This window comes from Alosa pseudoharengus, unplaced genomic scaffold, assembly GCF_046254945.1.
Source record: "Alosa pseudoharengus isolate Yale_2024_CS ecotype anadromous, Long Island Sound unplaced genomic scaffold, YU_APseudo_1.1 YU_APseudo_1.1_scf_4, whole genome shotgun sequence".
NCBI lineage: Eukaryota > Metazoa > Chordata > Actinopteri > Clupeiformes > Clupeidae > Alosa > Alosa pseudoharengus.
The window spans coordinates 23,075,132-23,146,583 of NW_027468774.1; the positions used below are offsets into that span (position 1 = coordinate 23,075,132).

General features: G+C 41.9%; 4 protein-coding genes and 1 long non-coding RNA gene across 12 annotated transcripts; 3 read left to right on the top strand and 2 right to left on the bottom strand.

Moving 5' to 3' along the window:
- Positions 1-16,028: 16,028 nt before the first annotated feature.
- elac2 (elaC ribonuclease Z 2) lies at positions 16,029-26,999 on the bottom strand. The gene is made up of 24 exons (XM_076265345.1): positions 26,532-26,999; positions 26,293-26,343; positions 26,085-26,155; positions 25,882-25,946; positions 25,696-25,753; positions 25,473-25,541; positions 25,199-25,348; positions 24,578-24,642; positions 24,428-24,486; positions 24,227-24,299; positions 23,452-23,564; positions 22,777-22,875; positions 22,476-22,614; positions 22,008-22,093; positions 21,558-21,679; positions 21,129-21,225; positions 20,119-20,257; positions 19,994-20,032; positions 19,755-19,864; positions 19,453-19,552; positions 19,070-19,190; positions 17,960-18,038; positions 17,112-17,256; positions 16,029-16,580 (listed from the first exon to the last, which is right to left on the bottom strand). The coding sequence occupies exons 1-24, from the start codon at positions 26,876-26,878 to the stop codon at positions 16,323-16,325; spliced, it is 2,655 nt and encodes an 884-aa protein (XP_076121460.1). The 5' UTR covers positions 26,879-26,999; the 3' UTR covers positions 16,029-16,322.
- A 1,343-nt stretch (positions 27,000-28,342) lies between these two features.
- Positions 28,343-44,211, bottom strand: map2k4a (mitogen-activated protein kinase kinase 4a). Of its 8 annotated transcripts, none has more exons than XM_076265346.1 (13): positions 43,815-44,210; positions 42,562-42,597; positions 39,316-39,348; positions 36,796-36,898; positions 36,312-36,480; positions 36,059-36,178; positions 34,739-34,858; positions 34,568-34,619; positions 34,127-34,254; positions 30,129-30,206; positions 29,794-29,942; positions 29,293-29,347; positions 28,343-29,177 (listed from the first exon to the last, which is right to left on the bottom strand). In XM_076265346.1, the coding sequence occupies exons 1-13, from the start codon at positions 43,942-43,944 to the stop codon at positions 29,064-29,066; spliced, it is 1,287 nt and encodes a 428-aa protein (XP_076121461.1). In that variant the 5' UTR covers positions 43,945-44,210; the 3' UTR covers positions 28,343-29,063. The 8 variants fall into 8 exon arrangements, with proteins under 8 accessions (XP_076121461.1, XP_076121462.1, XP_076121464.1 ...); XM_076265347.1 differs by having other exon boundaries at positions 29,302-29,347; positions 43,815-44,208; XM_076265349.1 differs by lacking the exon at positions 42,562-42,597 and having other exon boundaries at positions 43,815-44,211.
- Positions 44,212-44,355: 144 nt separating this feature from the next.
- Positions 44,356-51,129, top strand: tmem220 (transmembrane protein 220). The gene is made up of 6 exons (XM_076265355.1): positions 44,356-44,746; positions 44,944-44,973; positions 45,082-45,142; positions 47,968-48,091; positions 48,201-48,260; positions 48,488-51,129. The coding sequence occupies exons 1-6, from the start codon at positions 44,657-44,659 to the stop codon at positions 48,618-48,620; spliced, it is 498 nt and encodes a 165-aa protein (XP_076121470.1). The 5' UTR covers positions 44,356-44,656; the 3' UTR covers positions 48,621-51,129.
- A 107-nt stretch (positions 51,130-51,236) lies between these two features.
- On the top strand, positions 51,237-58,334 carry LOC143103062 (cytoglobin-1-like). Its single transcript, XM_076266849.1, has 3 exons — positions 51,237-51,747; positions 56,362-56,593; positions 56,727-58,334. Exons 1-3 carry the CDS (start codon positions 51,602-51,604, stop codon positions 56,871-56,873), a joined length of 525 nt encoding a protein of 174 aa, XP_076122964.1. The 5' UTR covers positions 51,237-51,601; the 3' UTR covers positions 56,874-58,334.
- A 4,546-nt stretch (positions 58,335-62,880) lies between these two features.
- On the top strand, positions 62,881-63,446 carry LOC143101807 (uncharacterized). The gene is made up of 2 exons (XR_012982525.1): positions 62,881-62,969; positions 63,061-63,446. It is a non-coding gene; the product is annotated as an uncharacterized LOC143101807 (long non-coding RNA).
- Positions 63,447-71,452: the final 8,006 nt, after the last annotated feature.

Sequence of the window (71,452 nt, forward strand, 5' to 3'; positions counted from 1 at the left end):
AGCTGAAAGCTCTCGCCAAGGCTGAGAAGAAGGCCAGGAAGGCAGAGAGGCGCAGTGGGAAGAACAAAGCTAAGAAAACCCAGAAGGATGATGACCAAGTGGAGGCCATCAAGCCCAAGCGATGCTGGCATCGCTGCATTTTAACCCTGGGTTGTGCCACTTCACCTGTTGAAGACTGATCAAGCCTCTGCATTTTAACCCTGGGTTGTGCCACTTCACCTGTTGAGAACTGACCAAGCCTCTGACCGGACCGTGAAGGAGGCTCACATTAGAATTCTTATTTATATTCTAAAAATACTCTTCACAGACTATTAATCATTGACTATTAATTATTAATATTTTTAGTTAAAATAAATACTCATTTATATATTAATCACATGATTGTATTTCTATTATTCTATTACGTATATGTATATTATGTATATGTCTGCCTAAGTTTATGGATGTCTATGATCACCACAAGAGCCATACATGTAAACAATGAAGTGCCTTCAAAAGGCTGTCTTACCATATATATAAAATTAATGATGAATAAGTAAACTTTTACACAGTTCACTTCCAGTTGAGGCACTTGCTTCAGGGCCTGAGGTGCTTTCATGGATCCTGTTGACTCTTGCAAAATCCCTGCGAGGCATTTCAGCACCCTGGCCAGAGACCTTGCCAGACATGCTCTATCTACTTTACGCCATCAAAAAATGACAGTGTGAAAGGTGAAATGCATCAAGAGGAAAAGAAAACAAACTCCCATGCACACTCATTTATATATTTTTAATTCAGTATGTCTCGTGTTTGTAATATGACTTTATGGATACTGAGTGTGTTCCCAAACAAGTCTAACATTGACTTCCAACCTCTGTCTAGACAGAACAGATAGTAATTCCAATGGGTGTACCATTACAAATCGCATAGGGTTTTTTAAGAAATACGGCACTGGCAGGTTTCTCCAGCCAATTAGCTTGCTGAACCACTCACAGGCAATTACAATAATTACCTCAAGTCTGCCACGCCGGGTCAAAGTCACAAAGGATATTTTTCATTTGACGCCCAGCTTCTCAAAGCTCAAAGACAATTAGTTTGACCAACCCGGTAGCTGACTACCAAACACTCCGCCCTTCACTGGATTGAAGAACACAGAAAATCAAAGTTAATCAGTAAGAACATAATCTTTTTAATGCATTGACTTTAAGGGATAAAGGGCGAAAAAAAGAAAGAAAGGAAGAAAGAGAAAAAAAGAAAGAAAAAGAAATTTCCTTGTAAATAAAAATCTTTCTAATAGTCCTAACACAGAAATCCTGTGTGCCCTCGGGAGACCCTTTTGAGCATAATCCACTTCCACGTTGTGAAGAAGCCATGAAGGATAAGTAGAGATAAGATGTGTGCCTGCCCCAAGGTCATGTGTAATACATAATTATGGGAAACTTAGGAGGCCTGGTCCTGTCAATTTATCAAACACTGCTAAATCATCTGGGGAACCAGCGCTGGCATAACTCTAGTGTTTGCTGCTGAGCTTGTCATTCCATGATAGGTTTTGCAAATAATGCCGCTCCATTGTGTTCTAGGAATTACATAACCGTAATCTACTGCTGTGACACAAAATGTAATAGAGATTATGTGTGGTGCCATTCACAAACCTTGCAAAGTCACGGAGGAATTGTAAGCCGTGTTGCAGTGTGCAGGGAAATTAATGGACTTGAATAAGCTTCGGTCCCAGAAGAGTTCCTAGAGATGTGTAGAGACCCGCGGTGGACACAAATCAACACTAGGCCTCCAGGAATTTCACCAGTGTTTTCTAGTTGAATGGCTGAAGAATAAGTAAATGGAAGGATTTCAGCTTAATAAGATCACGATCCCAAAGCCTTTGCTCTCAATAAGAGAGACAATGAGCAATCAGTGGCCATCAAGGAAAAAACTGTGTCCCCACCAGCCAGACATGGTGGCAGAGGGAATGGACTGTAAAGCTGATGATGCACAAGGCACCTTTTTGAGCAATGTTGCAGGGCAAGTATTGTGTTTTTTTCTAAAAACCCTTTCATGATCATCCAATCAGAACACATGGAACTCAATACAATGTCTCGATACATGATGTGATTATGGCTATAATATGACTTATATTCATATATATATATATATATACCGTATATATATTATAACATGAAGAAAATAAGAGATCAGTCAAGAGAGCACTAACAAATATTTTTGATGGGTAGCAAAAACAACAATTAGTACAATGTACACACTGTACATCTTAAAGTACTACTAAAGTCTACTACTAGTCTTACTAAAATATTTATCTGGCGACAGAACTACAAAAAGAGCACAGTTAACAGAATTTACAGCATTAACAACAAACTGTTTTTATATCAGTGAAACACATTTTTGTTAATTCCTGCTTATTAACAATTATTCAGAAGCATGTATCAGGAAAACATTTCTTTAGCATATGTTCTTGTTCTTACAAGTGTAAAAGCAACAGCTGGTCAGAAATTTTGAAACAATGAATTCAGCTCTGCTTTGAGTTACATAACTGACAATGTAGCAGAATGTTCCAGCACATTCCAAACATTGCACTCACAGTAGGATTTAGAACAGGTATTTAAAAAGATAAACAGTTTTTTCCCCTTCCGAGCGTTTCCTCACATCTTCAGAAACGAATAACCACTCCTAATTAGAGGAGTATGGTGGGCCTATTGTTCCAGACGTCAGTCATTAAGGTAAGGATTAAGGTTTTCCCTCATTGTGGATATTTAATGGCTTTCTGCCGGCAATGGTGTGATTCATATGCCACTGTCGCTCCTCTTTCACTGTTAGCCCACCACTGAAGCTATAAATCATGTCTGCTTTGCCCTGTCTGAGATTCATCACCCCGGGGGATTAAGTGGTACTTTTCCATCAAAAAACTTGCAGAAGCCAAAAAACTGTGTGTGTCCACACAAATAGTAATTATTGCTCAATTAGGCTATGTGATGTGTTTTGGGTTGGGTTCATACTCTTAATGCAAACTGGCTTGTCTGAAAGACACCATGTCATACATTGGATATTATTGTTTTTGCTGCAAATTAGTGAAATATAAAGAAATTGCAAACAACTCTGATCATTTTTTTATGACTTCTGCAGAGCTAGCGCAGCGTTGTCATATAGGTTTGGTCAACATTTTTTTCGGGGGGTTTTCCACAGTAATTTTTGGCCAATGATTCCGGTAACACCAGAACACAGGGGCACATACGTTTTGGTGGGCATGTAGTCCCACTAGGCTGTTAAAGAATAGAAGCTTTTGGCCCCCAGGGGCCACACAGATGCACACACACACACATACACACACACACACACACACACACACACACACACCGAAGAAAACACTCACATACAAGGAGCTGCAGGAGTGGAGTATGGAGTAGGGTATGAAGAGAAATTGAGAAGTGTGTTTAATCTTCTGAAGAGAGAACATGAAGGAATATGCAGTGGTCATATTATGTACCACTATGTGGTACATCTACAGTAGTTTCAAAATAAGGTATGAGTATGCCAAGCTTCTAGGCATCTTCAAGGCTTCTAAATTATTAACAGTGTGTGGGTATTTGTTGTGAGCCAACAATCAGAGTTACATTACAATTTAAGCATTATCATCAGAAACTCTTCTTCTTCACAATGAGCACATGAAAGACCTGAGGAAAGAGGAGAAATGTGCTTCAGCTCTTTAAGTGTGAACACTATTGTGTGTGATCTATCTGTATCTAAGGTAATGATCAGAAAACTCATATCATTTCAGTAATTCAGTTAACATGACTGCCTGACACCAGGCAGTCCATGACAGAGAGACATCTAGTTATGCAACAGCCGTCCCCATTAAAGCCAGTTTATAAAAACTGTCACAGGAAAGTGTGTTAAATCGACAGTCTGAGGACTGACGCTTCCCCATGTCACAGATGATATTGGCCCACAGTTTGAGTACAATGAGCCTCGGTCCATTTCATCTGGCCTCACCAAAAGTCCTTACGGCAGCAGAGGGTCGCCATTCATTCCTATTGAATAGCGGCAGTGTGACTCCCAGTCATTCATATTAGCTCTGATTCCCACTGCGATAAATGTATCCGCTCCCATTCTTCAGCTGGGCTGGCCGGCCCTGCTGAGTGGATTTCTCTCTTCTAATGAGCACGCACTTCAATCTGTGAGTCGACAAAAACTTTCGACCTCCTTAACTGACAGCTACATTGTTTAAATTTCCGATTTCATTATGGCATACATTGTTATCAGAAATCACCATTGACCGCCACTCTAATTCAAGCCTTTGTTTGCATAGCACTGAGTATTCAGGGGGACCAAATTAATTTCAGATTGAGCTGAGTAAGGGTATTTATCAGAATGACAGTACAAGTGTGAGATGCTGAAAGAATGACTTATGCAAAGATGTCAATCTACATCCCAATGAGGAAGGAAGGCAAATACAAATAACAAAGCCAAATATGCAAAGTCATTCTTCCACAAGTGCCTGCTGTAGTGTCTTATTGGCCACACCATAATGTCCAGGTTATATCCTGTAAATATGTAGCACATTTTTTACTTGTTATCTCAATAGTGCTCTTGTTCGGGTTTCTTCATCATACATACAGTCTTGAAGAAGAAGTACCTTATCAAAGAAGATCCCAATCTCTACAAAAACACACAGTGCAGTTACATGTGCAAAACTATTTGATTGAAGAACCAATCTGATTATTATCAGAATAGAGAATATTCCAGTTTAGGCCTACATACTAAGTGAACTGGTAAAAATGACATATCTACATTCAGGAATCATAATGAACTTCAACTAAAATGAGTATTTGTTACATGATTGAATACTCCAGGTTGAACTGCTATCTAATTGTCTATTTGCATGTAGCTGCACTGATTTATGATGCTAACCAATGATCACATTCGTGCAGAGTCTACCTGGACATAAAAAAAAACAGAACAAATGGAAACCATCAGATGTTTTTGTCTTCTTTCCACAATGGTCTGAGTCATTTGTGCTAAGAGGTGATGACATATTCAAAGACATGGGGGAAAATTGTAAAACCAGTTACAAGTATGCCAGGGTGGGAGGGTGGGAGGGTGAGTGGGTGCACGGGAATAGAGGAAGAGAGGGAGTCTGTACTCCATTGCAGTAATTGGACTCCCTCCGAGAGGAAAGGAGAGAGATGGAGAAGGCGGAGGTGCTCGACTGATCAGAGGGAGAACTCAGTGTGTCCATCCGGTGATGAGTTCAGACCCTCTCTATACGGGGTACATTTTATATTAAATGAACTGTCAGGAATTCTGGGTGACGCTACTTCGGCTGGTTGATATTTGAACCAAACACCAACAAAAGACCAGAGAGTGAACTCACCAATCCCCTCCCCAAACTCCCCTTGTATTTCCATTGTGTACGAATACCAGGTTTTTACTTTAACAGTGTACTCACGAAACGGTGAGCGAGCGAACCATGACGAGATGTTCGCTGAATGTGACAAAAAGTGTTACGGATTAGAAATTGCTGAGAATCACGATACCTTTCATGTACTATTTTTTGCTCATTATGTACAAAACACAATATAAATAGCAACAAAAGCTTTTTTAACATTGACTGAAGACTGAAAAGAAACCTACAGACCAATGTAATCAGTAGTAGCTGAACTACTATAAATAAATAAAAAAAAGAGTCGATTTCTCTTCTCTGGTGTCCCTTTGCTACCTGCAACTGTAGTCTGTATTTAACTGATGGAAGGCCTCAGCCTAAGATGATTTGTTGTGAGTTTGGCAGAGGACACTGGGTGCTGAATGCTGACTCCCAAACTTAGCTGTAACAAATAACCTGACAGGCCAAGGAAATACCCCAAAATATCAGATATAAACCAGATGAATGGTCAAATAAAGTACTTAATCATGACAAAGCTGTTATCAGTCCATATGATCAAGTCCAAGCACCAGCAGGATGACAGAAATGTAAATTAGACTATAGGGAAAAGCCAATGTCAGCAGAACAACTAGCTTACGGATAAAACCCAAAAATCAAGATAAGACTCAGGTAAGATCATACTTAATGTTGCCATGTGGGGTTTTTCTTAGTATAAAACATCCAAATATGACCTAAAAAATAGCAACAAAATGTGAAGAAACGTCCAACACGCACTAGGCCGGCGCTCCTGTAATACCAAGTTGTACCCCATGTGGCCGCTATATTAACTACAATGTTTCAGTGCAAGAGTGCTGTGTGGCTGCGTTCATGACAACTCATAACATGAAGCCCACAGAATTCCACAATTAGAGATAGTAAATTATAATATAAGCACTTACTTACACTTACTTTCTAACGAGTGCCTTATCATAGCATAGCATTTGTATAATCTAACTGTAGCCAAGCCACTGTAGCCAATGCATAAAATATGACAACAAGCCTACTGTGTATCACAACAGTAATAAACTGTGATGCCAAAGGACTTTATCCCCCTGTGTGATAGTCTTGCTAGCTTTGCTGTCTTGCCATTTCCATTTAGACACTGAATCCATCTGACCATACAGGAGCGCCTTAGCCTGTGATCTCCGGTGTGTACAGGAGAGCTCTGTGTTTAATACATGTTGCCTTCATGGGCTGACCATGTGCTCCCTCAAATCTGCCGTGTGAATTATCTCTTCACCTCTCCTGCTCCACTGCTCATCGTCTCACACTGATAATTACCTCAGCAGGTCGCTGCTCAGTGGAAGTGTCGGTCTCAGCCAAGCAGCTCAAGAAAGATGGAGAGAGAAAGGAGGAGAGAACGTAGGAGAGGGAGAAAGTAGCACACTGTTCCAGCGACTGCACAGCAAGCCAAACTATTTAAGATAAAAGTTTAAAAACGTCTGACCATTGCACCATTCTTTTTTTTTCGTGTCCATGTAGAAGATAATGAGACTGTGGCAAAACATGAAGTTTGACAAGCGGAAAAGTACCCAAGGGGATGGCCTTTAAGAGAGGCTTAAATAGAAAACTGAAAGGATGGCCCTCAACTGTAGTAGGAGAAGGGAGTTGCTTCAGTAGATCACAATTAGTGGGTGATTCTTTTTCATTTGTAAATTGTGTTCTTATGTGAGTGTAGTGGGTGGTGAATTGATCTAGCAGCCTACAGTGGTATCTATTTATTTATTCTGCTTGATCTCCCCATAATCTGGCCAGGGAACCATGTAGAGAGCTGGGAAAACAATGGAGCCAAAACCATTCATTCATTAGCATAGACACCTCAATCACATGTTGTCCATACCTATTGCATGTGGTTCATAATAATTACCTTACTTACATGCTGGTACAAAAACATGTCTGGGCACTTTAAGCCAGGCCTAGGCCTGCTCCATGTAAACATCAAAATGACAACACCTTTCCAGAAAGGCTGCCTTGCCTAAACTACACATACCCATTTGATTATTCCCCAAAGTCTAACAAAACCCTACTAATCCTCCACACTGTGGCTCACAGTACAATGAATGCTCAGCAAGTTGCTAACTACAGACAGTTTGACTGAAGTGGTCATTAGCATTTTAAGCTTGGGCAGCGAGGAACTGCTGTGGCCTGTAGCAATGTCATTAGGAACATAGCGAAACGGCACCCTGGGATCGTTCGGCTGCTGAGGAGGCAAAGCCAGGGAGGGGTTTGGGGGGGGGGCATTACAAGCTTTTCCACCCCGTGCACAGCTCTTTAACAAGCAAAGGATTTACTAAAGGCTTGGGCCGCCTGCCAAATCATTTAAAGCTGCCATCCTTTGGAATTTGCTTAACAATCTGGGAGACGTTGTGAACATGGCTGATGTGTGTTGTTCACGGTGCTGGCTGACTGTCTGTGCCTGGATTCAACAGGATACGACCCCTTTTTGAGGATGAAATCTGTCATTCTTTATCTATCCATGGAGCCACCGTGCTAAGTGCTATGAAAGAGAGTCTGTTGTGCCAGTATGCATCTCAGAACATCAGGGGGGAAAATCGAATTGAAACAAATACAGCCACTTCAGTGAAGAAGCTGTCACAATTTTTGACTTGTATTTGCAGGCAAGACACAGCTCAGCCTCACCAAACAGCCTGAGCAGAGACCTGCGAGATGGTTTCACTGTGAAATCTGCCCAAATGATTCCACACCACCGAGGAGCAGTTCATCCAATAATGCATTTTTACTGCGACACTCCATCCCAGGCCCCGCTCACTCGCTCGGCCCGGGCAGTACACCCCCCCCCACACACACACACACACACACACACACACACAAACACACACACACACTCCCCCTCCCTCTGTCTGCACCATGTCTCTATGCAGTCCTCGGTTTAAATAAGAAATCAATGCTGCGCTGCACCCCCCAGAGCTCCGGTGGATGGCACTTCATGCAAATGCGTTCGCTAAAAAAAGTGAAGCCCTTGTTAAGCGCCTGCCAATCCCTAGGCCGCCGGCTCACGTCGCAGATCTCTTGTGGGTTCTTCAGTGGCGTCTAGCACAGGAACATGGCGGCTTTATTTTATTTGGGAGACTGTGAATTGGGAGCCTGTTTGTGAATTGCAGTTGTGTTTTTATTTTCTGTGCTGGTTGGTTTTAGCATGCAAAAGCATGGGAATAGAGGAAGAGAGGAAGTCTGTACTCCATTGCAGTAATTGGACTCCCTCCGAGAGGAAAGGAGAGAGATGGACTCTCGCATGATGGGCTACTATTATGCCATGTTCAGCCCTCTAGGCTTTCAGTTCTCCGACTGTGTCTGTTGATACAAATGTATCGTATCAGAAGAAGGGGGGGGGGCAGTCCTGGACTGGCCTTGTGGAATACAAATGCCCCCTGTTATGCACACAGAGCCTTTAAATAAGGTTGGCTCACCTCTCACGCATGCACACAAACACACACATACACACACACACACACACACACACACACACACACACACAAAATCACTTCTTCCCTTTGCCTGGTCTTTCCAAGGCTGAAAAGCTATTTTCACAGAGGTGCAAATTTATCAAAGATCTAACTTGGAACTTTGATCTCAATTTCACAGTCCTTTCTCTCTTGCTCCTGCTTTATTTCCGAAGGGGTGGCTTTGGGGCTAGATCTGGGGAAACTCATCCAAACTCTCCTTGCTGCTTTCTGGCCACCAGGCATAGGAAGGGGGTGACGAAAGAGATGAGAGGAGATGACACATGGCTTTGATGAGGCCGGACAGGTGAGTGACAGGAGACTGGCAGGTGAGGCGAGGGGGGCAGGTTTGCGCTGGTCAGGGCGAGGGAGGGAGGGAGGTTTTTTGGGAGGTGTGTGTGTGTGTGTGGGGGGGGGGGGTGCATTAGCCCAGAGATTTCATCCTGCCAACAATTACCGCTGCTGTCCAGACGAGCTGCCACGCCACTTTCGTTGCGGCCAGGCGCCAAGCGTAGCCGGTAGCCAGCCTCTTTCACAGCAGTCCCCTTGAATTAGCGCCCACTTTGATACCTGCAGAGGTGGAGAAGACCACCACCACCACTCCCCCTGCCCAAATCCACCCTCACACTCACCCCTTTACATCAGCAGCTAGGCAGAAAACACGGGAGGAAGGGAGGGGAGAGAAACGCATCATTAGCATTCTGGGGCTCCGATATGCGACTGACCATGGAAATGGCCTCTATTGGCATCAAGGGGGACCCGTAAAAGCTCACCGCTCTCCTGTTTACTGCCTCCCATCACCTCATAAGCATAAACATTATCGCAGAAAAAGTGCTCAAAAAAAGGAGCATGGACACACCATGGGACGAAGCTTCTTACAGTAGATTTGATTACTCTGCGCTTTAGTGCTTTGTCCTTTTATCTCGCAGTCTATTTTAAGGTGTGCAGGGCCTCCTTAGCCGTGGAGTGAAGACAGAGGAGAGGCTCCTCTCCATTAGACTGGATTTAGCTGTCGTCCCTTCAGGGCCTAACCCACATCCACAAATAACCGCCACAAAAGAGACGACGCAGGAACAACACACCTGCCAATGAAGGAAAACGAGACAAAAAAGACATAATGAATTAAACAAGAGCAAGATCTATTCCGATTAAACTAGACTAGGGAGGGTCATTGTGCAGGCTACACAATGGCAACTACTGGAAACTTCTAGAAGGATTCAGTGTGTACCAGCATCAGAAGGAAGATAGAAAAAAAGACAAAAAGCTGATGGAAATCCTACACTTTGTCAGAACTTGAGTGCCCTTTGTTTTGGCTTCAGCTGCTCACTACCAGACACACACATACAGACACATTCAGACACTTGCACATACACACACACACCACACATAAACACACCACCATCAACCATCCAAAGGCCAAACAGGGCCTCCGACTCCAAACCAATCCCTCATCCTTGGATCACCTGTCATTCAAACGTCCAAAGGCAGCCATCCACCAAGGCCGGTGACAAAGCCTAATGCTCCCTGGAGCCCACCAACTGAATCGAATCAGGGGCCTTCACACCCCAAAAAGAACACTAACTGCTTGCCACAGAGGGGTTAGGAGAGAGGCCAGGAGAGGACGCTTCTACCCAAGCAAACTTTTGCTCAATCTTCTCACAAGAGTTCAGGACAATCTATAAATGAGAAAGTACAGCCTTGACTCTGGGCATTCACTGTGGTCTAGCTTGTGAATTACCTACAGAGACATCTCACTTGAATGTGAATTGCTTCACCAGTTGGCTTACCCACAGTCCAAATGGACCAAATGTTCAAATTGTCTAGTTTTCACTGCAGTCTATTATAAATAGGGGCATACCAGTTTTAGTCACCCTGAGATAGTATGAACTTTTTGTGTAATGTTGGACCATTCATGTGGGCAATAGCATCATCTCTGTGTCTAAATGATGTTATTGAGGACATTAGATCTTTAGTCATAATTCATGGCCCAGAGTTGTTGCTTATGCTATTTGCTAATAGGAGGCTGGCAAGAGATATCGCCATGAATATGTATGAATTCCCAGAAACAGAGCTCCCTCAAGTGGTGCTTGGGTCAGAGTGGTGATTTAGAGGAATATGAGCATCTTCTGCATCAACTTAGTAAACTAGATGTACCGCATTGCGGTACAAAATATGACCGCCGCTCAGCATAAATCACACTAATCAATTTGTATCCATCTTCTACTCCATCCCACACTCTTGAAACTTTTGTGTATGCAAATAGCCTACTGGTGCTGCGAAAGTGAATAGATTTGTAGCACTAGCCAAAAAATGTGTAGCATTGTTATAAAACCTTAGCCTGGGAAAAACCCAAACGTACTTCCGGCAAATTCGAGATTCGACTGAGAAGGGTCTGGTTTTAACCGGGCTAATAAAACCTTTAAAATCTCTAAACAATCACAAGTAGGGCAGTTCATCACAGTTCATCCATTGCAACTGGACTGATTAAAGGTCATGCACACCTGTAGGCTACATTCTATTTGGGGAAAGCAGAAGGTATCAGTTTTACATTTATTATTTATTTATTTATTATTATTATTTATTTATTTATTAACAAACAAAACAATCCCTGTCATTTCCATGCAGTTTTCAACAGCTATCAAGAAGAGAGGTCATGCCATGGATTTTTGTGAATGTTTCTTCTTATATGCACGATTTTAGTCATCTTTAGTTCATATTCAACTTTATTGTCAATGCACAAATTAAATACCAATAGTTTAAAACGAAATGCAGTTTTACATCTAACCAGTGGTACAAATAACTGACATGTCCAAAAGGGCCTTCATGAAATGCGTCGCTCTACTGTTCACATTTTAACAGGCCAAGTTGAGAGCTGCGTCCGTTATTGTTCGTGGGAAAAATACTGATTTCCACATTGCAACTACTGAATCCATGGTCAGGGACCACCAGCAATGTCCTCACGGACCACAAGTGGGCCGCTGACCACTGGTTGAAAACACCTGGCTTACAGTATCAAGCAGACTTAAGCTGCCACCTCTTGGCGAAAAGTTGTAATACATTTCACCCATATGCGTGAATCACAAAGCGCGAATGAAGTGGCCACTTACGTTGTCTCAGCCCTAGTTACTTTACTTTGAGCCATGCTCTTCCTTAACGTTACTTGAAACACCTTTGAAAATATTGTTTGGGAATGAAAATTAGCTCAGATGCTTTTTGAGATTTTTTGTGGTCTTAATGCAACATTTTACAAAGCACTGACAGGGCCACCAAGGACTGTGAGCGAATCAACAGCAGAAAAACCTATTTAGCAAGCAGAAATGTCCCAGTTCTTTCAGGTAGGCCTATATTTTTCATTAGAAAACCATCACGTTAGCGAAATCGTTGTGGCTAACTCACTTAACTCCTGTAGGCTATTGTCAGAAAAGAAGATGACAGTCGAAAGATACAAAACAACGCTGATATCAATTTGCTTGGTAACCGCATTTATGGTTTTCTACAAATACACTGGTCAATAATCAAATTGGCCTCCATCACTCAACCAATGCTAACGGTAGGCCTAACATTATTTTACCTAGGTCGTAGGCTATTGATACAACTTACAGATTAACGTACCTACTACCTGCAGTTAAAACCAAGCATATTGGATAAACATTCTCAAATTTATTTCGGCTTCAAGAAGAAATGGGAATTACATGTCATGTAATCATCATACCCTTCTTAGACGTTATCTGCGGTAAACTAGAGTGCTGTCCTTGTAGGAAGCGTCTTTCCAACCTTCTCACTGTAACGATGCGCCATCTGGTGGACAAACGACTACGCCAATACTGGAAATGCAGCCAAATGATGATGATGAATATTTGGTTTTCCTTTAATCCTACTGAATTTGTAATTGGGTTTTTCCCACAATTGGGGCCTATTTCTGTTCACAGGGTGTAATTCTATTAAAAACACATTAAATCTAATAATGTTTAGCATCACTAATTAGTATAAAGAAAAACAAGCCTAGACTTTTTTAATGGTTGCTCCTACTCATGATTTAGACACACAATAAATTGTATTGGTGTTTTATGGTAAAATATCAGTGTTTTGGTGTTGTCCGCAACCAGAGTTTTCACATATTGTGCCATATCAACATTATTTATCAAAAAATCATTTTAAAAAGCATGCATATGAATTAAATGTTATCTGAACTAATGAACTGCATGAACACATTATGCATATATATGCATTTCCTGCTTTATTTTGCTTAATGTTTACCTGTCCCATGGTTTAGCCGTCATTACCAGCACACTCTACATAAAGGCACTTTGCTACTGTTTTTTCATCCAAAAAATATTTGGTAACCATGGTCACCTAATATCACAGTGGAATACATTGGTGCATATTGGTGCACATTCAAGCAGAAAAATTGATGCCTTGATGTCCAGAAACATAAGAAAATCTACTCTTTATCCCTCGTTTTGGGCATGTACACTTATTATGTGTCATTACCATACGCATTGTATTTCTGTATTTTTGAATATTCCTGAAATTTTAAAATGACTTTAATAGTTTAAATGATGTACATTACATGTAGAAAGCTAGCTACACTTGCATGGTGATCATTTTTGCTTCTCAGGGTAGTTTTTCGGTATAAATGTCATCACCAACACAGTCATTACCAGCACATTATAGCTTGAAATGTAGTGGTAATGACAACTGTGTTGGTGATGACATTTTTGCAGATACATTTAAAGTACTCTTTTTAAAAGAAATAAGTTTTTTTTTTTCACAAAGTTAGTTCAACTTGGGTTTCTAAAGTATAAACATTGAATTGCAATAGATGACGATCAGTGATTTGTCATCACCGCAACAAATGTCATTACTAGAACTGCAATGTTATCACCATCACCATGCATATTTTTGCCAATAGATTATGTATAAATGACAATACATTACAATAATTAGATATTTTTGACAATGTTAGACAGTCTAAATTGCCACTGGATGAAAACAGATATGATATATGGCATTTATTTCAAATAAATGAAATTCCAAGCCAGGGTCGAGTGAAAAAATAAAATAATAAGATACTTAAAGGACTATAATTCATGTTGTAAGTAAAATTCAACAATTCTAATAAGTTCAAGATAAAATAGACTTCATGTGAAACCATAATTGATCATTGATTGATCATTGATTGACCATTTCATCTTTAATCTCAAATGTACATATTAGATGATGTGATGGTAATGACATTTACCTGAAAAATGAAAAAAAAACAATCATAAGTTCCCTTATATTGTGGTCTCAACCAAGCTCACAAGGTTACTCCTATCAAAATGACTGATAACTTGATGCATACCAATTAGTAAAATTTTGAATTTTATTTTTCAAAATTTCAGTAACCCAAATAGGCCCGAAATCTGAGAAATGCCCAGTTCACTAGTTCACATTCCTGAATTTGCATAAAGACATAAAAACATAATACATAAAAGCATAACAGAAAAGCATGTTTGGCGAGGTCTCTGGCCATGGTCCTGAAGGGCTTCGCGGAATCGTGCCGGAGTCGACTGCGCAGGCAGGAGTCGGGCAGGATTCCGCCATACACCCCCTTATTCTTTAACTATGGAAGACGGGAGGCGTAAGGGGAGGTGGTGGGTTGCGAGCGGAGTAACACCGATGCTGCAACTTCGGCAGGTAGACTGCGAATAAATAACCTGACTGATTGAAGGAGGCGTGGCAAATTCCGTCACGCTCCTCCCGAACTTCCGTTTGTAAAACGCCATTTATGTATCGGCCGTTCTAATTGCCGATACCGAAAGTATGTGCGTGCCTGTGTGTGTGAGCGTGTGTATGTGTGCACCACCATCTATACAACTTCATTTTTTTTAGACCCCCCCCCCCCCCCCCCATGGATGAAATTCTACGAAACTTGGCATACTCCCAGAGAATGTCAGGTTAATCATACACATAAAATGTGGTGCAGTTCTGATCATCTTAACTGAAGAGACGGGCGATTAAAGCAGAATGATATTGCATTTTCATTTTTTACCGGGGGGGTGCAAATCACAAATGAGTGATTATGGGCTAGGTTGATGTGGGCCCTTGAGACCAACATACCATAAAAATGCCTTCATCCTCGGTGCCATGGTTCAGGTAGTTATTTAGGAAAAACTGAATTGATTTTTTGAGTTTCGGGGGGCCCAGTGCGGGGGGGGGGGGGGGGAGTGGACCCCGGAGACCAAACTAATTTTTTCCGTAAAAGTCTAGGGGGGCTACATACCAACTAAATTTCATGTGCCCCGGTGTTTCGGTGTCCCAGGCATCGTTGACCAAAAATTCAGGAAGTAGAAGAAAAAAACAGACATGCTGCTGTCCTTCATATCTTTATGAAGGACAGCATATAAGTAAGCATAACGTTAGTGTTACAGTCCGTCACCCCTTACAGCGAAAGACTGACTCCAACACAGTTCTCATCAGGTCATTAATATGATCAGTTCATCTAAGAAATGAATATGATGGATGACAGATTTGTTCCATCTTCAGTGTACAGAAGTGGCACACACACACACATGCACAAGCAGCAGAGACAATGGATTCAAGCCTGTTGACAGAGACCATGTTGTTTGGAATGTGTCAGACCCATCAGTCCACTGGTGGCCAATCCCCAGTGCAGCTCATGGCTACCCATGACTATCCAAACTTCCCACTGAAGCCTGTGATGAATATTAGATCAAAACGGCATTCTCATGCCGAGCAGGAAGCTGGCCCTGCACGCTGGGGTGTCTTGTCTGTATACAAAGATCAGACACACACACTCCCTCTCTCCCTCTTTCTCTTTTTCAATACATATCAATGTGTATCATTATCAGACAGATGGTAGAAACATTCGTTAATTTTTCATGTCTCACAGCTATGTCAATGTTTTTTTCCCCCATTCCCTCGCTCACATTTGATGACTTGCTGAATCAAAGCAAAAGGAACATTTCAATTGTTCCATCAGTTGTTGCAGTATGTGAGCTTACCCCCGGAGAGGAGTGACATTTTCATTAGAATCTTCAATTGCGACTTTCATTTAAATACCCGCCTCCCACTGCCTCCCACCCCCCCAGCTTCTGCTCACAGTTTGACCCATTGTACTTTACAGACAAAATAACCAAAGCCAGCACTGCATCTGGGATTCACCATTTTTGAATCTGGTCGTTTATTATTCCTGGAAATGGCAAATGATGATGTTCATTTCATGTTTGATATATACAAAATAAGGGCGTGAAGAAAAGAGAGCAAACAAATAAATTAGCTCCATCCACAGCAATGGATCCAAGTCTGAAAATTAATCCAGGTCTTAAATCCAACTGATAAAAGCTTTCATCTACATTCAAATAATAATACAAAAAATGATAATAACTGGCATGTCAGCACATGAAGTCTTACACACACCCACACGCACACACACAACCAGTTGAGCTTTAGAGGGCCTTCAGCCGTTTGCTGTTGGCCTCCCCCGTAGGCTCTTCCTCCTGCTCACGTTTGGCTCCTCGACCCGCAGCAGCGTCGCCCCCTGGAGGTGAGGAGGTTTCTTTGTCGCCGTTCGCCTCCTGAGCCAGACCCTTCACTCTCAGCTCTCTCCTCCCTCTCCTCTCCTCCATCTCCTCAATCTCCTCTGCAAAAAGTGCCTTGAGTGGGGGAATGAGACGGGGAAGGACTCGGAAGTCACCCACACGGATCTGGAGAGTGACAGGAGTGAGGAATGTGAACGCAGTTCAGTTGTGAATCTTGAGTGGGCCACCCGAGGCAAACAGAGCCAGCCTGCTGTGCACTCATGCAGTACAGGTGGGAACAGGTGGCTGAGACTAGTTTTTACTAACATTCAGCTCTTCCTGTATAACACCTGAACCCCCCCCCCCCCCCCCACAGGCCTTTCCATCAAGCTAGAAGTCAGTCATCAGAGACATGGTAAGACAGCTGAAACGTGTCTGAGTGCGCCATTCTTAATACAGTGAATTTGTGATAAGCCCACAACAGCATGGGTGATGACTACAAGGGGAATGTCTATTGGCAGGAAGTTGCATCAGAGAACTGAATAGAGAATACTATAGATGCGGGTGCGGGAGAGGTGTGGGTGATGGGAGTGAGGGGTTGTCTGATCTCAATGACCTCATACCCTCTGTAAAAAAAAGCTCCACGTTGTTCTTGTGTCAAGTTTCATATAATTTCTTATATGACCTTATTGCAAGTTCTCAGAAGTTTGTACTCACCTTCATATGGTCAAAGGCAATTCCCACCTTCTCGTTGAAGTCGGCACTGAAGAGGGGGATCTTGGCATACCTCTGGCTAAAGTGGTTCAGCATGATGAACTCGGCATTCATCTTCATGCCAATCCCAATCGCCTGCGAAGTCGTGCTGTGAATTTTATGGAGAAGCAGGAGTTAGCCACCTGACAGACAGAAGCCTGGCTCACAGCTTTCTAGACATTAATGTGCCATTTTCTTTCTCTCTACGAGAAAGTAGCACTTCAATCAATGTTTCATTCTTCCTTCTCATTCAGTTCTTCTGCTTGAAGGGGCTTTTGAGGGAAAGATGGAGAAACTTAACATTGAGAGCATCCCCTATTGTCTCTCTTCTACTGAGCCCCAGTCACAAATCAATGGCAATTTCTGAGGGGAATCCAGCGAGAGAAAATTGTCCTTCAAAGAGACTACATTTTTTTTTTTTTTAAAAAGGCTGTGATTGCGGAAAAACCCCAGCTCCTCAAACTAATTTACAATTTCTCCTGCTGCTTTCAGGTTGTGTTTTTTTGCCCCTTCCATTTTGAAATTGCCATCGGAGCAAAGTGAGGGTTAAGCAGATACCATGACTTACTTTAACCCTTAAATGGCAAGTTAAAGTTTTGGTAGAGTGGAGCATGCCTTGTATCATCAAATCTTCATTCATTTATTTATTTATTTTACTTCAGACAATCTATGCTAGTTGGTTGAAATATTGTGTGTAGAAAATAATGCTGCTCAAGGAGATATGAAATTCACAAGACGATTCATCTCTCTTTTTCTTGCACATCTCTCAGCTTGGTGAAGTAATATTATTGGCGTCTGCTCTGCATACTCACCTGTGTCGTTTCTCTACGGCCTCCTCCTCCATCCCATCTTCCAGCGTGGCCTCGTGGATGAGCAGCGTGGCGTTCGCCCCTGCCCACACAACAGAAACCAGGTCACAGCAACGCATCTCTACCGGAAAGCCAAGCCACTTACGGCCACTCACCACAGTCCCAGAGGAAATCAATCACCGATTCGGCCCAATCACTCAATCCGGTAAGCAGGGCGCATTTGTAATGGAGAGAGCTTGGAAGTGCAAGCACCCCTTCTCCCTCACAGGCTTTTAGAGAGCCCAAGCGCTGGACAGGCTCCAGGACTGTGTAGTGTGTGAGAGCTGGACAAAGGAGGGTGGAATCTACATCCTCCTCCACTCCAGCTCGTTTAGCCAGGCCTTGAGATTCGCCGCGAGTGCCGTGGGCGAACAGGCGGATCGATCGGCGGGGAGGAACACAAGAGCAGCGAGACAAATGAGCCTCTGCTGCCCGCTCCATCCCCACTGATCAATCATCATCTGCTTGACCAGCGCAGGGACTCCTCATCTACATCAGGTCATTTAACTTCTGCTCCTATAAGAGCCACTTACTCGGCTAACCGGGAATGGACACGACCTCTGTTGCCGTGAGTTGTCCCCAGACCTCGACCTCTAATGCTGGCATTTCAACTGCACGAAGACCTTAAAGTGTAATTTGCTCAATGATTGGCTACAGCTACACCTTTTTATAACACTCATCAAGGATGTCTCCTTCTCATGTGTTGAAGCATTGACAACAGCAGACTACTTAATCAATGCCGAGATCACTGGCAACACAGCACACTATTTAATCAATGCTGGGATCACTGGCAACAAGGCACACTATTTAATCCATGCTTGAGATCACTGACAACAACAACATATTGCTTAATCAATGCAAGGGATCAAAGAGATCAAACTGCAATAGAGTCTCCAAGACTATGGTCCCTTTGATACTATTTATCATGCCTCAATGGTCATGCGTCTTGTATCTTGGCATCAAAGGTAATCAATTTCCCATTCCATCACTGACGCAAAACCTTTAATAAAAGGTCTGTTTCCAGCATTAGACTGACACAGGCTGAACTTGGTGAACTGGTGGTCGGTCACTCACCCATGCGCGCCAGGGCATCACAGGGCATGGTGTCTCCAGAGAAGACCACCTGCCAGCCAGACTGGTGGGTAAGGCCACAGGCGAAGGCATTCTTGCAGTGGCGCACGACACAGGTCTGGAACTAAAAGCAGAGCAGGAATGGGGAGAGAGAGAGAGAGAGAGAGAGAGAGAGAGAGAGAGAGAGGCATTAGTGGAGGAGAAGGCCCATGAATTAATGAAAGATTGGAGGAGATGAGGCTGGCTCCCATTTTTTAAAACTTTAAAATCCAATTTCAAAAACAGGAAATGTGACCTAAAGCATGATCTGTCCAGAAAAGCAGCGAGATTAATGAAGTGTGTGTTTTCTGCTGTGGAAAAACCTGGTGGGCAGATTGTACACATACCCGTGTTAGATCGTTCTTCTTCAGCATAGCCTGGAGGAAGGACTTGGTTTTGTACTTTGGCATCTCTGCACCTTCACACAGGACCTTTGCTGGGATGATGCTAAAGAAAACAAAGCATATGTGCCAGAAAAACTGTAATTCCTGTGTGCATTTAAAGAGAAAGAGCAGGAATCATCTCCTTGTTGAACCCTTACAGTTTTAAAACGTTTAAGAAGAACCAAGCAAGTGCAAATTCAAAACATAAAAGACATTTCAACGTTGTCAGTTAGTTAAAAAATAGCTCCCAGTGAGCCTCCACTTACTTGATGTGACTGAGGATCTCCTGGCAGTGGTCATGGTACTGGTTAAGCCAAGTCATGATCTGGACTGGAGCCACCAAGTAAATAGGCATAAAGGATTTCCCTAGACTGTTCTGAAAAATTGAAATAGGCAAGTAATATAAATATGTTATAACAAGGAATCAATTATGTCCAGTATAAATTATGAATAGGTGTAATTCATTTACACAGAAAATTAGGCATCATCAAAGAAATACACATACCATTGCTCGTTCTCTTTGCAACAGCAAATTCAACAGTCCCTATTGGAGGAAAGACAGAAAAAATGTCATCTCCTATGTCTTCTTAATGTACTTCACATACGTAGTTCTAACTAAGGCACACTTACTGTGTGGTGGTCCGCATGCAGATGAGAGACGAATATGGTGGACAGCCTGGTGAGGACCTCATCCACACTGTCCCCATAGTGACGACACAACTGTCCAAACGTCCCCTCCCCGCAGTCCAGCAGCACTGACTGAGTGGAGCTGTAATATAGCGGCAGGTCAACCTCACAAAATTAACCTCATTTCAATCTGATATCCTCATCTGATCAGTTTAATTGATGCTAAATTTATATGTATTTACAAACTACAAGTAAAGTAAAGTAATTACAAGCCAAGTGACTTTGATCACAACTGAAATGCAAACCCAGTGAACGGGACAGTGTTAACAGTGAGAAAGGATATTGATATGGCAGAGAGCAACCATGGCAACAACCATGCCTACATCTACTCCTGATGAGTGTCTGCTATCTGGACCTTCCATCAACACAAAGAGGTCACAGTCAAGATTGCTCGTTGCTGGAATGATTTACCTAATGCTCTTTGTTCTGGGGATAGTTTTGGGATCTTCAAAAAGCATTCATAGAGTTATCTGTTCACCTTGTATCTGACTAATTACTTATCTGGTCGAGTCGTGATTTGTTAATGTTTATGGTTATTGTCTCTGTTCTGTTAATTTCTTTATTTAGTCTATTACTAATATTGGTTATATTTATTCATTTTTACTTAGGCTATATGACATGACTGGTCATTTTAATGTTAATGTCATGTTTATTGAAAGTATATTTTTTTGGCCTTTTATGCCTTTAATTTACAGGACAGTAGAGAATGACAGGAAGCGAGTGGGAGAGAGAGTCGGGGTGGGATCCGGAAAGGACCACGGGGCGGGAATCGAACCCGGGTCGCCGGCGTACGATGCAGGTGCCCCAGCCAGCCGCGCCACGGCCGGGGCCAATGTCATGTTTATTGATATCAAGTTGCTTTGGACAAAAGCGTCTGCTAAGAACCATAAACATAAACATCTACCATTTTATCTACTACTATTACATGATAAAACCAATACGCTGGAATGTACCTGACGTTGACCAGTGTTCCACTGACATTCCTGATCTTCATGGGAAGCGCTGATCCGGTTCCCAGAAACACCACTTCTGGATACTTGTCCACCTTCGCTGAAATCAAAATCATTACCCTCAGTACATAACCCTCTACACTGACATTGTCATAGGACAAACATCTGGCATAAGAACTTCAATTTGATTTAACACATAAGACACGGATAAAGGATACGGTGTCATTCAACATGTGCTGTCAAACATATTACAGCAAGATCCACACTGAAAGTAGTCAGTAGTAGTTACAGTATCAGTAAAGCAGGACTCCAGAGTCTACCACAATGAAATGAAACACAGAAGATAGGCCTGTGATATATGGTGGGTGAACCACTCGAGACCATGCTGCGGCTGAGAGACCGTGCTTAAGTCAGACTGAATGGGCAACTCACCCGACTGGACCTCCACATCAGCGTCCAGGAGCCGCTTGCATTGCTCCACTTCCTGCAGGAAGCCCGGCACCTCGCCCGCCTCCTTCACAAACTCCTCCCTATTGCACACCGGGATGGCATCCCTGCAATCCCACCACAGGTAAGGGGGGGGGAGAAAAGAAAACAAGCATGATGATGAATGGGAGGAGGAATAACCACTCGGCATGACTATGCCAGGGTTTAGCTACCAAGAAAAATGCCTTGTAGTGCCTTGCCACGAGCGTGTCTGTCTCTGCTACGGGTTCGATGTTCATCGGTTGGAAGAACAGGCATACAGGGGGTCAGACCGTGGGCAATCAAGCTCTGAGCTGTTTAGATTGCCACCCTTAGACGGGGCGCTCTCCCTGCCCTGGGTCAAACACTCGTTCGGCGCGGTAACTGAGTGAGGGCGAGAGGTGGGGGACGACAGACCTTTGCCACTCTTGTTTGGGTCGAAGCTGAAACTTCAGCAGGCACTCAGCTCTCACATTAGGGACGTGCAGGGCAGCCTGGGGCTCCTAGAGAGAGGAGAGAGAGGACATGGTTTCTTTTTCTTTTTTTCCAATGTGAGTAAAGTAAGCTAATCTAAACAGTAACGACAGGAATTAGCAAATTCAATGTCAAAAGAAAAACTCTGGCAATTCTTCACATAGATCTCGGTTTCTCAAAGTCACAGAATACTGACGGTATGAATAAAAATGAAAACAATCGGTGCTACCTAGCTCGAGCTGCTGCAGCCAACAACTAGAGGAGCCAGGCAGCTACAGTGCTACCCTCTGGGGGTTAGAGAAACAGAGATCTATGGGAAAAAATGGAGTTCTCCTTTAACACACCAGCATTATAGAGTAGACAATTGTATTTTACAGTTGTACTTGCATGGGTGTAGGTATTTTATTGCACCTTGGTTGTAAGGGGCTTCAGTTCCGGAAAGATCTCCGGGTGGATGAGGTTGAGTTGAGTCTGGATCTTGTGGCTCCTGACGTTGTGGGCCGTGCACGCCTGCTCATTCATAATCAGATGCTCCGTGCTGGATGGAAACCTGCAGACCGACAAACCCAATGAAACCAGCACAGAGAGAGAGAGAGCACAGGAGAGAGAGAGAGAGAGAGAGAGAGAGAGAGAGAGAGAGAGAGAGAGAGAGAGAGGTGCTTTCAGACTTGTAACTCAGACAGACAGCTGATGAAACTTTCCAAAGACATACCTCTCCATCCACTGCTTGTACTCGTCCGATTTCAGTACGGATTCTGGAGTCATGTGAACCACCAACAGTGCAGGATCCTCGGAGCCTCCGGTCTGATACCTGCAATAAATTAAATTAAACACACAATGAAATTTCAGCATTGAATTCCCATTATTATAGCTATACGGCAAGAACACTTTCTGCTATCTTCTAAGAGACTAAGTAGTTGGTGAGTTAACTGGCTGATTAATGGTTTGATATGTGTGTGGAAGAATCGCTTGAGAGGGAAATTAAAATGTCACTTTGGATTACCAATAGCAGGCACACACTCTGAGAATAAAGCTCTTGGGGAGGAACACAATTTAGCATTTTACATTTTATAGCACATACACATGGACACCCACACAATTAGTTTATCAATGTTCCAAACAGAGCCCTGGTGTCTCCTGGGGTGCTGACCGGGTTTGTTTAAAAAGGAGACACTGCCCCCTACAGGACTTTCACAGCTGGCATCCACATAAATCACTAATAATCCTTCCAGTAAGCACTTTGTCCACTCTCATTGTGTTCACCTGTTCACAGCTGCCACGTCCAAGGCATAGAGCAAAAGACTGATGGACACTGGCAGTAATGGATCACTCTGAGTGGGTTCATTGACATCATCAGTGGGTTCGGGTGTCTGAGAGATTGGCTCACCTTTGGAGCTGCTGGTCGCTGCAGAGGGGCTGGACAAACTCCTCTGAGGGGCAGTCCACCACTAGGAAGACTGGTCCAGGATCAGCGGGAGTACACACTTGCTCTGGGAGGATCTGGGTGGAGGGATGTAAAAGGGTAATGAAACCAAGTTATCCCCATTTAGGATTAGAGAGAGAATTGACTTTGCAGCAGGGTTTGCACAGTTTTTGATTTTAATTTCCTTTTCCAAAAAATTCAAGGACCCCAAACGGCATGTTTTGAGACATGGATCAAGGTAACTTTTTATCAACGTGAATATTGAACTTCATGATGATAAAATTGGCACTATTACTAAGGATCCCCATCAGCTGTTCAATAAAAGGACAGACCCCATTGTGACCACAACATTGGTGGTACAGTAGTTGGCTTTGCAGACTTCCAAGCAGACTGTGCGGGTCCCATTCTTGCCGGATTTTACGCAATTCGTGATGGTGAGCCTATGCTGACTAAGCCTTTTCAAGGAGCAGATAGGGCTGCTGGGCCACGCTTCACAAGGCCCAGTGGAGCAATAACAACTTGAGCTGTCCACGCCAATAAAAACTCAGTTGCCCCGTGTTGATTCAGCACTGCGCTAGGATTCACCACAGCAGGGAAGGCTGTCTTGTCTCTTTCAGTTACAACTTTGTCCAAGCACCTTACAAAGTTGTAAGTTCTCCCACATGCTTGCCATTTTTACAGGTACAGGTAAGTGTGTGCAGCAGAATTCATATGAGTGAATTATACATCATATTAGTACCTCTTTCCCTTCATAGGTCACAGTCTTTCCATCCTTCAAAGCAGCAATAATGGGGCCGATAGCAGCTGTACCCCTGTAACAATAATAATGGCAATGATGAAATGAAATACCATAACATATTCACGATAACTGTGATGGAAAGCAATATGGTGACACATATGTACGCAATCCTTTACAGATCATTCCGGTGTTGATACTTACACTGGTAAACCAAGTTCTTTAGCTTTTGGCACCAAAAAGTTTCCTTTTTTAGGATGTAGCTGTAAAGCGATATGAGACATAGTTGTAGATATTGACTCAAAACCAGCATGTTTGAGTAAACAGAGGGGAAAATAAGGATAGATTCTTTACCTTGCAGACAAAGGCTATAACCAAAGATGGGTCTCTAGTGGATTTCATTCTTCCATCTCTGTTATCTACGAGAAAAATAAACAATTTTAAATGATAATTAATGCATTGTCATTAGGGATCCATGATGATGGATGTTGATATTTTCAAAACGTATTGCCAATACTGATAATGCAGATCCCTTATTGTCGTCACTGACTAGACTAGAGCAAGGAGCAGCATGTAACAGGTTTGATTTAACAGTCATACTGCAATTACACATTGACAAATAAGCTAAATAAATTGATGCAGTTTTCTGTGTGAATGTCTGAGTTACACTGCATAGTATGAATACATGTATGTTCTTGTCAAATAGTTTTCAAACATTACGTGCATCCTTGTGTACAGAATGGTTTTATGTGGCCAGTGTAGCAACATTCCCCAATGAGCACAATAGCATCCAAAGTACTTCACAGCATATTTTTCAAAACCCTAAAAGCTACTGAGACCAAATTCACAGGAGTGTATATAACCACAGGGCTTTCCATAGCCAACTAATGTAATGTCTACACTCAGTGCGATCCTTACTGCCCACTATCTGTGACCAAACACTATCAGACGAAAGGGTTAGGTCCTCATCCTTACCTGGACTGCCCCTCCCTTCCCTGCTATCCTCTGAGGGCTCCTCTCCTTCCTGTGGTCTCCACAGCTCCCTCCTCTGTTTAGGAGGAGGACTGGCAGATGGACTTCTACGCCCTGGTGACGACCGACTTGGGCTCCCTTCCTTCACATCAGCTACAGTATAGAAAGTGGGTACAAAAGTAAGGCATTTGCTGTGTGCCATGACATGCAAAAAAGTATAAACTAATGCACGTATTCGTCACTTTATTTCCCAAGGGATGTGTAGGAGAGCACTCACCAAATATTGGGATTTGAGAGATTGTCATTGTGTCATCTGTATGCTGTGGAGCAGTGTAAGGCCGCACAGCTTTGTGCAAAAGATATAGGCAACACCATTACTGCTTGCAATATAACACATCACCAATTTAAAATATTGCGTTTAGTGACTATTCCACTATAGTTAAATATATGATATGACAAAAATATATGATTCAAACATAAAATAAAATATGATAACTCACATAGCTTAATTTCATCCAATGGTCCAGAAAATGACCTAATAGCATTGATGTACTTTTCCTGGGTTACAAAGAAACATTGTACTGAATACATGAACACACATGACTTGATAACACAATAATTATGGAGCAGAGTCAAACAAACGATAAACAAAAACTAACTAACTAATAAGGATTCAAGTCACTCACAAGCTGAGGTGGTCCACACAGAACGCATTCAGGCACACCTGTGTCTTTTAGTGTTAATATCATACCTACAGAGGAGAGAAATGCATTTTAGAATGTAGATGACTCCATGAGAACAGCCAATTTGTATGAAATTGGATATGTAAGATTATGTTACAGAAAATTGGACAGAGGAGTGTTTTGAGCATTAATGTGTGTGGTCATACCAGACAGGCCTCCAACATTTTTCCAGTTCATTCTGGTAATAAATATATTGTCCAACCGCGCAGCCTTGAGCCTGTCAAAACAATTAAATCTATTATTACTGATAACTTTAACAAAACCATTTTGGATGACAATGGAAATATGCAAACTTAGACAAGATATCACAACGTTTTGGTCTTTGAGTAATTGTCATTAGGTGCTTGTGCTTACTTGTGTTCCTGCATCAAGCGCTGTGTTCCCTCGCCACAGTTGAAGAGGTATCTGCAAAGAGATGAACAAATATGCAGCAACTTCCACAAGACAGAGAACAGGACAACAGCACAGTACAGTACAGTTTCGGCTCTAACCGCCTCTCCGAATATGTGTAAAGAACAGTGGTGTTGTCAGCAAAGCTCAGCTGAGCCATATAGCTACCATGACATCAATGTTAGCTGTGTAGAAACACTCACCTATTATACTCCGAAAACACATACAATGACGCATCGTTATCTCGGCTACCAGAACCAACAACTTGTACGTAAACTGTTGCGGGTCCAGGAATGTCTGTGCGTTTCCTATTTTCTTTTGATCTGAAATGTCTCAAAGTGTCTTTGGGCGGCTTCTGCTTTTGGCCCGGTTGTTTCTTACTGCCCGCCGAGTTCGAGGCCATTTTCCGATGAAAATACAAAACTCCTACATAGGACAGGGGTTCAGTAGCATTCACGTTACATGTGCCGAGCACAAGAGATCTACGAGCGAAATTATGGTATAAAAAACGCCAAGCAATCGATTTACAGCATGACGCCACTGTATTCATAATCTAGATTTGTTGTAGAACATTAGCGAACAAACTATCATTTTAATACAACTGTAAGCACAGCATCCTAGCTTTTGCTTATCCTCGCACATGACATTTGTAGGACTCTGAAGAGTTGACAGTAGTCACACACACACGTGATGTATTCATATTACCTTTCCGGCGCGTGTTATTGACGTCATCGCCCTTGCTCTAAGCCTTTCTTTTACTGTCTATGCTCTAAGCGCCCTTTTACCCATATACTGACAGTATATATCTATGGCTGGATGGGCAAGTTCATCATTCTTATGGTGCAAATGTAACCTTAATCAAATAACCATATTAAACCCACCTACTAAGGGTTATCACCATGGATCCCAATAAAAATGTCAAGTTTTTGCCTGAAATTGCACTGTGCCTATTTACAAGGGCATTCTTCCCACCTCTTTTGGGGCCTACCATCAAATGTTGGACCTCTAGAAAGCTGAGAACCTGTAGTTTTCGTAGGAAACAGTCAAAACAGTTACATAGTTTTTTCTTTCTGCCAGATTACAAGCATCTCTGAACTGACCACATTTCAGACCTCTAGGTCACTTGATATCACTTAGAAACACAGCTGAGCCCTAGCACCAGGTCTTGTGAAGCTGTGTGCAAAAGTAGATCAATATAGAATGAAAATATGAGTGCTTTAGTCCATTATTTGCCAAGGTATGCTCATGCATTTTGTAAAATGCCTATGGAAACTCCCCATAGGACTTTTTGTTATCCAAAATGCATACTGACAATCAAATGCTTACTGCACATGAACCCCTTTGTGTAGAAGCATAATCCTGGTCTCAAATGAAAGGTAACACTTTGAGGTTTCTTGTGGACTATTTAGATTGTATGTCAGGTGTTCTGATATAGACTGACTACACAAAATATGGAATAATTACAAAAAAGTCTCTATTTTTGCATTCACTTTGTTGGTTCAATGAGTGTCTGTAAGATAAGACTATACACCTGTACAAGTAATACTGGATAATACAACACAAAGATTCAATTTCTATGGAGTCTTGTGAATATTTCAGTAACCATCTATGTTGCATCTAATTATTGTGCTGCAGCTACACTACAGCCAAAAGTCAGGGTATCACCAAAAGCGGAGGAGGGGGAGGGGGGCATTTTGGATCAAATTTCAAAGCTTTGAAATGGTGTATAACATTACTATGCTACATAGCAATATGGTGCATACAATTGATTTAGAATGTTTGAGGTAGGCGGGGGAGGGGGGTAACCGTCCCGCCGGCGGGACACTGATCATTTTACAGTAAATTTCAAATTAATGTATCGCTTAATAAATAGCATATAATATTGTGTGTTACAACATTGTGTAAATTACTGATTAAACTGTGTTGCTGACAACACTGACTTTGCACTGAAAAACAAGCCACAAAAACACATGCCAACACAATTCAACATTGAGTAAACACACAAGCCTTCTTCTCGCTCTCTCTTTTTTATTTATATCAGTACATATTTAATTGTACAGTTGGGACACTTTTGGCTCCCCTTAAAGGAGCCTGGCACAACATTCCTCAAATGCACTTTCCATTATTTGACTTTGCTGTACACCCTAGGAAGCAAGGTTTCATTAAGATACAAAACACAATGCTTTAAATCACACATACATGGAAAGAAGTGGGACAATTCACAAAAGAGCATGATTCCAGTATGCATATTGAAATATTCTCCAAATCATATATTCCACAAGAAAATTGACATATAAATAAAATTCCAGATTTGTTTTTATTTTTCCTTTTAAAAAAAAATCACGATACTGCATCCACATATGAGATGAGGTCTCACATCGAGATGAGCCAAGACCATAATATATTCATTCAGTTACTATTTATACTTAAGTATATCTGTATCAGTGTCTGAGAGAAGAGAGCAGAAAAAGAGAGGGAGAGATAAATAGAGACAGAGAGGGGGAAAGAGACAGATGTCAACAGAGGTGTGAGTGTTGATATTATACAATAATGAACTGAAATGAACACCAATTGCATTGCACCAGGTGTTGTTGCTGCCGCACTGGATGTCTTGTTTAACACTGCAACTTGTGATCAAGCGTTCCTTACACGGTCGCTTCGGTGTCGTTTGTTGTTTTTGATCAGACTCTCCATGGGGCGGAGACTCCTCTGTGTCTACCCAACGTTTGGGAGAGTCAGTCCACATACATGGGGGAGCTTGGAGAGGTGGGCATCTGATCAAGGATCCGGCACACATAGCTGGCCACGTCCACCCGACGCTCTTCGTACATCAATATGAAAGGATGTTTCTACAACACGCCAAACACATAAATCTGAACAAAAGGCTAAGATCTGCAAAATGGATAGTCATTAATGAAAGATCAAAACAATAAACAGGCAACGACATGTAATTCCGGAACTTACAGAACTTACCAACAGCTCTCTGTACTTTGGCCTTTTTGACTCATCCTTTGTAAGGCTGCAAAAAAAAAAAAAAAATATATATATATATATATATATATATATATTTGTCTGGTATGAGGTTGCCTAGGCAAAAGTTGTGATATCAGAGAGGCTCATTTTCAAAATGGATATAAAGCACTACTACAAGCAATGGAAACTTTTTTTTTGGTAAGCATTATGGCGCAGAACGCATCATATGCAGAGTCAGTTCCCCTTTTTACCAGCAGGTGGCAAACAAACTCTGTACGATCAGGCAGGAAGTTGCAGTCACAAGCACACACAGCAGACAGCAACATCCTACAATCATTTCTCATTCAATTCCACAACATAGAACTTTTATGCTTCACAAAGCTACTCTCTGAGTCAGACAGGGGAAGTTGCTTTCTTGTTCTCGGGAAACAGAATGACCCATGACAACAACGCAACAAAATGTCTTTACAGTAAAGGGGTGTGTGCTTTTACCACAAGTTGACAAAGTTGATGAACTTGGGGGAGAACTGCCTCTCCTCGGAGTTGCTGAGATGCGGGGGGTCCCCCTTCACCACCTGTGTCAGCTGGTCAAACACACTGCTCCACTTTGGGTATGGGAACCGGCCTGTGGCCAGCTCGTACTGCTCACCGCAAACATAAACAGGAAACACACACGGCGAAAGAAAGACTGCTCTGTAAGTAGGCTACACACAGATCTTATCCCGCTATAACAACGCTCTCAGACTATAAGAAGAAATCAACGTGCTTGTCACACCGATATATTGTAAACACAGTCCCCTTTTGGTGATAACCAGAAAGGTGCTTACCAGCGTGATGCCCAGACTCCACACATCCGAGCGCACGTCGTAGCCTTGTCGGGAGGCGCTGGGGTCTATTCGCTCCGGCTGAAAAGGAAGCAAAGCAGAAGAACCTCAGAAATTAGCACCAACACAACATCAGCTAATAAAGACCGCCATGAGATATACTGAGCAGCCAGGGATTGGTTCTGGTATTAAAAATGTGTAACAGGCACCCATTGTGGCTGATGACATTGTGTTGAGAGTGGAATTGGTCACGTATTCTGAACTTTACTAGTCTGGGTGAACCCAACCGAACCTGTTAGCACATTTGAATTGGCTCCGTAGGTCCATCTGGCAATTCTCCCATTGAAGCTGACTTCCGAATCACCAAAAACCAAGGAACTAATCAAAGCCTTATTTGCTATGGGCCGGTAGAGGAGGATGGTTGTCACTACCAATGGCTGCTCTAAAGGCCTCAGTTTCAAACGATAGGAATATTCTCTGTGAAACAGACTAATCAACTTCATGTAAAACCTTTGTTTTCAAGAAAGACGTGTTTACTGTACTTAGGAAAGCATTTGGTAAGAATTTAGTATACCAACTTCACTTTAATTTCACTGCTGGTTACGCTTGGAAATTAGACGTGAACCAAGGATTTCCAGACCAATTCTCTTTTCAGAATCAGTCTGGTGTCAGTCAGGCTTGAACTTTACAATATCAACTCCAAACCTTCAAGCTCTTTTAAAGGGGAACTTGGCAACTATTTCAATGTAATAAACCCGTTTAGAAATCATTTGGATGGTTAAATGACCTGTTCCGGTGAAAATGGTGATTTTTCCCGCTGCCCCTAGCGTCCCCAGGCGGAAAACCAACCTTGCAACATTGAGACTACCGTCCCGGAAAGAGAAGTGAGAAACAAGAAACTCGTGTTTCTTACCTTGTAACATCCACATTGTCTGCCGAACTTATGCTAACCGTTTTGCTAGCTTGTAAACAAATTCATGTGCTTTATCTTTACCTTTTTCCACAGTTTGAAATAGCATAATGCACAATTTCTCCAGCAGAGGGGGAAATCCTGCCAAGTTTCCCTTTAAATCCCTGGGTCAGCATTACATCTGACCCTGAACAAGTTTTGACAGTCACTTTAGTCAGCATCAGTATAAGTATATATACTCTTTTGATCCTGTGAGGGAAATTTGGTCTCTGCATTTATCCCAATCCGTGAATTAGTGAAACAGACACAGCACACAGTGAACACACAGTGAGCTGCCTGCATCAACAGCGGCGCTCGGGGAGCAGTGAGGGGTTAGATGCCTTGCTCAAGGGCACTTCAGCCGTGCCTACTGGTCGGGGTTCGAACCGGCAACCCTTACAGGTCCGAAGTGCTAACCAGTAGGCCACGGCTGCCACATCATAATCCAGTTCAAATGTATAGCTTTTTTTGTCAAGTGATATCTTACAGTAACAATAAATGATCGGGAAGCCAATTCCAATAAAACGGAGGTGACCCTCCTCGCCTAAAATAAATTAGCCTCTTCAGACATCGGCCTGAGAGAGTGGATCCTGAGGCTTTATGTAAGTGGAAGCCCATCTGCGAATGCTTGTCTGTATGACCTCAGTGTCCAGCGAGTCGGCCAGTGCCGTGTGCTGGTTTAGCAAGGTGCCGATGATGTCAGTGGAGTACTCCAGCCACGCGCCGCATGACCACGCCTCCTGCTCTTCCCCCGGTGCCCCCACCTTCTCCACTCCATGAGCTCACCCAGACGCCTGCTTTAGAAGCTGATGTCACCCCGCAGCACTGGGGCAGACTGCGGGCCCTGGGAGTGTTTACGAGCTGACAGCTACCGCACGGCTGTCTCACCGCTCCATGCCAACACGGTCGTGATATAACCGGCCTGCGCTGACTCACACTCCAAAGGAGGAGGGGAGGGGAGGAGGAGAGGGGAGGAGGAGGAGGACGACGACATGGCCTCTGCATGTCTCAGACCCAGCACGTTTTTTTTCCATTACCTAACCGTAGGAAGTTTAGAAGCGAATCAGGGCTAGGGGCTGACGGAAGCAGACGGTCCCGCCACAAAAACACGGCGTCCTAAACGCGCTGGCACAGCGAGCAGTCTCTTTTGTAACGCTGGTGAGAATGCAGCACCAGGCGACTACAACCACCTACACCCACACCAACCTCATCCCTTGAGCTTGACATGGACCTAACACTTATGCTAGATGCACCGGGTGTCAAGTAAGTACAAGCAAATATAATTAAACATGTGAGCATTGTAAGATTACTCAACGAAATTCTGACTAAAAACCAGGCTACGAGGCTATGAGAAGCACTGTCCTAAAATGATTTGTAACCTTAAGCAACCCTTTGACTCACCACAATGAACAATGTCTCTATTTGTACGTGAGTGTGTGTGCCTTTTAAGTATATAAATGAGGTACTCGAGATAAATAAACCTATTCAATGACTCCGAAACCCAAAATAAGAATGAGGCCTTTGATGACAAGAACAACGAGGAAAAACTGAAGCCACATAGTGAGGGCTCTGAGAGACAGGCTCCCCGTGCGTGGTCTGGGCTGCCTTTTTCACAGCAGGAGGCGGGCTGCTGAAGCCATGTGTCTGAGGGATGCCTGGGCGATGAGCTCAGAGCTGGGGGAGAGCCCAGACTCCACTGGCCCATTCTCCAAGATCCATGAATGAACCGGGCGGCGATAGGAGGGACCAATGCATGAGAGAGAGAGATAGAGAGAGAGAGAGAGAATTGCTGTTCTGGCAGCCCTGCTACCAAATTTAGCATGGAAACTGTTTGTGGGGGGGGGGGGGTAAGGAGAAAGAGCGACGGAGAGTAAGAGAGAGAGAGAGAGAGAGAGAGAGATAGCACAGAGGGTGATTTGGGGTGCTCCCTGACTTGCGTCACGGCGTGGCGTAGTGCCGGGAGAAAGAGATATATCTGGCGATGACGAAGACCCTCTGAGCTCATAGCTATGGCTTGTTGGAGACCTCCACAGTCATGTCACACACACCACACGAGGCTCACACACAAATAAACATATCAAGCACCCTGTACATACAAACAAGCTTGACCTCCATGCACCCTCCAAACCCAAATACCACAGGTGGCTGTAAAAGACCCTGCATATAGCACACACACAAATATATCCGCTTCAAATTAAGTATCCACACACACACACACACACACACACACACACACACACACACACACACACACACACACACACGGCATTAAGAGGATGTGTGCAGTGGTACTTTTTTTGGTGAATGGTGGTGCCTCTCTGCCTTCTGTGGAGGCTGACGGCAGTGTGGAAACTCCCTCTGGGGATCTACCAGGAGTGGCCCAGATTTGTAAATCTGAGCTGCATCTCACAGCAGACAAGCCACTCGCCTCTATCTTTGCAACCAACATCTACCTCACTTACCAGCAATCTGTTCCTCTACTCCCTAGTCCCCTATTCGGTTGTTAAGTCCGACGTTTCGGACGTTAAGTCCAAAAAAATTTTTACTTGCGCAGCCAGCCGGTTTTGCAACCCGTAAACCTAGTCACCATAAACCCGTAAACCTAGTCACCATCACGTTTTATTGAGGGTAAAACAAAAGCGGTTAACTTTAATAGAGCAATTGCTGTAGCTGTGCAGCCAAATGATACAATCAAGGGTTACGTGCAGGCTTCCGCGAAAAATAGGATTTTATTAGGTTGAGGCGTAGCGAGTAGTGAGTAGTTGGATGATTTCTTAAAGGCTACACTGAATAGCGGAAAAAAAATGTTTATTTTACTGTCTATGGAGAAAACTGAGCGTCTCTAAAAGCTGTTGGATCCGGAAAAAGATTTATTAGCCTATTATTGCATCATTACTTAATAACCAAATATTATTATAACACTCACCACCTACTCCATTACACTGTGAAACACTTACTATGGGAAGGTGTCAGTGTTAGTTGAAAGTGTGATTTGAAAAAAGGGGGAAATGTAAAATATAACACTTGTGGGGAGGATACATAAACCACTTACAGCCATGTAAGGTCTGCAGCCAGCATCTCTGGTTTTGGCTATGGAGTCCACCAGCTGGCCACTGATGCCAAAGTCACAGAGCTTAATGTTGCCATTCCGGTCCAGGAGAATGTTGGATGGCTTTATGTCTGAGAGGAAGTTAAGAGAGAGAGAGAGAGAGAGAGAGAGAGAGAGAGAGAGAGAGAGAGAGAGAGAAATGAGGTCCGTTATGTTCAGAAAGTATGACAATGGTCAGCTTTACACTCCCATATATACCACTGAATGACTCAGTGGATTTACAGATCACAAGACAAGATTAATTTGAAATGTCTAGCACATAGATGAACCAGGCATAAGCAACAGTATGGGACAGAGGAAGTCCCATATCTACATACCGAATAAGTCAAAGTGAATAAGTCACACACAGCAAGATAAGATTTAGATTCAGAACATTTGTCCTACCTCTGTGAATTATTTTCAAGTTTTCTTTTAAGTGGTTAAGTGCTTTCACAGTCTGTAAGATAAGCATATGGAAGACATTGATAAGTGTTTCATTTGAAGTCGCTGTGCCAAATTCACTATGAAATAGTTCAATTTAAATGATTGATTAATAAAAAAAATATATGGACTTACAACTAATGTTATTTTGCCTAAAATTTCTTCAGGAATAACATCATCTAATTCACCATATACATATTTGTAGAATTTGTCCAATGAGGTAGACATGAGCTCCATACAAATCCAACAGTCTCCCTGGAATTCAAAAACACAAACAACATCCACAGCATAGACATCAGATAATACGGTACTCAAAGGGTCAGTCTCCCATTCCCTACTCCTTGACTTCAATTAAAATCTCCACTGAAAAAAAAAGCCTCGGACTAGGCTTAAAGGTGCCATGTGTAATTTTCGCCAAAAAATCAATTCATACTCCACATTGTATAAAAGATGGGGGCAGTATACCTCCAGAAAGTGAGTTGGTCTACCCTAGAGTAACAACCGAGAAAAGTGTATAACAGTTTGGCTGGCGGTTATGTTGCCCGCATACCGCCTCCCATGGCCGAAACTGGTATTATGACACCTGTCGGGCTGTGGCTAGTAATTTAGCATGCTAATTCAGGTTGATATCTCTGCAGCACTATACCTTGTCATTTTTTTAATGACATCATCGCCCTTATTTCTTCTCATTCTTTTGATGCGTGTAGCTCATTTTTTGGATATTTTTACCTCAATTCTTACACACGGCACATTTAAACCATATACTGTACAGGACACCAACCCAGAATATAACATACAAACTCATACCTCATACACATAACCCATGGACTTGGTCAAATGTCTTCAGTCCGTATTAAATGCACTATTATGAGACTACTGTAATATACTTCATGATCGTGTGACGGAGTACCGTCACTACAGTTGTGTATGCGCTCTGACTGCCATACCACCGAGCCTGGCTCTTTGCCGTTGCGGTCAAGTTGCAGGTTTAGTACCCTGGACACCCAGGTTCAAGACCGGGTGGGGTCACTGCTCTCTCCCTTCGCTACATATGGTGTCAAAAATGGGATGGCTTGCCGTGAGGTCATCGGAAGCTTGCCCAATGTGTGAATCGTATGAGGGACCCCACAGGATGGGTTTACCCCGGTGTGAGGGACCCCAGAAATGGGTGAAGCATGTGTGTGGGGCACCCTGGGATAGGAGAAGTACGGCTGGTGGTTGCGTGAGGGATGCCAGTGCGCATGAATTACATGGGCAAGCTTCCCAAAGGGGAGGGCAGTGTGACGGAGTACCGTCACTCTAACTGTGTATGCACTCTGACTGCCATACCAACTGGCTCTTTGGCGTTGCGGTCAGTTGCAGGTTTAGTACCCTGTGGAGGCATTGCTATAGACATCGCTATAGATAGCATTAGTGGTAGATGCATGCAAGAGTTGAGTGCAAATTCTGCCTGACCTCTCTGAAAAGTGCCCCATAAAACTGGACGATATATGGACAGTCGCTGCTCCTCATGACCACGTCCAGGTCCATCAGCAGCTGCTTTTGCTCCTTCTCATCCACTGTTGACCTAATCCTCTGCCATTTGAAGTGCACAACATCAGTAAAACATTAATGTTTCATGAACATCACAGCTGACCCACACAGCAATTCCACAAAGCTAGCATTGCTTTAGCTGAAACTAAACCATGCAGCCTGGGCGAAGGGTTACCTTGACAGCCATGATCTGGTTGCTGGGCTTGTGCACCATCTTGTTGACAGAGCCATACGCACCCCGCCCAATCTCGCCCAGGTCCTTCAGGTCCTCTGCAGTGAAGTCGCAGAGCTGCTCCGAGATCTTCAGCTTCCCCGAAGACTCGATGCTTCCCCTCAGCCGCTCTCTGAACCCCACAAAACCAAGCAGGAAGGGTGAAGAGAAATAGTTAGCAAATGAAAGGTCCCTTCTGATACACAACACTGACTGATGGAGTTACAGTGAACATGGTAAACAAGAAAAGAATAAAGAAAAGGCTGGGGATATGACGAGTATGGATGACAGGATAAACAGATGGATAGATAGAGGAATTGGTTCAGGGGAGGGAATAAGAATGAATATATGAAAGTAAGAGTAGAGGGAAGGAGGAGGACAAGGAGAAGAAGAGGAAGAGAAGAGAAGAACAGCATGGGAGGAAGATGTAAGCTGAGGTTTTACTTACATGTGTGGATTCTGGAAAGGGGGCGGAGCAGTGTTGAGCGTGAACCTGGTGCTAGGTTTGATTGGCGGATTGGCAAAATTTAACTTCAGTGCTTTGCGTTTGCCTGACAGAGAAAGCACAGAGCGTTAGCTACGACTCTTCAAGAGCACTGAGAACTTATAGGGAAAGAGTGTAGCAAACAGCAAACACCATACACCAATCAAGAAATAGTGAAGGGGGGGGGTCACTCAACTCAAGGTATGATAGGTGTAAATAAAATACTACAAAAAAATACCACTTGCATGGCAGACTACTTGGTATTTGGGTGACAAGGACAAAACTCATGCAAACTGAACCACCAAACACACAATGATTTGAAAGGACGCCACCCAAGTCACCCAATACCAGCATGCACCGCCACCTCCACCACAGCCATGATACAGGCTTCCCCGTGCTTCAGGAGAAAACATGGCCAATTAGTATTTCTCTTCAACATTGCAGTTTTCCAACATGGACATACTTACCCACTCCAAGCAATTATAAATGACCAGAGACAAAACAAATGACCCTTCTCAATTTTCCACTTCCATCACTGTTGACAAGGAAGGTCAAGTTTTGTAAATTGTCTCGTCAAATTCAGTGTGAGACAGGTTGCAAGGATATGACTAATTTGTACACAGCAGAACAGCCTGATCAGTTAACTCACTAATCAATGCAGAGCCAATTACCATGAAGAGGAAAGCTGATTTGATTCATGTCAGGCCACACCTCACTAACTTGTCAAATAGTAAGACTTGGCTAAATATGTCAAGCAGAAGAGAAGGCCACATTACTCTAATCTCTATGGCCTGTGGCATAACATAACAGTGCTCTCTATGGCCTGTGGCATAACAAGCAGTGTATTCGTGCTTATGACTGATCACTTCTCTCTGGTTGCTAAGGTTGTAGAGGTGAAATGCTAGATTAAAATGGCAAGAGTCTGAGAACGACTGGTTCAGAACAGAACAGTCAGCCGTGTAGCTGAGACAATCACTCACAAGTGTTCCGATATGTCTATGATGTAAATGTATTTCTCCACTCTGGTACAGCCATATGAACCTTGCAGACAAAGCTCATATTTCTGCGATTTCTCTCACAAAGTCATCTTAACCCCACATCAATTCCAAAGGCAGATCAAATTAGGGCCTTCTCTGCAAAACAGAAACCTGCATATATTTTGATATGATATAATAATCTGACATGCACAACAACGGTCATGTTCAATCAGGTCCGTAAATACATGACATGGGGCATGGGCCTACCTAAAAGAATTAATAATCCCTCTCAAAGTATAACTTGCAGCCTCTTGGTATTCTGTAGATGCACCCATCGCCTACCACAGAGGAAAATTCTGTCCCGTCTGGCTATGTGTGTTTTTCCAAAGCAGAGGTTAGGCTAAGGTAATAACAATCTGGTCTGTTTGGAGTGGGGGGTGTCCCACAGAGAGACTCAGAGGAGCTTTGACTTCACCTTGAGAGCAAATAATGCTGTTTGTTCCCTTTCCTCCGGGGGCATGCCACAAGAATGCATGGGTTGGACTAGAATCTCCGCTGTGTTGCTCTGCTCTGCAAGCACCTCCATGTCTCAACAGGCCAGGGTTTGTTTAGTGCTCATGCCAAATACTCGTTGTGATGTTTGAGAGAAAAGGAAAAAAACCAACAAAATGCAAACTGGAAAGAAGGAAAAGAAAAAAAAACTACTTTGTGACAACTCCCAAGCATTAGCCTACTTGCTTTGCTGGTTAGTGTTAAGCAGTCTAAAACTGAGACCAAGGGTGAAAAAAACCTCTTGTAGAGCTTCCATTACAAAGATAAAATGAAAGGGGGAGAAAGCACTTTAGATCACATGCAGATTTGATCAAATTATTTCATTCGATGGCAAACTTGGTCCCATGGAGATCTACTGGCATGTCATTGGTTTAATCAAGAGGACCATGTCGCCATCAGATTATCCAGGGCTACAAATCAGGGTGGCCCAATGTCAATGGAAGCTCTTTGCCCTAGGCTTGTGCCGATTTCTGATCATACCACTGAAACTATTTGGCGCAATGGAAAAATGGTAAATAAATATTGGTCAAAGATTGATGATGAGCTTTCATATTATACAGCTATGCAACATTCCTGAAACAATACCTGCTCTGAAAATAAGATGCGGCCAAAAACAACAAGCAGTCCTGCTGATTGCCTTGTCTAGCTAAACCTAGATCTTCAATCAACACACTTGAATGTGTTTTTCAGTAGTGTTTCTTCTAAATTCTTCAGTTTGGAGAAGACAAAAAGCTTCTAGCTCAAAGGCTTCCGAGCACTAACTCTGGAAAGTGGGTAATTGTTACCATTCATCGTGTGTCTCTTTGGTCACATCTGCACCGGCACAAGCCTACAAGACCCCCAGATCGTCACTTGGATTAGTGTAGAACAGAGACCAGACTCCCCATACCAGGCCATCAGGCGAAACAAAGTGTTGACAACTGTGGGTACTGTAGCAACAAAAGGATTGGCTTACTTTGGGGAGCTCCAGACAGGTTTATCTGAAACCCTGGAGGTGAGAAGAAAACAGTTCATTTTGATCTTTTTAAAAAATATTTCCCAAAACCAAAGTAACTTATTTCAAGTTACAAGCCTCTGTCCCCTTGTCCTCTGGGGAGGTAATACGGTCACAGCTAGCCACCTACAAAATTAGGCTAATTAATTAAAAGAATATTACTCCACGTAAACACATAAAAACGGTCAAAGAATTGCTAACTTCATTTCATCTAACCCTGGCCTAACCATATTTTCAAGGTCATTTGACTGACGTTTCCCAGGGCCCAGACAAATTAACTATTTTGTTTCATCAGGCTGTCGTGATTGGTGAATATGTGGCAGCTGGGTTGAAAAAACTGCACCATAGCTGGCAGCACAGCACAGGAAACACATCCCTAAGGCACTTTGTTCAATGACAAATACTGTTGGTAAAAAGAAAACAGTATTCCAATGGCCTGGTGTCAATACTTGGTATTCAACTGACTACATAACTAGGCCCACCTGCCCTAGACTATGAGGTAAACTACCTTGTTCAGTCCATTATCCTACAGCTAGAGCACTGCTTCATTTATCCTACGCAGAGGCAGTGGGCTAGTTGACCTATCTCACTCTGGGTTCTATTTAAAATGATGGGCAAAAGAGCAAAGTCATTCAGTGAGCAGTGTCTCGTGCATGATCTAAAGCTATTGTGAGGCGTGTGGGAGAATGGAGCTGACCCGCTGACCTCTGTGCTTAGGATCTTGCTCATGATATTAAATTATCAAATAGATCTTGCCTAGTTATTAAATTAGCTTTATTTTTTTATATTAAGGCCCTCTGTGTTCCTTCGGTTCCAAATCTTAACATTTTTCAATTTCAATGTTTAACTTTTGGGTCAGTGAATCAATTGGCATTTATGTTGGGTGTCCACATCAGAGAGAATGTATCATAAATATTACATGCAAAACAGAGAACACACATAACAAACAAAAACAATCAGGAACTACTTGAGCTATGACATAACTTGCATTCAGCAGAGCAAGTGTGCAAGGGAACTACATAAGACTTAAAATGAAAAAAGGTGATGAAGAAAAGGAACCATGGTAAAAATATATATATACATCATGACGGGCAAGAAGAAAGATGAAAAGTCATAGCTAAGGTTACTTTCTTGGGGCAGCTCACCATTGTTCAGCGTCAAATCAGGAAGGTTAGGGTAGTCAGTAGCAAATAAGTAGGGAAAGAAAAACATCATGGAGGAAATAGGTTTCAGTGCCACTCACACACGCACACAAAAAATCAGTGACATAATGACGCAAACATGAAAAGACAAATCAGTCAAGTAAAACAGCCCTTCTTGGTTACTATTGGTGCAAACAGAGATTGATTTTTCATATCAGTGCCCTAACAGCTAAAAAGCATATTTATATAATATTTGTAGATAATGTGTAAAGTATATTCTTTTTTACAATCATTTATTGTGACCACTAACACCAACATAATTTTGAAATGCCACAATATTTCATTAAAATTATCTAATAAGCTTAGCCTGAGTAAAGCTTATAGGCCTACATGTTGTAGGCCTACAGCATCCCATGGTTAAACATTTACCATAACAAACTCCAATGTTTGTTTAAATTTGACATTTATCTAACAAACAAGCCATCATAAGTAAGGAATGGGTGAGTTGAGTGATGCCCTCTTGTCAATCTGAGAGATGGTCATTTGAATGTCTCACATTTCAGAGCAGAATTACTTTGAAAGATGTGTAAATCTGGGAAATCTTTTTGTCTGAAGATACTAAATCACTAAACTAAACCACTATCACTTGCTCTGGACAAAATTCATACGCATATCCAGAAATAAAGAACATCAGCTCCTGGGATAGGTAGCCTATAACCGCAGACATCCAGACATTCTGAGAACACTTTACATAAAGGAGGTTAGCAACCACGACTATGTGAAAGCCATGATCAGAACGCTCTAGAATCTTTGGTGAAAACATTCTTAAGACGGATTACATGCAATAAATCTGATAGATTTCATTAAACTAAATTACACATTATATGGGGTTGTTATTCCCTTCCTCCTGTGCCATAGCCTACTCACTCGTCATAATTACAAATGCACTATGAGTAACTGCAAGTGCACATTGTGTTTGTTAACATCGAGTAAGTCACTGATGTCAAATATTCAGTCCTTTACATATAGCCAAGACTCTATGAGGCCAGCCTGTTTTCAAAATGCTGCGCAAATATAGCAATATAACGTTTTGAGTGTGTGTGGGAATGATGGAAGGATTTAAGGTATAGCCTGGGTGAACCCAGATGAACCTGTTAGCAAATTTGAATTTGCTCTGCAAGTCACTCTACAAAGGATCCCATTGATGCCCGTTTCCGAATCACTGAAAACCCAGGATCCAATCACTAATCCGGCACGGAGGCCTTATATTATGCAGATGGGTAGAACATTCACACAATCAATGGCAGCGCTGCTGGGGACAGGAATAAACAGATATGGATGTGTATTTTCTTTAGAATTTAGTAAATAACTGCATCTGAAACCTTTGTTTACAAGACAGATGTGTTTGCACTTCTGAAATGATTTGATAAAGAGTTTAATGCACCAATTTAACTTTAATTTCACTACCGTTATGCGCCCCTGGAAGTTGTCAATGAAGCTTTCCCAGACCCATTCTCAATCTAAAATGAGATTTGAGAAGCGGTCTGGTGTCAGCCAGGCTATGCCAGCCAGGTATGTTTTGTTAACATGTTTACCTTGGTGAAGTTAGCTCCCAAGTCCGAGCCTGGAAGATTCATAGCAGGAAATATGAAAATATATGGGAAAACTTCCAATTATGGCACAGGAGGTAGCGAATAAGGAAGGAAGGAAGGCAGACAGAAAGTTGATGAAAATCTCCTATGGGTAATTTCCATGGGCAGTTTACTGGAATATCAAATGTGCTCAGCTTTCTTTTGCCGTTCTAACTTGCTAACCTTGTTGCCACGGGGAGTTCTCAGAAAGCCCGGATGTCCTTGGTTACGAATAAAATAAATACTCCTGGTGATTGTTTGCTCATTAACCTTTTCCGTCACAAATTTGCACAGACATGCTGTTAAGCTGCAGTACTATGTAATGCTAAAGTGACCCCATGCCAATTGCATACAGTCTGGGACAGTCACTGTACCTCTACAACTCTAAGCTGCTTCTAACGTTAGCTATGAAAATTAACATTGACAGTAGCTACCTGTATCACACTGACATCTCCAGCATGTGTTGGTTTCTGTAAGTTAAAATGAAACATTTATGTTGTAAAAACAAACAATTTATTCTCAAATGAATAATTAAATGCTAGTTAGTAACCCTGGTATGCTTAACGTTAACTGTTAGTCACAAAGTACCTGAAAGCTTAATCTTAGCCTAAACAAATTTGCACTTTGCAGGGGCGCAAACCATTTAAAGATCTAACGTTAGCCCTAACTGATAAGCGTTGAGTTGATTCCACTCAACCTTGTTAACTAGCCAGCATGGTTTAAGTATGGTGGTCTTTTGATGATATATCATAACATTGGCCATGCATCTCTGAGTAAAAGGTGTGCTAAAAATCCAAAATAAACATCAACGTTATTAACGTTAGCATGCAAACGTTAGCTGCTACCTAATTTCATACTGGTCGTGGTAGCTAGTAACGTTAAGCTAGCAAATGTAGTTTATCCTCTGAATGGTAGAATAATACCCATCATTGACGTTAATAATGCCTGAATGTCGTTGATGAATTATTTTGCTAATTTGCAATTGCCACTCTTCATAATCAAGCAGATAACGTTAACGTCACTGTAGTCTAAAACCTAAATCAACTGATTGGAATGCCGTAACGTTAATGAACAGTGTTGTGTGAATCAGTATCTACTAGCTGACGTTAGCGGCAAGGTAAACTGGTCAACCAAATATGGTTTGCTAGAGATGACTGGCCGAAGCTAGCTAACTTAAGTATATTACTGTAGGTAGTTTTGCCTATCTTATGTTACCAAGATCCCAGTCCATTGGGTAAACTGTGACATTGCTGGATAGCATAGATAAACAAACGAGACGGCAATTCACCGTAACGTTAACACCCTAACGTTAACGTTACCATCGTCGGGCTGTCATAACGTACCTAGGCTAACGTTAAAGAATAATAATAAAAATAATAATAATACATAATAATAAACAGTAACGTTAATATTAACGTTAATCCTAGCTACATAACCATTAAGGTAATAGTAAGTAACATAGCTAAAACACATGAAGAATCTATCTAAATGTAAGGGTAGCTGGTTACAGATGCTACTTCGTGAGGTTTCTTATGACACTATCAACGTAATTTCTGCTCAGCTAGTAGCAAGCTAACATACATATTGGTGTAACGTTAACGTTAACGTTAGCAGAAGCAGAGTTCAACAACTTCGCGCGTTGTTATTCATAACATGATCATAGCCTCTTTGTTTCCCTTCATCTTACCCTGCATGCTGCTCATAGTTGTTATGTGTTGAGACTGGGCTTGGTGGTGATGTATTGTTGCTGTAGATCCTGCGTTATTGCTGTTGTTGTGGCTGGAAGATGTTGAGTTGCTGGGGCTGGGAGTCGCCATTGTGTATGAATTCCAGCAGCAGCACTAGGCTGCAATGCAGATCCCGAAAGTAACTTCACCTCCTACGCTCAAGACAGGAGACAAGACACAGCAAGAGAGCTCCACCGAACCTGTCCCACTGTTGTTACTACTAAAGCTATAAATGTAATCGTATCTTGCCGCTAAACGGGGTCAGACGGTTTGGTTAGCAAGCTTCCTAGCTAAGACAGTAATAGCATGGACTGTAATCCAGTTTCAGTCCATTCCATAGCAGACACAGGACACCTAGCTTCAACACTCAGCACTGCACACCCACGAAGCTCAGTCATTTCAGTTATCCAGAAGTGTATCTTCAGTGTGGGACGGGAACACCCGCGCGTGACTTGTTTATGGAGGACAGTCAAGAGCTGCCACACGTTGACATATTTTTTGACCTTTAATATGTAGGCTACTAATGTCTGAATGCTGCCGTGACCTCACATTTTATATTGAGTATATTATGATTTAATCTCTAGACTCCAAAAAGAGTGCAAAGCGTGACAACTAAGACATTAATACATTTTCTAGAATTCCAGTTCTGTGCGGGTAGTTCTACAGCCACATCACTTGACTTCAGAAACTTCAACTCCCATGTTCCTGGGAAAGTTTTTGAACAGATCCGGGTTTTCCATGACCGTGGGGAAAGTGAACTGTTTTGTCAAACTTTGTATCAGAGCCCGTCTACCTAAACGCGATGAAGCACCGACCGTTCTTGCTTCAGAATGTCTGGAGGATCTGCAACTTATTTATGTCGCTGTTTTTTGGTCTAGCGACTTATGTGCAGGCAAGTAGCCTACTTCGAATCCCCCAAACAGAGGAAGGATTCACGCGTTAATCGTGAATACTATTTCATCATTCAACTTTTATTTAGGTCTCACGTAACATATATAGCCTTCACTATGGCTGTGCTTTACTTCGTTTAAAATGATCGAATAGGGTGTCTGTACTCTGTAACTATCTCACCTTTTAATGTCTCGACAGATTAACGACCCAGATGCAGGACTGTGGATGGTAGGCATTGTTTACGTTGTAAACATTTATTAATTCTTTTTATCAATCAATTTCGAAAAGAAAAAAAACACTTAAATAACCTGACCGACTGGCGTCCATGTGGTTTAGGTCGGCTATGCCATTCCAGCATGTTTGACCCTAATCGTTAGCTGGCATCCACACATAACAGGTTAGTAAATACTTGAATTAATTCAGAGAAATCATCCCCTCATGCATGTAAAATGACAGTGAAAGGTGCACTGATGATAGCTAGCCAGCCAGCCTACTGAACCAAAGTCCTCTGACTAAACAGTCAACAACAGCCATGGGTTTCCTAGTAGCCTTGAGGATATACTACCATCTAGTGGTATAATTGCATAGTACAACAGCGTCGTCTTTTAGGGCAGGGGTTCCCAAACTTTTCAGCCCGCGACCCCCAAAATAACCGTGCCAGAGACTGGCGACCCCCACTATCCCTGGATGTGACTCAAAAAATAAAATAAAATGTGCGCACCGGCCATACGCACTAGGCTTATCCAAACACGGGCTTAACGACAACATAAAAGAACAGAGCAGCCTGTTATGATTTTACATAGGCCTATAGAACTTTACTATATGATAAAAGCAGAATACCTTAGTCAAAAAATAATATCCATGTAATATGAGTGCAACTTTGAAACATTACTTTAATTTCCATTTTAAAGCAACACCAAAGCACTTTTCCTGTCGCACGCACGCTATTTGTTTATCCAGCACTGGCTTTGGAAATAATGTCTACAGACAAGGTAGAGTACGTTGCATGATTTTATGAAAGTATGATGTATTGCGACATCAGAAGCAAGTCAAATTTGTAGTTTCTTATGTCTCATTCCATCGAACTACAGATCCGCTACCCGATCTGGCGAACTTGCAGTGAGGTTATAGCCGATAGAGGGTCGCGAAGAGAATGCAGTGCTATCACCCTGTTACGAGTTGATGATTTTGGAAACAATATTTTAATGTACAAAAAACTCTTTGGTGTTGCTATCTCAGTCAGGGTAATATCCACAAACTGTTGTAAACATATATTGTTGCTGCGCAAATTTACATTTTGGCAACTATGTTTCAGCGTTAATCTCATCTAATGAGATGCAAGTCCATTCTTGGTTTAATTGTGGAGACGGCCACACGGAGATCATCCTCCACATTTAGACGCGATATTTGTTTTTAATATGTCAGTGCAGAGAAAGTCTTTTCGCACAGCATGTGGAGCCAAACGGCGTCAGTACGTCCATCGCGGCCTTGGATAGCTGTGGATCAGGGCCGTAGTCACCATAGACATTGAGGGGGACGTGTCCCCCCCAATATTCAAATATGACCAAAATGTCCCCCCCAATATTCGGACATAAAAAAAACAAGAATAAAGCGCTATACCAGGCCTACACTACAGGAAACCAACACGTACTGTATCTGAAATGTAATCAAACGTAATAACGCACAAATTAGTGACCTATGGTTCCAGAGTAGCCTACACCCCTGAGTGGTTTGTCCTGGTGATTTTCCGTTTTTCGTTAGTGGAGTGAGCTATCAAACGCTTCCATTTACTGCACCCTGCGGTGAGGTTGGGCTGTTAACAATATCGCAAAAGCTACTGGTACAATTTTCACAAAACTTCTTGAAAAGGTGTAGCACAAGCTAAGGAAATCCCATACATGTTTGGAGCTGATCAGACTGAAAGGGAACATTTTCCATATTGTAGCCTATTCTCGCAATGATAGCCAAAGTGAAACGTTTTATTTTAAATGATGAATTTGTGCAAGCCTGTGTCATTTCTTTCACGTCTTTCAACATAAATAATGCATTCATATGCTAGTAGTAATGCCAGAAATTACCGTTTATAGGCCTCTTAGAAATGATTGTTGCATCTGCATATTATTTAGATGCGCACTCAATCGCGCATCCATGCAGGCAAAACGATCAAATGTGGTACGTGATAGCCTACAGTTAATGTGAATCGCGGACAATAACCAAAGAAAGGAATTTGCACCTCCATTCACCAATTAAAGGCTGTAGTAGGCCTAGTGTTTCTACATGTTGGCACAAAACGTCATTTCTGTCAGAAGACAGTCTATAATGCATACAGGGGTAACATGGGTCAGACAGAAGAGGGGCCTGTCTTAGTAGCCTATTCCAGAATCCTGTCCCTTTCAAACTATGTTAAAATTGTGTGATTAGCCGCCAGCATAATAAAATCTAAATTAAAAGACAAAATCTTATTAGGCTCCAAACCTATGAGTCTAAGCCTTAGTTTAAAACAATCTTCAGGTGTAAGTAATAGGCTAAGTCAAAGAACCACATTCTGTGTAATATAGAGGTTATCATAAGATACTCTAGTTTGTAATTTCTTTTAAATTATACATTTTGAACACAAATGGAAGTTGCTTCTTCTCCACCCTTCTCACAAAACTCACCGGGGGGGGGGGGGTATCTGTGTCCAGGGGTTCATAATCCATCCATGCCATGCCTATGTCCGTCAAAAGTTTGGAATAACCTAATTGACTGACCTAACGACTAAAATATTTTTGCATGGTAGGAAATGTATTGAAATTATGTTTGGGGGTCCCTCAGACCCCACCACAGATTTGGTCCCCCCCAATGTTGACATCATGACTACGGCCTTGCTGTGGATATTCCCTCTCGACTGAAATCCAGAACTCAGCAAGCGTCTTGGAATTAAAATCTGTCTTTAAAGTGCGGTCGCATGACCGCTCAACCAGTGCGTCCTCCATGCCGGCTGACAGATGACTTGCGGTGGTTACAGTGAATCGTGATCTTATCCACTCATAATTTTTCTGAATTTTATTTTTTCCAAATTTATTTGATTTATGGAAATAATTTCGCGACCCACCCCTCGCCGTCGCGACCCCCACTTTGGGAACCCCTGTTTTAGGGTGTAGGCCCAACTGTTTAGGATGGTTTTGATTCTGGTTCAAACTGTTCTCAAATGGATTAAGAATAAGTAATATTACTTTGCAGAGAATTTAATCTGGCGACGAGTATCTGATCTCTATGTCCTTATTGGTACTACTTTTTGTGCCATGTTGGGATGGATACTTTTCAAAGAAGGCATCACAGATATTTTCCAACAAGAGGAGGGAAGGTAATTGTTGTCATTAGTTAAATTTATATTTTGATAATCAATGTATTATTGAAACAATTGACATTGTTAAGTATAGTTGAAAGGTATGTTTTCCTTTGTACCCTCTTAGAGAATTTTCTGGTCTCATGTTAACGGTTACTTGGCTTCTCCTATGTAGACATTCAGGAAGGTAAGGGTTTCTTTGATACACAAAGATGTCTTTAACTTAATTAATGCAACTTCTCTCAAATCAGTATTTCTGAAGTATAATTTTCAAGTAGGGTGCCAACTTTAGGTATGTATTTTTAGGGCTGCCAAATGTGTTGATTCTGTCTTTGGCAAGAAGAACACCACAAAAGGCAGCCATTTTAGCCATTTGTTTTAATAACCTCTATTTGTTTCTCTCTTTATATGTAGGGATGGAATTGGAATAATCAGATTGTCCACTGCTGTTGGAATCACAGTATTTCCATTTGTGGCATGGCTATACTACTACATCAACACAGAGCTGAGATCCAACTGGCCCTCACACTGTAAAACAGCACTCTAGGTCTGAGTGGTAGCACTGACTACAATATGAAGCACTTTTGTACTATGTGATGTGTCCACATCATATATGTTTGTAAAATGGACATATACATTGTATTGCATATAAAGCTTTTGACAGGATCATCAATAATAATTAAAAAAAATATAACCCTACAATAATACTTCAGTAAATGTTCGATGTTCTGGCACTCGCATACTTTAATAACTTCAGAAAAAATAGAATATTAAAAAATAGAACATAATACTATTAACCTTTACCCCTCAGTAGATAGGGAATATACTGCATGACGGGGATGTCACGTGAGTCTGTAGTTGCCTGACTGAAGATTCTGGACCTAATTACCAAACAAGCTGCTTTAGCCTCAGCCACCAGAGCCGGTCATCTCGTATTTGGATAATCATGTTGACTTTTAAAACATGTCACAAAGATCACAACACAATTTCAGGCATATAACATTCTACTCCTTGTCTATCACACTAACAGCAGGTATGCGGTCTCGGCAATTAAAACAGGTCTTCTTTTCCATTAAGCTTCTCTGTACAGTTTACTGACAGGTCTAATACTTTGGTCCATTGAGCATTCTCCAGCACCAGATCTTAGCATTATTGGTCAGTATTTGCTGACATTACTGGACTCCAAAGTGATCTCACACCCAACTACAGGTGGCAGTAAACATTCACTTATTTGAAGTTGTGTGTGAACAGAGGTGCTAACCTGCAGGATTTCAGGAGTCTGCAACAATATACTTCCCTGGATCTTTGAATAACCTTGTACAACATTTAATTAATATTATACAAGTAATGACTTTTCAGAAACTTTCTGATTTTTTTTTTCATTTTGTAGCAAATGTAAAAAATAATTTGTGTTAACAAGACTCTAAACACTGGCTATGGCATACAACCTATGCACATTTGAATTAATCTGCATCATTTTAGGCCTACTTGCTTTTCTTTTCATGACAATACTGGAAATAAAATCACTTTTAGCTGTTGCTTCAAAAGACAGAACTAAAGTGGTACTGTCATACCAAAGCTAATTTGGCACAACACTGCTGCCCAGTTGTCATGAAGTATTTGAGTATTTCATTCAGAGCTGCAAGCTCAAACTGGCTGTTAAACCGGTATTCAATTTTACGCCTGTCAGAGAATGCATTTTTGCTTTTGGACTCCGTTTTAGCCTGCCAACAGCTATACCCTGCAATGGAAGGACTTTGTTATTAAAGAAAAGCATGAAATAAGTAATCAAGTCTTTTAGTCTTTAACAAGCTGACGGCTTGAAAAAGAAGAATGCAAGTGCTGATATTAAATATTGGAAATCAGGGAATTGAAACCAAGTTTTTTTTTTCTTTTATCAAACTGTTTTTTAAGTGAGTCTGCAATGACAGTGCTAATACAATGGCAATGCAATACCAAGTACAATACTCCTATTCTGTATTGAAATAGTTGATTGAAAGTTAGCTCATGCTAATATCACTTCTTTCAGAATTGTCATGTACATAGGCCCCATTATTCTCAGCACATATTTACCTATATGTATATACTCATGACACATTTTATTAAATAAAATATTCAACCATGTATACCATCTACAGGTTGAGAGCGAATGAAAGTCCTATATTATTTGGTGTAATCCAGTGGATTCACCATTTTGCAAAACACCTGAAACAGTAAGTAGATTACAACTTTATGCTTTCAGCACAAGCGTGAAGAACAAGCAGGGAGAGTTTTTCATTATGTATTTGAACAATTAAAAAAAACAAACACATGATGTACCTAAATGATTCACATTAACATAGCTGAATATGGTTTAGTGTTCTGCAGTTGTTGCTGAGTCTCCAGTTCCTTACAACACATTTTAATCATTGACAGACATGTTGCATGTTACAGGCTTTGTTGTGGGAAATGAGTGCAGTAAGACAGAATGGGAAAAGTGAAAGGGGATCAAGGGTTTATGTGTTTGTGAGTTGCAACACGTGGCAAAGCAATAGGACATCCTCAGTTGTGTCCGTATGAAACAAACTGGGAATTCACAAGATGTTGCATTCTGCAGACTTTATTATAAAGTCTGTCATTAATCTAACATAGTGTAAGTCTGAGTGCTTATAGAGCAATTATACCCGCATCCACTTGTGTGGTCTGCAGACTATAAATTACTATTTAATAACAAGTCTGTCATTAGATAATCATCATCGTGTGAAACCTGGTCAAATTGGTAACTTGTCTAATTCAGTTTTAAATACTGCAATTTGTCATTTTGTTTACTGGCAGCTTTAGAAGTGTGTTTCCTTGGAAGTAGGTTAAACATTCAAGCCTGCAAATCATCTGTGTTTTCCAATTCTTGTTTAAATACCCCAAGTTCCCTTTTTGTGTCAGTTAGGGGGGGAAAAAAATTGCTGACGCTTGTGAGTTCTGTCAAGAATGTGTCAGTATGGGAGGCTTATGGCTTGTTTCGCCAATAAGATAGGATCTTTCTGAGAAAAGAGGAAATCAAGCAAGAATGGGGTTGAATAAGGGCCAATTGTGTGTGTGTGTGTGAAAGAAGGGGTGTGGCTGCATGAGTGGGGGTGAGAGGGTGAAGGAGAGTATGTGTTAACAGGGAGCAAGCATATGTATGATAAAGAGAGGGGGAGAGAAAAGAGAAGGAGGGAAGTGGGTGGGTACTCCACACTCTCCTCTCTATTTATCTCGCTCTCTCTCCCTCCGTCCCTCCCTCCCTCTCAGTCAAGTCTCTGCAGACACGCGGGCTGAACGCTTCTAATGAGGTCTCAGCGCAGGGGGAAAACACAGAGCGAGGGGAATCCAGCCACTGGACACCATCTATGAGCAGTATAGCCAGTATAGCCTGAGAAGAGAGAGAGAGAAAGGAAACAGTGCTGCTGGGAGGCAAGGGGCCACTTGGAGAGCTTTGTGTGTGTTTTTTTTCCCCCTCCTCTCACTTTCACTGCCGTCTTGTGGCCTTGCCTCACTGCTGGGAGTCCTCAGATGGAGGGGGTCCAGATGAATGGAGAGGGACAGGGGCAGCAGAAGGAGGTTGCCCCACTCTCTGACCAGGACAAGGATGTGATCCAGGACACCTGGGCTGTGGTCTTCCAGAACAGCGAGGCTGCAGGGGTCGCCGTCCTAACCAGGTGCGTCTGTTGTTTATTATTAATAGCATCTCTATTATGCTTTCCGCACCTTTTCCAAAATCATCTCTCACTTGACTTGACATTGTGATGAACATCTTGGTTATGTTTTGGGTTATTACCTAGCAACAGTATGTTGCATATCTCATGTTGAGGTCTGACAGCCCAGGGCACATGAGGAAACTCCTTTTAGCTGATGCTTGTGCAGACCTGTACTTCCCTTTCAGTATACTGTACAGAGATAAGCTTCTACTGAACTGTTCATGTCTGTCATAAAGTGTATACTGGACAACTATAAACATGAGAATGAAAGAACGCTTTCAGTTACTCTATCTGAAATGTTTCACTATTCTTCTAAACAAACTATTGTACAGCGGGACATCAGGCGTACATTAAGACATGCATTGTCTTCGATGTGCTCTTTATCTCGCATATGAGATGGTTTGAGATAATTAGAATTGGCCTGAGGCTGGAGACAATATGTTTCTAGTTGGCCAGTCTGAGTGCTCTGCATACCTCTGGCTAGGGTGGCGTGCAGGGTTCAGAGACCAGAGGTCAAATGTCCTCAGTAGCAGAAGGGAAAGAATGAAAGGCAGCTGCATTTATCAGTTTATACCAGCACAGTGTTTTTAATTAGTGTTTTGCCCGGAAGGCCTTCTGCTGAGGTATGTATGAAAGGAAATGTGACACACAGGTTAACATGTGAGAAATTCAGAAATTACAGGCAATGCATGTTATAACTGTTTTGTTTATATACCGTAATTTCCCAACTATTAGCTGCGGCTCATGCATCGATTTTGCAAAATTTCTTCAGCTATGAGGTTAATACACAGAAGCAGTTAATATGGTATTAATATGTTTGTTTGTTTTTTAAACTTGCATAAAACACTGTCCTGCAGTTTATACACAATGCGGCTAATACACAGGAAATTACTGTACATCAAAATAAAACAGTTATGAAAGCATATGATATAAATTGTAGTGATAAAGACAAGGCTGTTGCATATAAAATGAACGGGGTCTTCATGAGTCCAGACTTTGACTCTTAGTTCTCAGAAGATTCTTATTGACTCTCACAGCACAGTTAGGGGGGGTCATTAAATGCTCAAAAACATCAAATGTTCAAAAATCAGTTTTAAACATCTTCGAAATCAATAGATTTCAGATATATTGGCAGCAGTGTATTTTCGAATTGCCTAAAAACATATCCGTTCCTAAAAAAAAGTATGAGTTTTCACAGTCGGTCTTGGAACTCTGGCATGTAGGAGCTGGAGGGAGCCGGGGAAGGGTCATGCCATCCCGTCCAATTCTCCCCTTGTTCTTGGCTGACAGCTTTGACAGTGAAGGTCTTCCCTCCCTCGGAGAGTGGCTGACATCTCTCCCAGCTGGAAGTTTAACAACTCCTGAACTAAGCCGTTCCCCCAAAGATGATGGTTTTGTGCTCATCCATACATGACAATAAACTGCCATTCGTTACTTCAGAGAGGTTCTGACTTAAATCTGTCAAGCAAGAGAAATGTATATATATATATATATAACTTTCGATAAAGGAAATCGTACAATGTCCGAATATCCCAGCCTTCCAGCCAGATAGAGTATTTTATTCTGCCTTGTTGTAATGATCCTTCCTGTAGTATTTCAGTGGGTACACGAGAAAGGAAGGAAGGAGAGGTGGTCAGCAGGACCATGGGAAATTCTTCACACATTTCATAGGGTGTCTTCAGCCAGAGTGACAGCAGGGGTTTGCCAAGTTAATCTCCCTGTTCTACTTGAGTTTAAACGCTTGGTTTGTGATGTGATCTAATTACAGAGAACTTCCGAAGCAGCAAATTGCACCGTAGCTTACTAGGAGCACCCATGGGGGAGCACAGAGCATGGATGTGCTTGCATGGAAAAGCATTACCTCCCATTCACTCAAATACTATGTCAAAATGTTTCATTAAAGGTTAACGGCATCTTTTCACTAGAGGTGATACTATAAAGCTGCATTCTCTCTCAAACAGTGAAAGTCCATACACCAGGGGATTTGAGGAGGAAGTCTGATCTACTCAGTGAAGCTGGTCAATTCACTGAGTAGATGAGAAAAAACAATGCCTTGGACTAATGAAGCAATTTGTATGCGGCATCTGTGGTAAACACTTCAGCATTCCAAGCTTTGATTCCAAGCCTATGGGTCACCAAGCATGTCCAAGTACTGGTGTCGCATTACTGGATGTTGGCGGTCAAACATGCTCTTGAATTCCTCCACCCTTTAGTCTATTACTTTCTTGTGTTCCTCCACCCAGGTGTACTTGCCAGAGAAAACTGAGTTTGGGGAGGTGTAAAACTAATGCGTTTTTCTTTTCCATAAACCATGATGTTTCTCTCATGTTGCCAATGAGATAATTTTGAGGGCAAGAGGAGGTGTAGAGAGTCTTGGCTGAACCTTTGGGCAGCAGAGAGGCAACATCCTCTTGCCTTTAAGTCTGCACTGATTTTTCCTGTTACATGCGTTATTAATTATATGAGTGCCCTTGCCAAAATGTGTACACACACATGCACGGGTTGAGGTGTAAGTATTTTCCAAGTTTTGATAGCAATAAATGTACGGTTAAAATGGATAATAATTTAACTTCAAGGCTTTTAGTTAGCCATGTAACCCTTCTTGGTTTAAACAAAGACACCCTCCCCTCCCCCAATGGAATGCTAATGTGCTGGTTAAGGACTATCAGGTACACAAGACAAAGGATGCTACCTTGATATAATGTATCTATGTGTCATGAAATGTAAATGTATTAATGTTTGGTATCATTCTGATAGTCTCAGTACAAGGTTTGTAATGATTTGATTGTGAGAATGTTTGGAACATTCTATAAGTGATATTTCTGATATATATGATATCTCCCCTCATGCTATTCTGATAAGAATGGATAGGTGTGAAATAGGTGTGTGAGTAGGTGTGTCTGATGCCAACTGGAGAACCAATCAAGTGGGCTTGTTTTTGGCGCCATTTTCCTCTTTGTTTAACTCATAAAAAAGTGATTAACTTGCATTGTAAGACACAAGATTAGAGCATGGAGAACTGAGAGAGAGAGGGTGATCCTACAGAGGCCATGGCCTTGTCATGGCCTGGGCTAGGCCTACATAGACCATAGAACTTTTTTTTGTACTCTCTCTGCTTGTAATAGAATAAACTTGATTCCTGAGTTTTTCCTGAAGTTTGCCAGTCTAAGATTAATATTAAGTAATTATTCACCACAATTACTTTCATGGATTTTTACTACCAGTTTCCACAGTCAGATATCAAGGCTACTGAGCCACTGTTGACCACACTTTAGTATGGAGGAACAACTTCCTACCCACTAAAACAGAGCCTCATGAATCATCTTGGTGAATGGCTTCTTGCTCTTTCACTCCAACCTTCTCTATTTCTCCTTCAACACTTCTCGCTTGTCTAACACTATTGACTCTTTCTCTCTCTCTCTCTCTCTCTCTCTCTCTCTCTTCCTCTCACACACAGTTTAGAGACAAGCGCTCCAAAACGCTGAGCCTGTGTTTGTTTTCCCCACTCAGATAAGTAATTGTGCGGAAGGTGACTTCACCAATCCCATACTCATTAGCACACTTCACTCTGCTCATCTGTGAATCACACGCTGCAGCTCAAAAGGGCCTTTCAGGTCATCCTTACTGTAAGACCTCATGACAGACCCACCGATCTTTAGTGGTGGGGAGTCGCTATAGTCTGGTCATTCTGACCAGGAATGTACAGGGCCTAACATACACAACAATATAAGAGAGAAAGTGGCTAATCATTATTTATTCAGCTGCTATCCAGATGGTTTTATTGGGGGTAAACTGTAAACAGAATATCTTGCCAGAGATGAGTTTTATGTTGTTATGAGATTGTTGTCATTTGGCAAATGACCATCCTTTAACAGATACACAGGAAGTTAGAAAGAATTTGGACACAGCAGCAGCCCAAATACAATGTTGTTTCGTAGCAGCTCCCCACAGGTACGCTGTGAATGAGTCACAAGTTTTCTCTCTCTATCTATGCAAGGAATGTTGGGGGGCATGTGGACATGGCAATATCAGCTTGGCTTTCTTTTGGCTGTGTCAAAATATGTCTCCATGGCGTGGTAGTTAAATATTACAAAGGCAAATAATTTTTGCCTCACCCCTCTCAGATGTGTTTGTTTATGATATCAATGGGGCCATAGGACAACAGCCCTTTCATACAAGTGGTGTAGCTCCCTGAAGGTAGATAGAGCAGCACTCCAGGTGCTTGTCCTCACAGAATCTTTCTCTATCATTGACGCTGAAGTATAATTTGTTGAATGCCAATAGCATCCAAACTAACTTGCATGAGAAATGTCTTATGTGCATCAGTGTTTTCAAGGAATTAAACTGCCTGTTATTTCAGTTAAGCGTCATTATGAACCACAGGACATTATACTCAATCAAATCAATTGTCAGGGTATGGAAAAGAATGCAGTATTTCCAGGAATGCTTGGTTCTCGGATGTACTTCAAATTAAGTTTTCATCCAAATTTAAAGTGTGCTTGTATACAAGGACTGGCTCTGTTAATAAACAAAGCTACAAACTCAAACTAAATCTGCTTTCTCACCCCGCTGCAGGCTGTTTGTGAAGTTCCCTTCATCCAAACAATACTTTAAGGACTTCAAGCACATGGAGGACCCTGAGGAGATGGCCCAGAGCACCCAGTTTAGGAAGCACGCCGTGATGGTCATCAATGCCATCAACACCCTGGTGGAGAGCATCCATGATGCTGACAAGGTGGCCTCGGTGCTGAAGCGGGTGGCCAAAGCACATGCACTCCGCCATAAAGTGGATCCTGGGTACTTCAAGGTAATTTACTTTTTGTAACTTTGTAACAAGATTTATATTTGCATTGCATCAGACTAAACAACCTCAAGGATTTTGTTTACCTGTCATTGCCTGGCTATAATCTCTCTGATCTCTGTCATTCATGTTGCCCCAGATCCTTGGAGGAGTGATTCTGGAAGTGCTTGTGGAAGCCTTCCCGGACACGTTCCATCCTACTGAAGTCCAGGGCGCCTGGTCCAAACTCATGGGCATCCTCTACACCAGCGTGACTGGCGTCTATGCTGAGCTGGGGTGGGTATAGACCACCTGACACCAACTCAGGCATGTTTTGTGTGGGGGCCCCTGAGGCAAAATGACACCAAAGTCTCGACAGACTTATCAGGTAGATGTCTTTGATCCCCCATCGCTCCTACCATGGGAATACAGAGGACAACCATGTTCAGTGTTGGTGTATAGGGTCAGCTTCACATTCCTTCCCACCCATCATATACTTCTGGGGAACTTTTCTCATGCTACTGACCAACAGGCCAACAGGGGAGCACTGACATGGAATGTATGGCCATGTTCCTGTGTTATGCAAACAAGCTTGTGTGTGTGTGTGTGTGTGTGTGTGTGTGTGTGTGTGTGTGTGTGTTTGTGTGTGTGTGTGTGTGTCTTAGGACTGACTGTACATAAGGGAGGGAGAGAGTGTTTCTATAGTTGAAGTACTGAAATATAATCTTTTGTTTACCCTGAAGAACCTAAAATGTACAGGAATCCTTTGCCGTCTCCTCTTTTGCTTTGCTTTTTGCTTTGTCAAGCAAAATCATATGAGAAAGACATTTATTTGTAATGGTTTCCTTCAATGTAATTGTCATGATGACACACTGACAACAACAAACAAAATCATATCAGTAATCTACCAAAGTCCTGCCCTCCCCCTTATAAGTTGCTTTCTATGGATATCTAGTGATAATGTTGATGAACAGCCAATCACTCATTTCACATGGTAACTATTTTTGTTATCAGTTCTTTGTGCACTGGGCTATTTTACTGTATCTCTTATATCAGTTTGTGCTGTGATTAAGTAAATGTTTGTGTGTACAAACTTGTCTGTAGCCACATTCCTACAGCTGCAGTGTCAGCTGAAGACAGATAAACTTTGGAATGGATGAAGCATTTTTGCTTTGTAATAAATTTGTCTGCAAAGGGACCACTATCATTTTTGTGCAAATAACTCTTTTTGTATCATCATGGAACATTCCGTGGCTAAGTAAGTGGCATAATTCACCTTGCGCAACAAAGCGCTAGAATCTCACTTTAGGATTTTTTTATTGACCGTGTAGATCGTAAGACTTACAGAAGCTGGACCCTTACAAAACATGTTGATTATATTGCTGTTCTCTGTAATTTATAATATTTGTATTAAGAATCATTCATGTATTATGAGTCATTTGTAGCCTATATGCCCCCTGAGATTAGTTTTAGAGGAAATGTTGATGTACATGTATTGTTTTCAGCTTTTGATTGTGAGACTCAATGTTTGCCTAAACATTAACAATGAGGTACATTTTTAGTTATTACAGAGTTCTGAAACATTGACAAATATTCTACAAAAAGTAGCCTGTGTTGCAATATGGTCTTAAAATGGTTGATTGCCATTTAGATGATGAGCACAGTATCATTGTCTATATGGCATATATATTGTCTATATGGCCACTCTCTCTCTGTGCTGCAAATGTGTATGGCAATATATTATCTCTGCAATAAAACAAAAAACAGTGTTGTGGTGTTTAACTACATTTCAACAGTGTACACTTACTTGTAATGGAAAACTGAATAGAGGAGTTTTACAATGAAAAGCCCTGCTTGAAAGTCATACAAGAACATAATACAAAGAACTTCATAGACTCCACAACCAGAAAAAAATCCTATTGAAATGAGAATATTTCACAATGGCAAAACTATGTGCAGAAGTTTTTCCTCTGAATTTCTACATGGTGCATTTTTTACACCAACAAACTGATTCCCATGTAACCCTTAATATACAGTACAATTACACAAACTTGAAATACCACTCATCTTGAGTGTCTCTGACCTGAGTCAACATGATCAAAGGAAACAGGAGATGCAATTAGCAGCATTGTGATCAGGCCTTGGGTGCCTGATATAATCAGTCCATGCAAACAGTTCAAGTTGGGAAGCTGTGGTGTGACTTACTTTTTTGGCCACCCGGGCAGATAATGTCATTGACCATTCATGTGGATTTTGCCTTACACCCCTCTTCCCCAATCCCACCCACCCACATCATGCCTTGGATACCCCACTCAGCCCCCTCATGGGGCAACAGTCATGTAGGCTCATCTTCTTGCCCAGTGCTCTATACTGCTATGCTGACTCAAGGGGATTGCGGGATTAAGGAATACCCTATTTATACCGACATGCCAGGAAAGAGATCCACAAAGTTTACGTAAAAAGAAGAAACCACCCCGTTATGGAAATTGTCAGACTAATAGGGCTGTAGTGATACCAATACAGTTGGTCATAATTCCAATCAAGTTGAAGTTAGCAGAAAAGAATGAGTTTGATTTGAGTCAGAAAGCAACGTTACTTATGCATCACAGAGTTTCTGGAGCCCAAAGTTCGACTGGTTTGGGAGCGGGGCTAACGCGAGGCTGGGGTCTGATCTGATCTAATCCCCGCAGAGTTAATCTGCCTCACGAGCTGCCCAGTGACGTGGCCGGCTGGGGCCCAGTCGAGGCAGGGGTGGTGGTGGTAGGGGACCACTGTGTTGCTCTTCACTCAGCTTCCCCCTCCCTGCACCAGGAGGCAGGCTGCTTTGCGACCCGCGATCTCCCCAGCAGAGGCCCCGTGGTGGGACAGGCGTGAGGTGCCATGTGCACGACCTTCATGGTCCTCAGCACCCTGGCACTGCTCCTGCGCCGGAGGTTCTCAAACCGCGTCAGACCGTGAGTAACCCTTTCCCACTTAGTCTCATTGTCTCCTTTGCTTTATAGATCACTAGTCTGTTGTCTCATCACAAGTGTGTTTCGTTATTATACTTTTTCTCCGAAAAATCTTCTCTTCCTCATTCCTTTTCTCTGCCAATTCTTTGAGCTCCACAACTGTTTACGCATGTCTGGCAGCTGGATATATTTGTATCTATTGTTTGGATATGGAATGTTTGTGTTTATAATAAAAACAGCTCTCTGACATTTCTTAAAGGCTCTCGAAATTAATCACTGATCATTTAAGATCTTACTACAAATACTTCTAGAAAACATAAAAAAAAAATTAAAAACAGCAATATAAGTTTGTGACTAATTTTACCAGCAGTTTATCCCTTCGTGTGTGTGTGTGTGTGTGTGTGTGTGTGTGTGTGTGTGTGTGTGTGTGTGTAACTGATGGACTCATAATCTCTTCTCACCTCAGCTTTTTGTAAACATGACTCAATGGTGTAATCTGCTTCTCATTCAGGGCAGTCAGGCAGTCAGGAGAGAACAGTATACTGCACAGCACTGCATGTGTTATATCTAAAGTCTAACAAAGCACACTGTGTTTCCTCATTTAATATATATATATGATTATTGGTAGCCTACTGAATATTGCAAAATGTCAATATAGACATTCATCTATGATTTTGATTGTTATCCTATTTAAACATTACTAAGCTATTTACTTTACAATTTGGCACTGACTGACTTGTAAGTGAAAGGCAACACCTATCCAAGACAATGAAAGAAATAAGACTTATCTCAGCATGACTAAGCTAAGCAAGTCATAAAATGTTCTAAACTGACATTAAGAGGCTGAACCATGAATGTTAACCTCAATCTCAAACGCTCCACATAACTCTGAGGTCATACAGCTGGAAGGAGGTTGCCGTGAGGTGGAGTGCAAATAAAAGTACTCAGTGACAGTTGAAGGTCTTACTACAAATACTTTTGTATAAAACATTCAGTTATCAAATCTTCAAAAACCATGTCTGGTATAGACTGGTACAGAATATGCATGTGTTCTATAATAGAAATGCAAAGTCCTGCATAATGAACTTGTGAATGTTTAAAAAGCACACTGTGTCTACTCATTTAATACAATGATCCTACTGAATATTTAAAGATGTCAATATAAAGACATTCACCTTTACGACTTAGATTGTTGTGGTTGGGTATCAAAGTTGTATAATGTACACTATTTGAATTACTTCTCATGGTGAGATATCAAAGACAGGCTGAAGACCTATTTAAGCATGATTAAGCTATTTTACTTTTTAGTGTGCCACTACCTGTAGGTGAAAGGCAATACATACTTGTCTCAGCATGACTAAGCTGAACCATGAATGTTCACCTTTCAACCATAAATGTACATATCATGAAGTTTGATCTCGAACGCTCCACATGACTCTGAGGTCGTACAGCTGGAAGGATGTTGCCGCAAGGTGGAGTGCAGATAAAAAGACGGGGAGTGGGACAGCAGTGCATGACATGTTTTAATGGGGGAGAAAGGGGCCTGAGCTCTTAAGGCCATCACTTTAATCGACTCAATGCACTATCCCATCAGCCTCCTGGCTCCAGACCAGGCCACACATGCAAACAACGAGCAGTGGGCCACATGGCAAACATGTTGGGTTGCATGAGTCAGTGCAGAGGGGAATCCCGTAGGCAGTTACCACACACGTTGAAATAGATGTGAATTCAGGGCTATGTATTAACCAGTGAGAAACAGGCAGAGAAGCGTTGCAGCATTTAAAGGCCCTTCCTGTTTGTCTCCATCCCTAACAGGCATATGGACGAGCCTGGAGAGAAAAACATGCCCTACGTCAAGGCCGACACGTCTACAGCACCAAAATGATTACCTTAATCAGCATCACCAACAGCCACAAGGTGTGTGCTCATTTTCAGTCGTTAAGAGCACTATTAGACTATATACTGTAGGTATTGTGAACATCCAAGGACTGGATTATTTAACCATTCAGTGAGAACAGCATTATTTAAATATCTCTGAAGAAGTCAAAGTCAAAGTCTGCTTTATTGTCAATTTCTTCACATGCCAAGACATACAAAGAGATCGAAATTACGTTTCTCACTATCCCACGGTGGAGACAAGACATACTTTTACCAATTAAGTCCACAGACAAACATAACATTCAAGTAAACAATAAAAAGTAAATAAGAAGGCACATACAATGAATAAATAAGAGCAGCAAAATTGGGTTGAAATTGTGCAATTGTGCATAGACAGTCAATATAGTAGTGCAAAGTCAAGCCAATAAATGGCTGAGGTAGTTCTGTTTGACCTAAGTAAGCAAGTGGCATAGTGGTGCAAGTCATGTAAGAGCAGCAGAAGTGTGTTGTATTTTCAGGACAACAGGACAACAACAACAAGTTGCAAAGTGTGCAAGTGTACAAGTGGAGTAGTGCAAGGCAGCCATTGTGGGTCCAAAGTCCAGGATGTTATGTAGCTGAGGGTGGAGAGAGTTCAGCATCCTAACAGCCTGGTGTATGAAGCTGTTGGTGAGTCTGGTGGTGCGCAGGGTTCTGTACCTCTTCCCAGGGGGCACTGGATCAAACAAATTGTGAGCGGGGTGACTTGCATCACTCACAATTGTGGTCGCCTTGCGGGTGAGGTGGGTGGTGTAAATGTCTTTCAGGGAGGGGAGTGAAGCACCAATAATCCTTCCAGCTGTGTTCACTATGCGCTGCAGGGCTTTTCTGTTGTATTCAGTGCAGCTTCCGCCCCACACAGCGATACAGCTGGAGAGGATGCTCTCAATGGTGCCTGTTTTGAAGCTAGACAAAACAAGCAAGAGTTGACCTAGACTCAGAGCCCAGTGAAGCACATACCCTACAACTATAGCCTTAGTCTTTGGCTGAGTAATGATAGGAAACATACAAACCGGTGTCATATTGGAGCTTATTAAGATAAACAAGGCAAACAAAGAATGGAATGTGGAAATGGGGAAAAGAATGGAAATGCTCCAAAGCCATCCGCCACACATGCTTGCTCCACTTTAAGCTTTTAAGCATGCTCTCCACCACCAGGCTACTCCCACTAAATCATTTAGAGGTGCAACTGCAATCCATCAAAGGCTGGATTGTGAAAGGCTGTTATGAAAACAGGGCTGTGGAGGCGAGCGCCTTCGGTCGAGTCGTCGACTCCGAAACCTCGTATAAACACGTCCATGTTTTGAAGCAGCGGAGACGGATAGCGCATCGCACATTGACCACCGCATCCTCTGGGAGCCAGCACTTGCTTATAAGCACAAACAAGAACCTAGTCAACAGGATGGCAATAAGCCCATTTGCTGTATGCTTTGTCACTAAATGATTTATAGATTGCATGCCAGCTCTTACATCCTTTTTTTCACAGTGCTCTGCACCAAGACAGAAGAGGTCCATGGTTCAGCGCCCAGATGGTGGTGAGTCCTTTCGACTATACACTGATGATTTGGACCATCACATTTAGACACATTTCGTATAATCATATCAGTATTCTGTTTTCTCTTTCAGGGTTTGGTATTAAGAACCTGTGAGCCCTTTTTTGGCCAATCATGTATCAATCAGCATGAACAGAATTCGAGCCGGGCATTCATGATTGTCTGGACAGGATGCAAGTGGGTGGACTTGCAAATATGGTGGCTTGTTCTCCCTAGCCACACTCCCAACATCTGTTACCACAGAGGTCCTGTCCTTGTTGTTCCAAAAGGAAGATCCTCAGACCCTACCTCTGAGCAACTCTGAGTCCACAGATGGAATACAGTGCACATATTGGTCGCAGCTAAATCTACAACTCTGTGGGCTGTTTGTTTATGTCTGGATGGTCAGCTGTATACATGGCCTGTGCAAACATGAAAGAAAGTGTTGTGTGCCTAATAAAAACATCCTGATTTCTCTTTTCCAGGTTGTTGGGTTTTCTTGCTACCAATTAACCAAATATGTCCACACCTAAGCGACAAAGCAGAAAGTTGTCGAATAGTGAGGAAATATTACAGGAAAATGCCAGGAATATGTTTCTTTTTTCTTTTAATGTTCTCAAAATGTTATTTTTTTGTAGCCATCTGTTGACAAAGAACTAGGGGTTTGGAAAAAGAGGCCATCATCATGCAATGCTGACAGGTAAATACAGAGGTTGTGCAAGGACAGCCCATCTTTCATGGCATGAAGTGTCATTAAAATGGCTGGAGAAGATTGTATGACATGGGTTACACTCACAAACCTGCCGTGCAGCTACAGAATAAAATAACATTGTGAAATCTAAAACGAAGCTGGTTACAGCTCTCAGCAGCTATTGCTATGGTAAATCTAATCCAAACACATCAATGGTTGTTGTTGGACTTTCTCAAAAGCTCATAGGGGCCATATTTATTCACAGCCACTTCCTCAACGGTTTCTGTGAGATATAATGGATATACTTGGCTTTCTGATAACTGGTTAGATCTGATGACAGACATGTATCAACAGAAAACATGGCAGGTATTAAAAATGACAAAATTGTCTCAGACTTAAAGAATAAATGATTTTGTATTTTAAATGCGTTGAAGAATTTTGAGCTTGCTTTAAATACCTTTTGATACAAGTTCACATTCTCAGCTGTCAGCATTAAATAAACTGGCACATTCTTGGGCAAATGTGAAGTCAGCGGTGGATTTGTATCTTTGCATCGACAATAATCAGACCAGCTCTGCAGATTTGTCATCCCATGCTGCATGGATGGACATCCCACCGAGAACTTAATGGGATAAAGCTCCCTAGCTAAGGTTGCTACATTTGATTCGTGACAATCCGGGACATTAAAACACTGTTTTAGTTAGGCCTATAACTGTGATGAACATTCAATTGTTATAACATGAAGGAACATAAATGTTACCACAAACAAGTACAAGTTTGGAAATATTAAATTCTTAAGCAAAGCTGCTAATTTGCTGTTTCGCTATTATTTTAAATGGTGAATTGTCACTTTAAAGGAACACGCCACCCAAAATCAGTAGTAATATATGTTCTTACCTTAACTTTCACGAGTTGAGTCATACCTCTCCCGCGCCGGTAGGTGCACTCAAACGCTCTGTCGCGCGCGCGAATGTGTTAGCATGTTGCTATGCTAGCGGGCTCTGCCGTGGCCGTAGAGAGAGGAACATAGCAGTAACCAAACACCTCCACGTTTCCCCTACTTAAATACAGTTGCACAAGTAGTTGATAAAAATGTGTACGTCACACAACATGAAACGTGGCGATTTTCCAAGCGAATAAACAGGAGAACTACAATGTGTGGCGCAATAGCACTTGGGAGTACTTCGACCTAGCTTGGTAATATTATTAACACCTAATTGTAGATCCTATCCACCACAGAGTTTAGAATCCATGCTGGATCGACCCTCAGCCTCTCCCTCCCCTCTGAGCGAGAGAGAGGCACACACACTAGATATGCGCTGATGGGCTATTATTTCAACCATAACTGCATAGCAAAACTTATCATCCATCAGCCATCCATCAGCACCAAAGTTTGTTGACCAATTTTCAAAACCGCACCCGCCCACCATCCGTTGGTTGTTTTAATGTAGGCTATATGGGTGATGCAGCGCTGCTGACGTGAGGCTAGAAAGCCCTTGCCTGTTCTAGAAAGACTGATCTAATGCCGCAAATATATTAGAAGGCTAAAGTCGTACATTGGCTAGGCCTATCCCCAGAATATCAGCAGCAAACTCAGTCTCTGTCGCGCAAAACAGTCTCCAAATAAAACGCACATCGGCCTGTTGCCTATTCTGCCAGCTTGTGACAATATATCGTCCAAAATGCTTGATTGCATTGCATTCTCCACATTTTTAGCTAAATTTTCATGTACCACATCAGCATTTTTGTTCAGTGAATCGTTTGTAAATTGCTTTACAATTACCGTCGGGCCCTTGTCAGCAGACTTCGGCTTGCCTCTTGCCACTCTTCACTCCTTGTTTTCCGATGTCATTTCTGAGTCATCTCAGATGTTTACACACATTCACCTCCCTAAATAGAACCAACTTGACGTTGACTTCAACCTGTGTTATATCCTAGATGAGACTGCCTGGGTTATTTTGTTTAGATATTAGCCTATATATAAAACACATAATTGTAGCCTACCATTCAGGGAATAGGCATTTAAAAGAGAGACAGAGAGTGATATGACTCAGAAATGACATCGGGCGATGGCAGTGCGAGATGTTCAGAATGTAAGAGCTAAAACTTCTACAAACTCAATAACATCCACAGCGGAAAAAGAAGGTAAGAAAAATAGTCGGAAAACTCTAATGTGTAAGGCAAGCAAGCCAGTTTGGCGGTTGTTACTAAAAATGTGAACATGCACGTTGCACTGTTGTGCTGTGGACTTTCAGAATGAATGGAGTCGGAGTTTCTTTAATATCGAGGCGTCATATTTGTCCGATGGCCTGCTATAAAATGAATTGCGATGTCTGTCTGAAAAAGACGCGCTCGTGCAGTCAAAATGAATGGGAGTCTTCAGATCAGGCTTGTCAGTCAACCTGACATAACAGTGTGTAAAGTAGCCTATAATGTGAATTACTTCTTATTATGACCGCCGCTAGCGAAGCTAGCGAAGCGGTCATATAGGGATTGTCAAAGTTTTTTTTTTTTTTTTTTTTTTTTTTTCCCCGTCATCTACTTCCTGAAATTTTGGTCAACGATACCCGGGGCACCGAAACACCGGGGCACATGAAATTTGGTGGGTATGTAGCCCCACTAGACTTTTACGGAAAAATTTCGTTTGGTCCCCGGGGGCCACTCCCCCTCCGCGCTGGGCCCCCCGAAACCCAAAAAATGCAGTTTTTCCTAAATAACTACCTGAACCGTGGCACCGAGGATGAAGAAATTTTTATGGTATGTTGGTCTCAAGGGCCCACATCAACTTAGCCCATAATCACTCATTTGTGATTTGCACCCCCCCGGTAAAAAATGAAAATGCAATATCATTCTGCTTTAATCGCCCCTCTCTTCAGTAAAGACGTTCAGAACTGCACCAAATTTTATGTGTATGATTAACCTGACATTCTCTGGGGGTATGCCAAGTTTCGTAGAATTTCATCCATGGGGGGGTCTAAAAAATGAAGTTATGTGTACATTTAGTGACTCTACACTCATTGGCCTGTAGATGGTGGTGCACACATATACACATGCACACACACACACAGGCACCCACATACTATCGGTATTAGAACGGCCGATACATAATTACAAATTCAGTAGGATTAAAAGAAAGCCAAAATAAATATTCATCATCATCATCATGGCTGCATTTCCAGTATTGGCGATAAGTAGTCGTTTGTCCGCTAGATGGCGCATCGTTGCAGTGAGACGTAATTTTGTTGGAAGTTAATCTAAAGGGGGTTGGATAGACACTATGCTTCCTACAAGGACAAGACTGTAGGCTACAGTAGTTTACCGCAGAGAACGTCTAAGGGTAGGATGATTTCTGCATGACATGTAATTCCCATTTCCTCTTGAAGCCGAAATAAATCTGATAATGTTTATCGGACATGCTTGTTTTTTACTGCAGGTAGGCTACGTTAATCCTATCAATAGCAGAACGTAGGTAAAATAATGTTACCATTAGCATGGTTGAGTGATGGAGGCCAATTTGATTATTGATGTATTTGTAGAAAACCATGCGTTTATAGGCTACCAAGCAAATTGATAACAGCACTAATTGTATCTTTCGACTGTCATCTCATTTGCTTATGACCATAACCAAGGCTACTAACAGGAGCTAAGTGAGTTAGCCACAATATGTTCGCTACGTGATGGTTTTTAAATGGAAAATATATAGGCCTGAAAGATAACCTGTCTATGATGCATCCTAAACACCGGCCTGGGACATTTCTGCTAGAAGTCTCAAAAAGCAGTCAACGTTCATTCCCAAACACCCATATAGGCTACTTCAATCCTCTATTTTCAAAGGTGATTCAAGTAAGGAAGAGCATGGCTCAAAGTAAAGTAACTGAAACTACATAAATTCGTCAAAGTGAATAATTTGTGTCAACTCGCCGCAATGTAGATTTATTAACGCACCCGTGATGATCTACATCTCCATTTAAACCAGATGTTTTAGAGCGCACGTTGAGATGTATTCAGGGCAGGGCTGTACCTACACATATTTGTTGCACGTGCTACAAAAATCATTCTTTGCGATGAATGATTTAGTACCAACGTTACACCGGTCAGATAAAGTTTTGCCTATGGCTATATCGTGAGACTGAGGCGCTTTTTGTTTGTTCGAAGTGCGTGTTTAGGGTGTGAGAGAGGAGTCGATGTGCTTTGATTCCAGCTTGGTAGTTGTAGTATATGCGATTAAAAAACACGTGTGTGTGAAATATCCAAACAATGATAACGCTTTCATTATGGCTGCTTTAGCCACAGACCTTGAGCTACTGTACAGTGGGTTGTGTTCCATTTAGAAGTGTCCACTTCATTCGCCCTTTCGGTGATTCACACAGCTACTTGAAATGTATTACTACTGATATGCATAACTTTTCGCAAAGAGGTGGCAGCTTGATACTGTAAGGTGCAGGGGCGTAGCCAGGATTATTTTATAGGGGGGGCCAGCTGGGTCCAGACTTTTTATTGGGGTGGCACTTGGGAATCAAAACTACTATTTAAAAACTACTCAAAAAGTTTTGAAGATTAGGATAGCCTATTTTAATAATGGTAATAAATTGTGTAAAGCCAACACTGATACACAGGTGAGTTTGTTGTCAACTCCAAATCATTTTCCATAAAAAGTACACAATGCACCTTACTTAATCAGTCTTATTCAAATGATGTTAAAGAATAATAAATACTACAAATATTGTATTCAGATATTTAATCTTATACTGATGGCCAAACTATATTTCTTTCTGATATCCACTCTAAGTACTTGGCTGTAAGTAACATGGCTCTGAATTAAGAAATTAACCCTTAGAACCCTAGACTGTTTTAAGGGCTTTTCCACTACCTTTAGTTATAAGCATTTATCCTGGTCATTGTAAGTGCCATTTACACATGCTATATTTTTTTCAGAACAGTCTAGGCTACCCAGATCTGCCACCAATTCATATTAATACTTGCATTGATTTAATTTTGATTTTTAAATAATACAAAGACAAAAAGCGTATTATACCATTCTTATTTTGAAATGTATCTCTGTCAGCTGGACATGACTTTCATGTATGTGTAGGGCAGACTGTCCTGAATCTGGCAATATAAGAACCATGGTGGAGGGGGGCTTTGGGGCTGAGCAATTTACAGACATGTGGTGTGCGCCTTACATAAATAAATGCCATTTTTTTTATTTAGTAATGAAAAATGCCCTTTCTGCGCTCCATATCTGTGACACGAACTGATCTGACCTGACTGAACCCGAGTTTGCGTGTTCTGTGTGTACACTCATGATGATTCTAAAACAACTTTTTACTGCATTGTCATGAACAAAGTGAAGGCAAAAAGGTGTTTCTTTGTCGAATAAATTGGGATGCAATGTGAGTCTCGAATTGGATGCCATGCAGGAATTTGCTGGGATCTCAAAACCGCATTATGAACATACTTTGCCATAGAGAAACACATGATAGCGTTGGATTATGAACATGCCTTGCCACTACAACACAAAAACGTGGGGTAAGTGGAGCTATATGAAGTTATTATTTTGATGTCATTTCGTCTGTTTTATAACCCAGAAGGATGTACTTGGTATCAAATGATAGCGCTGTATCTCCTCTTTCATCTGACATATCTATCCGATCACGGGTTCGTGAGTAGGGCCTAATTCAAACGAGAGTTGGTTTTTGTACATGATGTTATTTTGCAGTCACGTTGTCTGTTTTTATAGCCCAGAAGCATCGATATACTTGGTACCAATAGATAGCCCTGTGTCTCCTCTTTCTTCTGATATGCTTGCCATATCTATGCGATCACGGGTTAGTAGGTTAATTCAAACGAGAGTAATGTGCGCAGGTAAACTATAAATATGAATCAATTTGATTTAATTTCATTTTTTTTTCATACTTGATTGCACAGGCAAGAGTTTAGTCTCTTTGGAAAGCCCCACTTCTGCTCTGTCACACAATTAAATTAAAGTTTAATCTCGCTGCGATGAACAGTTCTGGAGCAATGTAACAAAGAACTCAGGCAAAAGATCTGCCTTACCAGCTATGACAAGAACCACATGCAGTCAGCAAATTGTGTTTTTTATAAAGTAGCCTAGCCTAGGCCCTATTAGCCTACTTTTATTGGAGTCATGATGCCTAATATGCTTGCATTTCGCCTGAATTTTATCGAAATATTTTTGTAACAGCGTTATCGCGGGCATCCGATTATTTCTGATCAGCCCCACACGTCAATGTCAGAGCCTACCTAAGGACAGCCCAACGCAGCTCACTTGGCTATGATTCGTGACACATTCTAATCTTATTAGCATTAATGTTCCAACTCATAATCAACTCACCTGTTGCTACTGAGGTTAAGTAGTAGTCTACTGTCAAGTGTTTTTAACAGATGACTTGAATTGTCCCGCTGCTGCTGCTGCTGCACTAGGCCTAGCCTACTCACGATTTGATCACAACCGTGGGCTACACTTCCTGACTGGGCCAATGGTCGTAGAGTGCAGTAATTGGTTCAGTCCCTGCTTTGCAAAGTGTTGGCAAAGTGCCGTCGAAAACGGCAGCAATTATTTTTTTATTTTTTACTTTTCACTGAACGGAGCTGGGGGGGCCAGCAGGGTGGCCAAGCTTTGACCAGTGGTGGCCGTGGCCCCCCCTGGCCACCACGTAGCTTCCCCCCTGGTAAGGTGTAAGCCATTGGTTCCAAAGGAGATTTTATTTGGGTCGCCAGCATAGGCTAGTGACAATTTGTGTTGTGTAATAGGCCTAGCATAGGGCCTACCTTATGTTTGTTAACAGTCACGGTTGTCATAACTCCCTCTATGCATTTTTGCATTTACAATAGCTCTGAAACCGGGCGGCGAACACGTCGCAGGGGGGGGGGGCGCCAGTGCGTGGATATCTCAATCGCAAAATTAAACAATATTTCTATCGGGCGCCTAGCATGGACTAGGCTGGGTGAAAATCAAAAGATTGCGTCAAAAGATTGAGCTTGGTCTGGCGAAAGCCAGACTAACCATGGACCTCATAGTTGCAAAATGCAAGGGAACATGAATCAGCATATTATTTGCACAAACAATAACGGACAGTAGCTCTTCAACTTTGCCCGTTAAAATGTGTATGAACAGTCTCGCAACGCATTTCATGAAGGCCCTTTTGGACATGTCAGTTATTTGCTCCACTGGGTAAAACGGCATTTTGTTTTAGACTACTGGTATTTCATTTGTGCATTGACAATAAAGCTGAATATCATATGAACTACATGACTAAACTTGAATGTAGAAGAAACATTCACAAAAATCCGTGACATGACCTCTCTTCTTGATAGCTGTTGAAAACTGCATGGAACTGACATGGATTGTTTTGTTTAATAATAAATAAATGAATACATTATGCTGCTACCTTCTGCTTTTCCCAAATACAATGTAGCCTACAGGTGTACCTTTCATCTAGTTGTCTAGTCTAGTTGTAATGGAAGGACTGTGATGAACTGTCCTACTTGTGATTGTTTAGAGATTTTAAAGGTTTTATAACAATGCTACAAATGTTTTGGCCCAGAAACAAATCTATTCACCTTTGCAGTTTGCAGCGCCAGTAGGCTACTTTGTGTGCCAAACAAGCATACACAAAAGTTTCAAGAGTGGGGGATGGAGTAGAAGATGGAGACAAATTCATTAATATGATTTATTTTCGCGGAATGGATGTACAGGACTGAGCGGCGGTCATATTTTGTACCGCTATGCGGTATATCTAGTTGTAAAGCAATTTACAAAAGATTCACTGAA

Excerpts from the sequence above, each read along its gene's own strand:
- elac2 (XM_076265345.1), bottom strand. The coding sequence starts at position 26,878 with ATGAATACAGTGGCGTCATGCTGTAAATCGATTGCTTGGCGTTTTTTA. Across the intron at positions 22,615-22,776 it reads TACAAGCAGTGGATGGAGAG|GTTTCCATCCAGCACGGAGC; the intron begins GTATGTCTTTGG and ends GTCGGTCTGCAG. Across the intron at positions 16,581-17,111 it reads TTGCCTTTGACCATATGAAG|ATCCGTGTGGGTGACTTCCG; the intron begins GTGAGTACAAAC and ends GTCACTCTCCAG.
- map2k4a (XM_076265346.1), bottom strand. The coding sequence starts at position 43,944 with ATGGCGACTCCCAGCCCCAGCAACTCAACATCTTCCAGCCACAACAAC. Across the intron at positions 30,207-34,126 it reads GCTGCAGACCTTACATGGCT|CCGGAGCGAATAGACCCCAG; the intron begins GTAAGTGGTTTA and ends CTTCCTTTTCAG. Across the intron at positions 29,178-29,292 it reads GAGAGCTGTTGGTAAGTTCT|AAACATCCTTTCATATTGAT; the intron begins GTAAGTTCCGGA and ends GGCGTGTTGTAG.
- LOC143103062 (XM_076266849.1), top strand. The coding sequence starts at position 51,602 with ATGGAGGGGGTCCAGATGAATGGAGAGGGACAGGGGCAGCAGAAGGAG. Across the intron at positions 51,748-56,361 it reads GGGGTCGCCGTCCTAACCAG|GCTGTTTGTGAAGTTCCCTT; the intron begins GTGCGTCTGTTG and ends ACCCCGCTGCAG. Across the intron at positions 56,594-56,726 it reads TGGATCCTGGGTACTTCAAG|ATCCTTGGAGGAGTGATTCT; the intron begins GTAATTTACTTT and ends ATGTTGCCCCAG.
- tmem220 (XM_076265355.1), top strand. The coding sequence starts at position 44,657 with ATGAAGCACCGACCGTTCTTGCTTCAGAATGTCTGGAGGATCTGCAAC. Across the intron at positions 44,974-45,081 it reads CAGATGCAGGACTGTGGATG|GTCGGCTATGCCATTCCAGC; the intron begins GTAGGCATTGTT and ends CATGTGGTTTAG. Across the intron at positions 48,261-48,487 it reads CTATGTAGACATTCAGGAAG|GGATGGAATTGGAATAATCA; the intron begins GTAAGGGTTTCT and ends CTTTATATGTAG.